Source organism: Topomyia yanbarensis, chromosome 2 (assembly GCF_030247195.1).
Source record: "Topomyia yanbarensis strain Yona2022 chromosome 2, ASM3024719v1, whole genome shotgun sequence".
Classification (NCBI taxonomy): domain Eukaryota; kingdom Metazoa; phylum Arthropoda; class Insecta; order Diptera; family Culicidae; genus Topomyia; species Topomyia yanbarensis.
This window is the reverse complement of record NC_080671.1, coordinates 215,896,921-215,969,009: the sequence shown is the minus strand read 5'-3', so window position 1 is coordinate 215,969,009 and position 72,089 is coordinate 215,896,921.

Genomic DNA, 72,089 nt, shown 5'->3' with positions numbered 1-72,089 from the left:
ACCGATACTCCGATGAAAGCAAAAAAGGTAAAAATTTCGCTAAAATGTCTCTCAAACAACTTAAATTTGCTGTTCTAGGTCACCGACGGCCAACCAAACTTTCGTTGACTACATTGACCACCATAGACGGTTCCGGAAGTGCCCGGGAAAAGCGGCCATCTTTCAAAATTTACGAACTCACATCAGTTTCCCGGAAATGGTTGGGCCGATTTTCACAAACTTAGTCCCAAATGATAGCTATAATATCCCCATAGATGTCTGTAAAATTTCGTACGGATCGCTTATATGGTTCCGGAAATATAGACTAAACCGTCCGGTCACATATAAAATTCCCATATAAGCCGGAACTCAAATTTTTTTTTCAAAGGGGGGACCTCATGAAATTTCAGAAATTGAATTCGTATTTTTGATGCTAAACATCTTTAAAATGCATGAAACGTCGAGATTTTATGTTATCTCGAAAATTTTTTTTTTTATAAAGATCGACTTTTTGGGACTTTGCCGATTTTGCACCTTTTTGCCTTTCTCAATAGAAAGGTATTGCAATTGCTCTGAAAACCGACTTTTTAACGGAGGCTCGGAGGGCCGAGTGACATATACCATTCGATTCAGTTCGTCGAGTTCGGCAAATGTCTGTGTGTATGTATGTATGTATGTATGTATGTGTGTGTATGTGTGTGTGTATGTGACCAAAAATGTCACTCATTTTTCTCAGAGATGGCTTAACCGATTTTGACAAACTTAGTCCCAAATGATAGCTATAATATCCCCATAGATGTCTATGAAATTTCGTACGGATCGCTTATATGGGTCCGGAAATATAGACTAAATCGTCCGGTCACATATGAAATTCCCATATAAGCCGGAACTCAAATTTTTTTTCAATGGGGGGACCCCATGAAATTTCAGAAATCGAATTCGTATTTTTGATGCCAAACATCTTTGAAATGCATGGTCCAAAATATGACCACAACTGCTTCGATTGGTAGTATTGGGTCACTAACATCCATTCAAAGTCTATTTGGCCACATTGGCCACCATCATCGGTTCCGGAAGCCCCGGCGGAAGTATCTAAATTCAGAATAACAGTCACATCGGTTTCTCGGAGATGGCTAGACCGATTCGACTAAACTTGGCCTCAAATGAAAGGTATTGCGTCCCCGTAAATGGCTATTTAATTTCATCCCGATCCGAATTCCGGTTCCGGAGTTACAGGTTGTGGCGTGCGACCACATAGCAAATTGTGATTCAAACCGATACTCCGATGAAAGCAAAAAAGGTAAAAATTTCGCTAAAATGTCTCTCAAACAAGTTCAATTTGCTGTTCTAGGTCACTGACGGCCAACCAAACTTTCGTTGACTACATTGACCACCATAGACGGTTCCGGAAGTGCCCGGGAAAAGCAGCCATCTTTCAAAATTTACGAACTCGCATCAGTTTCCCGGAAATGGTTAGGCCGATTTTCACAAACTTAGTCCCAAATGATAGCTATAATATCCCCACAGATGTCTATAAAATTTCGTACGGATCGCTTATATGGGTCCGGAAATATAGACTAAATCGTCCGGTCACATATGAAATTCCCATATAAGCCGGAACTCAAATTTTTTTTTCAATGGGGGGACCTCATGAAATTTCAGAAATCGAATTCGTATTTTTGATGCCAAACATCTTTAAAATGCATGAAACGTCGAGATTATATGTTATCTCGAAATTTTTTTTTATAAAAATCGACTTTTTGGGACTTTGCCGATTTCGCACCTTTTTCAGTTCAATATTACCGTGGCTGTTTTTTCTTTTTCAAAATAATAACTCGAATAATGATTTATTTTCCTGTGTATAGTTGTCATGTGATGTATAATAATAAAACGTAATATATGCATTTAAAAGCTTTTAATGAATATAAACAACGCACATATTCTCGTGATTCATGATTGAGAAAGGCACAATTGCACCGCTAGGTGGATTAAAATAGGTTTTTAAGTTATGAAAATTCGTTTTCGCAATATGCACAATTAATTAAAAGAAAATTATTTATATAATCGACTAAACCATAACAATTAGCTTAAACATATATTTTTTATTTGAATCCGCATTTCTTTATTTCATCTGTAGTGCTTGATACTTCCTGCATCTTCTTTAAAATAAGTTTTTTTTGTGAAAATTATAATCTTTAGAATAGCTTGTTGATAACTTTACGATTCCAAAACTTTTTGAATAAAGGCTTTAACATTGAAATCATAAGCCCCTTATTCGAAATTGCTTGTCAGATGTGCGTCTCAGAAAACAGGTAATCTCTTCAAATCAAAATGCAACCAAGTAAGTTAAACACCTTACTTTCAAGTTTTCCGACCACTTGCATCTTAAATTTATCTACTCTCAAAATCGTGGAACTTTGAATATCCATGTGAAAAATGCAAATATTAGGAAATCAATAAAAACTTTGAAAATTTGCTTTAAAAAGTTGAATTGGATTAGATTGATAAATTTTTGTCTTTCTCACATAGAATCCCGACCCGGAGGGCCGTGTGTCATATCCCATTCGACTCAGTTCCTCGAGATCGGAAAAAAGTCTGTATGTGTGTGTATGTATGTGCGTATGTGTCAAATAATGTCACTCATTTTTCTGAGAGAGGGCTGGACCGATTTGCCCAAACTTAGTCTCAAATGAAAGGTGCAACCTTCCCATCGGCTGCTATTGAATTTTGGATCGATCGGAATTCTGGTTCCGGAATTACAGGTTTAAGAGTGCAGCCACACAGAAATTTTCCATATAAACTATAGGAAATATTAAAAAAAGAAATTTTTATTTTTGATGCTAAGTGTCTTTAAGGTACATGATTTGATGCAAACTCTAAAAAAAAATTTGACAAACATTCACTTTTTTGGATTTTGGCACATTTTTGCCTTTTTCATATAGAAAGGTTATGCAGTCACACGGTGTCTCTGGTATCGCTGAACTTCTCAGTAATCGAAAGCTTAGATGCTCCTCTTTCATTTGAGCATAACTTTAAATTGTTCTATCGGGGGGTCTAGAACATTTATTTAACATTTTGGCGATTAAGTTTTTAGGTAATTTTTCAATTTGTAGCTCAAAATAGATATCTCCCTTTTAGGATATTTAATCAGTGAACACACACTGTCAGCGAAACGGATTTGTAACCTTGGAAGACATCATTTAGCCAGTTTCTCGTTGGTAATTAGATTTCTTGAAATTCGCAAAACAAACCTTCAATTCATTTTTCTTAGAAATATATTTTTGCTCGGGGTTCCTATGTAACTGATGTTACATTCAAAATTCTATCATTGTTCTATGGATTGTTCGAACAATTTTATCTTAATTAGATTTATTTTCGTTTTTAGTTTCGTTGAATATTACGAGTTTAAACACGATCGGAAGACTCTCCCTTTAGAAACACATCAGATCAGTGGTCCACATATGACCCATTTTTTTTCGTGACGTTTGCAACGATTTGACGAATCTTCATTCGACAAATATGTTATAACTTTATCAAATGAACGCCTACATCAAAACTTATTACAGATTCGGAAAGTAGATAAAATTTCACGAAGGATTCATTCAACATAAACTGAATATACTAGAATTTGATGATTTGACTTTTATTGAAATACGTTGAAAGTTCTAATTTGTGACGCGTTGTAACGTCACGTTACATTATCGGTCATAAAACAATCCTCTTTCGGTATGTTCAGTTTATGTTGATTGAATCTTTCGTGAAATTTTGTCTACTTTCTGAATCTGTAATAAGTTTTCATGTAGGCGTTCAATTGATAAAGCTATAACATATTCGTGGAAAGAAGTTTCGTCAAATCGTTGTAATGTCACGAAAGAATGTGTTTTATGTAGTACAACATAATATTTTCCACAAAATCATTTCATGTTCTGTTTTGTAGTCAGCGAGAAAATGTTTGGAAGCAGCATGGTGTTCACGGTGTATTTATTAGAACAATTTTATGCAAAAAAAAATCAGCATCTCTGAAACTTCGGAATATGAAGGAATGGGCTTTCCCCTTTCATTTGAAACTAAGATCAAAATAATCCGTCGGGGGAACCAGAGCAACTTTTTTTTTGAAGTTTTTTTCGTAACAATATAGGTTTTACTACTGGAGATAATTCATATTTCTGTCCCTAGATGGTGCTTTATACATTCGAACAACACTAAAAGTGAGAATTTGATAGAAAATTTAATTGTCTACAAGTTTGTTGACCACTAAAAATTGATCTGAAATCATCCGGAAAAGTTGTTTAAGATTTTAACAAAGTTATATCTAAGATAGTTTCACACGAGGCCTAGTGGTTTGGAAATATGTTTTCTCGCACTTATTATATTACCAAAAATAAATAGTTGGGTTTAGTGGCATTAAAATATTAGACGAGATTCATTACATTGACAATTCTAATTGAACTTCTGAAAATTAAGATGTTTGACAGAGTCAGAAAACTATTTGTGCTTTTGGTTTGTAATCTTTCCCGATAGGTTCGAAGGAACTACCATTAATCGGAAGGTATTGCTTGGTTACAAGAGTTTGCTTACATTTATGTTTTGTTACACGGGTGTTTTAGAAAGGACCAAACGTCGTATAATTTAGGTTATTATCGCTTAAGTCAGCTATTATAATTCCGTTCAAGACGAAATGTTGGGACACACCGTTTCTAATTTAACGCAAACCACAGTAGTAACTGTCCAAATTAGTGGTTAGTGTGAAATAATTTATTCAAATTTTCTCCGCAAATCATATTGTGGCAGTTGGATTTTACGGCCATTTCCTATCAATTATGCGAGATATCGTTACTAAATTGATCCTAGATTATGCGCTATGTATTACTTTTGAAAACAAAATATGATTTGAGTACAACAATAACCTTATATACATAGAAGTCCTCGAATATATCCCAAAAAAATTATCTTGTTCCAAAAACAAAAAGTTTTTTGTTCACTGTTTGTCACATTGAGTTAATTTTGAAAACGGATAATCAGCGTTTTTAACCAAGCGTTGCAATGAAATCCGCGAAATATTGCAATGGTGCGTTAAAAGTTTCATTGAGTTTATTCAAATATAAAGGTTGAAGTTCAGGACAAGTCAATTTTATACGAAGTAGCTAACAGAGTAGGAAATTCACGTAAGAATAGTTATCAGTCATCCCTGAGAACAATCGAAAAAATGAAAAAGAAGGTATACATAATTGAAAAGGCTGTTTCTGTGGGAGGAATCAATTACCATCATGAAAAAGAATATTAATATCATACTAGTTTGGTCAACACTTATCTAAAACTTCTCATCCCAAAAATATGAATGGTGCCCTGTATCAGGGAATTATAATTTTCAGCTAAAAGATGACTTTCCAAGCTCTCAAATTCCGCTGAATTCACTATTGAACTAAACACAACTATTTGGCAAATAAAAAAAAAGTGCTTGTGAATTAACAAACCACTAGGTCTTCTCTGAAACTAACTTAGATTAGAATTCGTTAAAATATTAAACTACTTTTCGGGATAATTTCAAATCGGTTTTTAGTTGTTAACAAAGTTGTAGACAATTAAATAATCTATCAGATTCTCACTTTTAGTGTTGTTCGAATGTCTAAAGCACCATCTAGGGACAGAAATAGGAACTAGTTCCATTGTAAAATCTATGTTTTCACGAAAAAATACTTCAAAAAAAAAGTTGCTCTAGACCCCCCGACGGATTATTTTGATTTTGGTTTCAAATGAATGGGGAAAGCCCATTCTTTCATATCCTGAAGTTTCAGAGATGCTGAATTTTTTTGCATGAAGTTGTTAAAAAAAGACACCGCGTGTTATCTGTTTTTAAGAATTGTATATTTGTTCAAAGTAGCGTAGGACATTTGTAATTTTAAAGTGCACTTTATCAAGTACTTCGATATGATTAATCGACAAAAAAGGATCTAAATACATCAGAGAATGGTAAAATGTTCTGGGAAATCCCAAAAAGATATGGTCGGCGTTAAGTCAGACCGAACTAAGGAACATTGCATTGATTTTGAGAAAAATTCGAAATTATTTGTGCCATAATTCATGCTAATTGTAGCATATTACTATTCTGGCAAGAGTAGAAAGCAGCTAAACAGATTCTTTATCCAGTGCTATCATTATTTCACTTTTTGTTGTTTTGCGACTTAGTCCGCTCTGAATTAACACCGACCATATAATTTTGAATAAGAAAAGGGTGAGAGAGCAAAAAAATTCTAATAATATAAAATATAAACAAAAGAGTATTGTTTCTCGGATTTCAAGAATTTCGAAAATGTTATGATAACAGGTTTATAAAACTGTATTGGCCCAACAACAATCTGTTTAGGTCTTTTCACAACTTTTCGATCATACGTTTCACGACTTGAGAGTAACATGAAGGACGAGCCGAAGCAATTTTGGGCTTATTTGCGGAACAAAACATCCACCCGTGGATTTCCTGAAAACGTGAACTACCGTGACAGGACCTTAACGACACCTGCGGAGTCAGCAAATCTATTCTCGTCTTTCTTTCAAAGTGTGCTAAGTAATAACCCACCACCTTTGTCTGAATCGTACCTGAGTAGTAGAGTGGCCCAAGGTTGTATGAAAAAAGTGCAAAGTTTGGAATTTCAAACCTTACCCCCCAAAATGATAGTTTGAATCCCCAACAAGCTTTCCTGAAAATTTCAGCTCAATTGGTCCACTGTAAGGGGTTCCGCAAACTGCTCAAAGTTTGTATGGGAAAAAGAGACCAAATGTATGGAGAAATGCATCAGTTTCACATTTTCAGCTCTAGGTGGCGCCGTAATCGATGAAAGTCTTTCGTGTGAAAAAATAAGAATCTTCATGTAACAATGAATCGACTCGTGAAAACCGGAGGTCAATCTGATGACACCAGACAAAGTTATAAGCGCGCAAAGTTGAGGGTGTCTGGTACTGCAGTTGGGGTGGCTCTGTCGAAAGTGCAAAAAACACTTTCTTATGAACGCACGAATTACATGAGGTAGAAACACTCGATTACATGGTTAAACAACTTCTAATAACTCAAAATGCTGGCTATTTGGAAGAGTGGTATCTTCGGCAAACTGGACAAGTATGTCAAGGGCTTTCCGGTAAAGACCTGAATAATTCAGAATTCTCTCACTAGGTGGCGTTAGAGCGAATGAAAATGCCCTATACTTTTTTTTAATAGTGCTATAGCTCGTGATCGGGAACACTTGGCTGACCGTAGTCTTCTGCAAAGTAGATCATAAGGTCAAGGGCTTTTCGACTGAGAACAGTTTAATTCAAAATTCTTCATTTGGGCGGAGTTGGAGTGCCTGGAAAATTCTAACACTATTTCATTTTATATTAGGCAATATCTCGTGATGGGAATCATTTAAGGGGGCGGAGTTTTCGGCGCAGTAGTATAATTTCATAATTCTCGTACTAATCGACATCGACATTCGACGCGCTTCGAAGCGCTGTAACTTTCAATCTATTTCTTGTATCTCTATAAAAATTTGGGAAAATATTCTTAAGCTGTTGTACTTTCAGGTGAAGTAATAAATTTTTTTCGATTTTATGAAAAAAAAAAGTATGTAACCCCTTACGTATTGTACAATGATCATTTGGTCGGTGTTAAGTCAGACCGCACTAAGGGACATTGTATTGATTTCGAGAACAACGAGTTTAATGTTTGAATCGCAGCATAATTTATATTTTAATTTGAAAAGAATTTACGCCATAATTTTTTCTTATGGCAACATTTTCAAATCTGGTAAAAGTCGAATGTAGCTGAAGAAATTCTTTATCCAATTCTACGTTTTGTGACTTAGTTAAGACACCGAACATTTAAAAATCGAAATTTCAGACCCCGTATAAAACCTTTTTGAATCATACATGAATGACGTAGCATTTTAGAGGGTACGAAGGGTATACCAAATTTATGACGAAGTGTGACGTGGGGGAGGGTAGTGTCCGAAGTTGTGCGATGTAGCATTAAGTTTAATTGTTTTTAAGAGCATCAAAACCCATTGATTAGAGAAAAGAATTTAAGGTCCCTCCATTCCCAAGAGAAATAAATTAAAATTCACACAAATTAATTTTCACGCTGTTTCTGATGTGGCAAATTTTACGATTCGCGGAATTGCATTCTCGCAAAAAAAAGAAAAGATGCGGATTTATCTTGCATATTAGTAAGCTTATGTTGCAAACTAGTAGATTAAGAATTCAACCAAACATAATTTAGTAATTTAGATGAACGTGTGCTTCTTACACGGTGTTCCTAAAACCGTTATTAACAAAAAAATGACCATAAATTTGTCATACGGCATTCGAAAGATACAGTATCCAAGCATTCTCTCAGTGAATTTCAAAATGATCCATCGAGGGATTCGAGAGAAATTGCAATTTGAAGTTTTATGACACGTTTCATAAGACTACCAGCAAACACCCACGGGTTTGTTCCTATCTCTACAAACAAATTTTTTTTGTCTACTTATTTAGTACATGGCATTCGAAAGATATAGTAATCAAGTATATCCCCTGCAAGTTTGAAATTTATAACGGTTTGGATGTGGTATGCGGTCATAGATGGGTTTTCTACCAGACTTCAAGCGTGAATCCATGTTTGTCCATTGACTATTTAGATCATTTATACGTGCCGCGGTTTTTAAAGGAAAACCTGACCATTTAATTACATAAATATAATGTACAAAAGGTGTTATTTATATGGTAAACTGAAAAAATATGAAAATAGGGTTGTCTACCAAACGTTAAATATAATGTGTAAATTAAAAAATGGATAAAAGTCGGAATGTTTACTTCAAAAGGCCATATTTCAATGGTTTGTTGATCGATTCTAATTATTTTTTCATTATTGAACAAGTAGACGTTTCATCGTTAATTTTCATTAAGAAGAATAGAATAGAATAGAATCATTTCATATTAGTTCGGAAACAATCGCTAGGGCGGCGCTGTTTTCAACTTTTAAATGGAATGAGATAGAAAGATGGTGTCTTAGGCAAAGTTGTATGTCAGGTAATTATAAATATATCTTCTTAAGATACCAACTTTGTTGGTCATACAGGTTTTGAAACATGGCGCATTTTTGAAAACATAATCTGTAAGTAAATGAACCTTCTCTATCTCGAAACATACAGGACCTACAAAGTTTTGCATCTTCAGAAGATATGTTTAAAATTATAGGACCTACAACTTTTTCGAAGACACTACATTTCTATCTAGCTTTAATAAAAAGTTTGTAACAGCGCCGCCTAGTGACTGAATTTCGAACTAGTGTTATTCAACCAAATAAAACGCTAATTGTCGTACAGAAACTCTTCCGAAGGCATCATAACTCTATAACGAAAGATAATAATTTATTCAATTTTTATTAACTTTCCGACCCCAATGTACCGTTTTTCTTTTAATTCCTTATTGCTCGGTGAACTTTCAATGTAGAGATGATGATACTTTCACTGGAATTTTCGAAAAATATGCTCAAAAATATACATTTGCGCATGAAATAAATATTTGATAGAAAATAGCCATACATAGCAAGTGTATTAGCGGCCCTTACCTTCAGGAACGACTGTTTGGGCCGGAACGTCAACGTACAATGCAATTCAATTAAAACAGTATTATATCGAGTTCGCCGATATGTGAATTTCAACATAAAATTTACTGATTGCGAATCGACAGACTACTTTTTCTTAAAACCTTGGAAAACGAAAGAGAAAACTTGAATTCCCATAAGACTCAATGTGGGGCCCCCTTTGGAAGCCAGATAGTACTGGGGTTACCTCCATGGTCAACTTTGACTGCTAATTGCAAAAAATCTAAAAATTATTTTCAAGATTCTTAAATGTCAGTACACGTGGATTATTACTTAGCACTATCAAAAAATGCAAAAAAGTCGGTGAAAGTGAAGTCATACGAGTTGTCGTTTCTCAAAACTCAATGAATTTTTTCGAAATTACCGGAATTTCCTCCAGGAAGATCCGAACAAATGGGATCAATTAGTAGATTTTTTAGAAGGCAGGGAAAAAATAAAGCATTGCTAGTAGTGAACGACTGCTCGGAACGAGGTGTTAAGTTGATCCAGGAGTATTGTGGGAAATTGACGAAAAATGAAGATCAACTGCAATTTCTTCTGCAAGTAGTGCAGCAGCGTAGACAGACTTTTCCGAAGACCACACGTACTAAAATAAAGGAAGGTTTTGTAGCACAATAAAATTAATAAATGTAAAATAGATGTGTAACTCTGGTGAAATGTTAATAATAAAAACCACTCTACATCTCCACCGGATAATTTCACTTGAGAGATAATAAGCCAAAAAGAAAAAAAATGTCGATTAGTACGAGAATCATGTTCACCATTAGAAATTGTACTACTGCGCCGAAAACTCCGCCCCCTTAAATGATTCCCATCACGAGATATTGCCTAATATAAAATGAAATAGTGTTAGAATTTTCCAGGCACTCCAACTCCGGCCAAAGGAAGAATTTTGAATTAAACTGTTCTCAGTCGAAAAGCCCTTGACCTTATGATCTACTTTGCAGAAGACTACGGTCAGCCAAGTGTTCCCGATCACGAGCTATAGCACTATTAAAAAAAAGTATAGGGCATTTTCATTCGCTCTAGCGCCACCTAGTGAGAGAATTCTGAATTATTCAGGTCTTTACCGGAAAGCCCTTGACATACTTGTCCAGTTTGCCGAAGATACCACTCTTTTAAATAGCCAGCATTTTGAGTTATTAGAAGTTGTTTAACCATGTAATCGAGTGTTTCTACCTCATGTAATTCGTGCGTTCACAAACACTTTCGACAGAGCCACCCCAACTGCAGTACCAGACACCCTCAACTTTGCGCGCTTATAACTTTGTCTGGTGTCATCAGATTGACCTCCGGTTTTCACGAGTCGATTCATTGTTACATGAAGATTCTTATTTTTTCACACGAAAGACTTTCATCGATTACGGCGCCACCTAGAGCTGAAAATGTGAAACTGATGCATTTCTCCATACATTTGGTCTCTTTTTCCCATACAAACTTTGAGCAGTTTGCGGAACCCCTTACAGTGGACCAATTGAGCTGAAATTTTCAGGAAAGCTTGTTGGGGACCCAAACTATCATTTTAGGGGGTAAGGTTTTGATTTCGAGATTTATCCCATTTTGGGCCAGTCTACTGAGTAGTCTGCCGACTTTCTCCTTGAATTTGCCTGTAACATCTTTCACCGAACGCGAAGTGTACACCAATCTACGTGGTGTTGACGGTTCAAAGGGATCAGGATCGGACGGAATACAACCGTGTTTCGTCAAGCAATGCTCTTCATCGTTAGCTGTACCGATATCCATGCTTTTCAATCGCTCTCTCGGTGAAAGTATTTTTCCCGCCAAGTGGAAGGAGGCTTTAATAACACCAATTCATAAAGCCGGTAACGTCCATGACGTCATAAATTACAGGGGAATTTTAATCCTGAGCTGCCTTCCTAAAGTTTTTGAAAGTATGCTGTTAGATATTCTCTACCCTGCAGTAAAACACATCATCACTACAGATCAGCATGGGTTTGTTAGAAAGCGCTCAACAACTACGAACCTAATGAGCTATGTGTCAACGCTGATTGATAAATTAGAGAAACGACAACAAATTGATGCAGTGTATGTAGCTTTCTCCAAAGCCTTTGATCGCCTACCTTATCAGCTAGCTGTTGAAAAGTTGAGACGAATCGGATTTCCGGACTGGCTGGCCAATTGAATCTACTCGTACCTTACAAACCGCAGTTCATCTGTGCGACTTGGAACTGTACTTTCAGACCCATTCGACATTCGACCTTGGACCTCTTCTCTTCGTCCTCTTTGTGAATGACATTTGCAGCGAATTGACATCGTGTAAAGTGATGTACGCAGATGATCTGAAAATGTATCGCATCATAAAAACTGGTAGATTGTTGTGCACTTCAGATGGACATAGATAGGATCATGAGTTGGTGTGATAGAAACGGAATGACTATAAACATTCAGAAATGCTACATTATCACATTCACACGAATACTCTCACCAATTACGTTTGAGTATGCAGTGAGCGCTGCACCAGTAGAACGAGTTTCATCAATCAAGGACCTTGGTGTTATACTTGACCGTAAGCTACGTTTCATCGTACACTTCAATGCAGTAACTGCTAAAGCCTATGCAGTACTAGGACTCATCAAACGAAACACCCAAGATTTCAACGACGTCTACTGCCTGAAGGCATGTACATCAGTCTGTTACGCAGCATTCTAGAGCATGGAGTTATCGTTTGGGCCTCGTATCACACCATACACATTATTCGCATAGGACGGGTGCAAAAGAACTTCGTCCGGTATGCCCTTCGACGGCTTCCCTCGCGAAATCGATTTGAACTACCACCGTATGAGCATCGTTGTGCTCTGATCAACCTGCCTACGCTCCGAAACAGGAGAGTTTTTCTGCAGCGACTTTTTGTGTTCGATCTTCTCGCTGACAACATTGACTGCCCTCTGCTTCTCGCTAAGCTGGACTTCAACGTTCCTGGTAGGTCTCTGCGGAGAATGGACTTCTTTCGGTGCTCTACTCATCGCACGCAGTACGCCAGAATAACCCGGTAGATGTTTGCTGTCAGATCTTCAATAGCGTTTTTCATCATTTTGACTTTAATTTAAGTAGAGAAATGTTCAAATTGAAAATAGGTTTAAGTTAGTATAGTATTTCAGTCTGTACGAAAATTATTAATTCGAAGACAATATATATCATCAACTCGATAGATGCGAAAAATTGTAATGTTTTTACATTTCTTATAAACGAAATGTATAGAATTCGCTCAAACTTTCAAGATTTTTTCAGAAGCCCGGAGGGCCGAGTCTTATATACCAATCGACTCAGCTCAACGATTTGGGACAATGTCTGTGTGTGTATGTAACGGACAAACTCTCATTCGTGTTTCTCAGCAATGGCTGAACCGATCTTATCCAAACCAATTTTAAATGAAAGACCTATCAAACAGTAAGAACGCAATTAATTTGTTTTTGATTCTGATGTTTAGTTTCCAAGATATGAATGTTTGAATGTGTAAAAATGGCGTTTTTTGCAGCTTTTCAAATTATCTGCAGAAATTGACAGCATAGTTTAACACTTTATACAGGGTGTTTGGTTCATGGTTAAGAATCTCTCGAAGGGTGATTGACTGTCATATTTGGAGAAAAAAATTGTTCTGCACATACCATCAAATCTCAACCGTTACAGAGTTATTGAACTTTTTGTGTAAAAAACTTATTTGTATCAAAATACATCTAACTCAAAAAGTATACTTTGTATTTTCAATCTTTCAGTTCCATTCGAAAGGTGAGAACATTTCCTATTGAATTGTGTTCTCATATCTTTCAGTTAATTAGTTTTAATTACCTTTTAGTTGTAAAGTGGTTAAAAGCTAGTGTTTTGAAGAGGTTTTTGTTAATTTACTCAAAATGATGAATTATGATTATAGTAATATCTATTATCCAAAAGTTGGGTTTTAGGACGATTCATTATTTGTTCTTCAACATCATATTCCTATCTCTTCTCATTTCTTTGTAGTTCCATTACTAAACTTTCCTGTGATCGATTTGAAAGTGCTTAAAAGAATCTAATCTAAAAATAGGCTTTATATCGTTATTTTCAAGGTTTCATTGGAAAGTTGAGAAAATTTTCTATCGATGTATGTACAAATATCTCTTAGTTAAAGATTACTAAGAAAACAGCTTACAATTAGCGTTTTTCGAGGAGTTTTGTAATTATTCTAATTATTAATCAACAAAATTTATCGTTACTATTGTTCATTTGGTGCCCCTTAACATTCTCTATAACTTGTTACTTGACACTTTATCCATATCTCTTTTCATTTCGCTGCTCTTTAATGGTTAACACAGCACGACCTCACCACAAATGTAGTCGGTTCGAAATCGTTATTTTTGCATATGAAACGATGTGATAAAAATGATTTTGCGTCGAAACAAAAAGAGATAATTGAGTAGAGTCAAAGAAAGAATTGTAGAACTTTCTGAGATGCATTATTTCTAGGATAATAATGGTGATGTTTATTATTTACTATTTTAAGAAAATTAACGAAAATGCTAAAAATAACACCAACTTCAAACTAATTTACTTCTAAAAGAATGGTAAATTCACTTAACTGAAAGGTATTAAAAGGTATTAATGCATTTTTCAATGTAAAATTTTCCTGGCTTTCGAATGAAAAGAAAAAAAATACAACAAGTGCCATACTTTTTCAATTAAAGCTAGTATTAATTAGAATGAGACAAAAATATCCAAGTTTAATAACCAAAACACATGAAAACAAGAAAAGATAAATCTATCATGTCAAAGAACGAATTATGCAGCTCTTCAAGACTAACAATCTGGATTATTAAAATGATGAGGATTTTCAAGAAATGAACGAAAAATCGATTAAAATTGTTCAATTTTCAATAAATTACTTTGAAAAGGCTACTTAAACTCATTAGCTGAAACATGTGAGGGCATCACTCAATGCTAAATTTTCTCACCTTACCATTGGACCAAAAAAAAATTTGAAATACAAAGTATACTTTTTGAGTTAGAAGTATTTTAAGACAAATAAGTTTTTACATTTCTTATAAAAGAAATGTATAGAATTCGCTCAAACTTTCAAGATTTTTTCCGAGGCCCGGAGGGCCGAGTCTTATATACCAATCGACTCAGCTCGACGATTTGGGACAATGTCTGTGTGTGTGTGTGTGTGTGTGTGTGTGTGTCTGTGTGTGTGTGTGTATGTAACGGACAAATTCTCATTCGTGTTTCTCAGCAATGGCTGAACCGATCTTATCCAAACCAATTTTAAATGAAAGAACTAAAAAATAGTATGAACGCTATTAATTTGTTTTTGATTCTGATGTTTAGTTTCCAAGATATGAATGTTTGAATGCGTAAAAATGGCGTTTTTTGCAGTTTTTTTGAATTATCTGCCGAAATTGACAATATAGATTAACAATTTATATGTTTTTAGACAGCTTTAACGAATACCTTTCGAACAAGCTATAGATTATTGAAATCGGACTATTATCAAAAGAGATATTTAACATTAAATGCGGACGAAAGATTTTTATCATTTCCCATTGCCAGAAATATGACCAAAAACATGTAATCTATTATTAACGCCAAAACGGCTTATTTTAGGTCAATAGTATCTTCGGAGAATTTAATGGAGGAAATATGCCCTTTCTTTTGGTATTGTGCTTTTGCTGATTAATCCCCCTATGAGTGAGATATTTTCACAAATTTTCTTGGAAGTGATTATATCGAAATGATGCCTTCTACAAATTTGTAGCTCTTACTTTTGCGAATAACTTTACTGAAGACTTCAAATAACTATTTTGAATACTTTAAAAGTTATGGCTTGTTGTTTGTTGATTACTCTTTGTCGCCTATTTATTGTTCAATATAGAAATAATCCATTGAAAAAAGCCAAACATTATTTCGACAAATCGAATTTTGTATTTCATTTTTCTATCTACAACCGCTAGGAATAATCACCGAACACTTCCAAGTTGTCTGGAAGGAACTTGATAACTTATCAGTGCAAAAATGTTCATTTGTGCGAACCTTCTGACTGCAATTTTTCTAATGACCATCGGATCGATCTGAAACATATCGGAAAATGAAAACCGAAATAAATAACTCCAAGCAACGGCGTAGCCAAGAGAAGTTTTTGGGGTTTAACACAATACAACGCCACCAACCCCACCCCCCCCCCCCCACCACACCCAAAAAAAAAAATTGGATTGAAGTTGAAAATTTATTGATGCAGACTGATTTAATTCAATATTACAATAACAATTATCTGATCCGTAGATTGATAACCTGTTGTTGTAAACATCATGAGGACTTTTGATAAATTGTCGGAATGGGGTCCTGATATGTAACTGATCTATTGGTCTTGATTTCACAGTTGTCTAATAGCATCAATATCAAATTCCTGCCTGAAAACATTCCAATAGAAAATTACAGAGTTCTGTAATCAATCATAGTCCTCAGATTTATTTTCAAATTGATCTCGTTTTTGTAGAGATGTAATGCAATAACGGTCTTTATTTAATTGGAAGAGAAGTTAAAATTGATTTAATGTCTATGAAACATAGAACTGCTCACCAAAAAAAATGCATAACTTTCAACATTTGCTAAAAATGTTCTTGCCTTTCTCATTCACTCTAAAATTCGTCAATCCAATCCCGACCCGGAGGGCCGAGTGTCATATGCCAATCGACTCAGTTCGTCGAGATCGGAAAATGTCTGTGTGTGTATGTATGTGTGTATGTGGAAAAAATGTGACCTCTGTTTCTCAGAGATGGCTGGACCGATTTGCACAAAGTTAGTCTCAAATGAAAGGTACAACCTTCCCATCGGCTGCTATTGATTTATTGATTGGACTTCCGGTTCCGGAGTTACGAGTTGAAAAGTGCAATCACACAGCAAATTCCCATATAAACTGAAATGAAAAATTTTCAAAATCAAATTTGTATTTTTGATACCAAATGACTTTAAAATGCATGAAACATTGAGATGTTTGACAAAAATTGACTTTTTTGGACTTTGGTACATTTTTGTCTTTCTCATATAGAAAGGTTATGCAATCATTCTAAAAATCGTCAATCATACCGGCCCGGAGGGAGTATGCAGTGAGGGGTTGCTACTTTAAAATTAAAACTAGTTTAAAATTTCTTAACAAGTTGAAAATTTTCGGCAGGACCTGGACCTCCCGGATCTTTCTCCATGATCCGCCGCTGGTTTCAAGCGATGTTTCAGTATCACATATTATCTCAAGATCGTGGCTGTCGATCCATTGTATGTATGTGCAAATCGTACTGAACATGTAATATTCATTTCCACCATTGTACTGAACATAACCAGCCATGGAATCGTAGTCTGGACAAATGAGACAAGCACAATTGCACCACTAGGTGGACTAAGACAGATTTTTTTTGGGAATGCGTCGAGTTGAGACGAAAACGTAATATGATTAATAACGAGGATAACACTTTACGAATGTAGAGAGAAATTTATGAAAAATGACAATTTCCATTCGATACTAGCAGGTTCTGATCGATTTTGATGAGTATTTGATTTTTGTTGTATGACCAATTATATGTATAGGTCGAATGTTTAAAATCAGTAATTTAAGGTCAAGATAGCATCATTTTGAAACCGCCAACTTCGGAGGTTTAGTATCTTCGATGAGTTTTACAAACGTTAAACAGCGCATCATTTGATAAAATAATTTTGACGGTATATCGTCCAAGAAGTATTTATGGTGATTTTTCTCAGGTTAATATTCATGACTACAATAAAGTCTCAACAAATTCGCTAGACACGAACTCTGTTACTATTTCTGAAAAATTAATTCTGCATAATTTTAAAAGTTCAAGAATTACGGTTTCGGAATTATGCCGTTTGGACAGTATGATCGATTTTCACCAAACCCCCACCAAACCGAATTTCTGGCTACGCTGCTGACTTCAAGTAAGTAGAAACAAAGTCGTTCTACACTCGTTCACAAGAAACTTCTTCGAATGCTGAATATCTATTATAATACATTGAAACCCTGATTTTATCAGCCAAATATGAACATATGTTTGATGGGCTCTAGCAGACGAACAAGACTGAATTCGAGTAAATCCTTTCTTGAGCATGTTTTCATCATGAAGATGGAAATATGCAAAAATAAAAAGTTCATCATAATCAGAAATAGTTATCAGACTACATCAAGAATATTTCAACAGTATTTTGACAGCTTCAGTTTATTATAAAGAAAAAAAAATTGCACGATTTAGTCAATGTCCCCATTTTGTCAGCCTAAAATACACCATGAGACTGATAAAAATGGATCTTTATTGTATGTATTATTCACTGTGTTTCACATTAATAGGTACATTTCATTTTTGGGGATTTCTTATTGAATCGAGCTACAACATTTGTTTGTTTTTATTTGTTCTTTGGCATTAGGATTAGCGATAATAATTCAAATCAAGGATACTACTGGAAAGTCATCTTTAGAAAAAGTCGATGTCGAAGTAAAATTTGGAACTATGCACGCATGCACTTCAGAGTTAGCGTGATATCAGGAGCTGCAATTTCATTTCAACCCTTTTTTGTGAAAAGGGCGATACTTACAAATGTAAACATAAGGCTTTTTTCATACATGCGAATGAGGGCTTTGAAACGCAACCAATTAACCTAAAAATTTGGATTCTACGATATTGCTTTCTTAAACTACAGCAAAAAATACAACGGGCGAAACTGTATTTTTGTTTGTTTATTTAAAGTTTCGCCCTTCACGCTTCATGCAAACAAACAGGGCGATACTTTTTTTGCTAGCAGTTTAGAAGCGAAACTGTCATTTTCGTATTTTTTAGAATTATCAAGCTGATACCAGCTGTAAATAGTAACAATGATCGCTATTGAAAAAAACCCGGACGAAATCGGTGGTGTAGAACGGTAGTTATTGTAAAAAACGTAAGAACGATACTTCAATGCTGATAGGTGGGACCGAAAAGGTAAACAATCGCCAAAGGGGCGATACTATCGTTTTGTAAATTTCAATAGCAAAAACAAATTTTAATTTAATAATTTCAAATACTTTATGAAGTTTTGGGTTTCGATCACTGAATCATGCAATCTAGGATATAAAAAACACAATAGTTTTTAAATAGGAAATAAAAGTCTGGAAATATTCACTGTTGATTTTCTTTGAATGGTGTCCTTTAGGAAAAGTCAGTTTTCCCACCACAATTTGGATATTTTATTAACAGAGCATTAACAATAATTCGTTGGTATGTCTATTTTATGGGCCATTTTTTCGCTTTCCCATCAGGATTTGGTTTGAGATTTCTAGCACTGATGTTGTCCTATGCTGATTTGAGCGATTCTCTGAGTCCTGCCACTATCCCATGTAGTATGTGTTATCAAAAACATCGCGAAACATCATGTTCTAAATGTTCTCAAACGATAAAATATCCGAAGAGAGTGATAAGAGTTATAAGAAATGTCTCATCGCACTGTTAGGTGGATTAAAAGCGTTTTTACACATAAAGTTCAATAACTCTGTAACGGTTGAGATTTGATGGTATGTGTAGAACAATTTTTTTCTCCAAATATGACAGTCTATCATCCCCCGAGAGGTTCTTAACCATGAACCAAACACCCTGTATATTTTTAGGCAGCTTATACGAATACCTTTCGAACAAGCTATAGATTGTTGAAATCGGACTATTATCAAAAGAGATATTTAACGGACGAAAGATTTTTATCATTTTCCAATGCCAGAAATATGACCAAAAACATGTAATCTATTCATACTCAGTTGCGTTTCGGCTTCGCCCCATCAGAAACCGACACTAACTTATTATCGGAATAGATTAGCGCCGGCTTGACGCAAATTCCTTAAAACTAAAACACACTTGGGGTTTAATCAAACGACTGATCAAACGTGATGTCCCGTTCGAGCAGAAGTTCTGTTTATGCCGATGAGACACAGTGAAGCCGAAACTTGTCTTGGCTTAGCAGGCCTATGCGAAAGCACTATGCTATATTTCACCCTAAGAAGGAAAATTTGGTAAAACCCAAAATTTCTCACTAGGGTAAAAATTTGTTGGTAAAACCAGTCTTTGTACTTGAGGGCACAAATCCTTATTTCATACTCAGTTGCGTTTCGACTTCGCCTCATCAGAAACCGACACTAACTTATTGTCGGAATAGATTAGCGCCTGTAATCTATTATTAACGCCAAAACGGCTTATTTTAGGTCAATAGTATCTTCGGAGGATTTAATGGAGGTAATATGCCCTTTTTTGGTATTGTGATTTTGCTGATTAATCCCCCTATGAGTCAGATATTTTCACAAATTTTCTTGAAAGCGATTATATCGAAACGATGCCTTCAGCAAATTTGTAGCTCTTACTTTTGCGAATAACTTTACTGAAGACTTTAAATATCTATTTTGAATACTTTAAAAGTTATGGCTTGTTGTTTGTGGATTACTCTTTCTCGCCTATTTATTGTTCAATATAGTAATAATCCATTGAAATAATCCAAACATTATTTCGATTAAACGAATTTTGTATTTCATTTTTCTATCTACAACCGCTAGAAATAATCACCGAAAATTTCCAAGTTGTTTGGAAGCAACTTGCTAACTTATCAGTGCAAAAATGTTCATTTGTGCGAACCTTCTGACTGCAATTTTTCTAACTTATAACCATCGGATCGATCTGAAACATATCGGAAAATGAAAAGTGAAATAAATAACTCCAAGCAACGGCGTAGCCAAGAGAAGGTTTTGGGGTTTAACACCATAAAACTCCCTCGCCCCCCCCCCCCCCACGAAACTCAAAAAAAAAAATTGGATTGAAGTTGAAAATTTATTGATGCTGACTGATTTAATTCAATTTAATTTAATAATTTAATATAATATTACATATTAATCGGCATCACTGCTGTACTAAGTCGCGCTCATCAACAGAGTTGAATGTTTTTTAATTATTTTTCGGTTGTTTTGTGCGCCGCGATAGCTTTGATCGTTATTTGTTTGCTGTTTTCCGTGTGTCGTCGTGTTTCCACGTTGAAGTTTTCGGGATTCGCGAGTGGATTTTCGAAAAAATCGTGATCCGAAATTCTGGTATTCTGTGTCTATATTTTTCACTTGTCATCATCACTGCCGGTACGCCCGATTTCTCTGTCCGAAGCGACATCTGCTGGTTAATAGCAACACATCTCTGCTCGAGTAGTGCTCAACCGGTATTGCGTACAAGTTGGCAAGTGCTCGAATCTGCTCAACATACATCGCGTGCAAGTACAAGACACGAGTTTTGCATACCCGCTAGGCGTTATTCCATTTCTCGGAAGCATGGTTTGCACTAGCTGCTCGAAAGTCGTTAATGACTCTGACCGCATCATCTGTCGTGAGTACTGCGGAAACTCGTTCCATATGATATGTGTTAAAGTAGATTATGATATTAGAGAAGTCTTAGGAGCTCATCCACGAAACTTATTTTGGATGTGTAACGGCTGCGCTGACCTGTTTTCAAGCGGCTACTTCCGTAAAATGTCTTCACGTTGTTACGAGAAAAACGTCGTAAAAGCTCTCTCGGTTAAAGTTGAGTCGAAACCGTTATCTCCAACCGTAAATACGCCTTGGAATAGGATTGCTGGATATAATCCAGTTCCAAATACACCAAAGCGCAAGCGTGAAGATGACCAGCTAAAAACCAAAATCGCTAATATTCGTGGAGCTAAGGCTGCGTTTGAAACGATAAAAACAGTCTCACCACCTGAGGAGCTGTTATGGGTCTACTTGTCAGCATTTGACCCCAGTACGACGGATGATGAAGTTTCGACCCTAGTGAAAGAATGCCTGGGCGAGGATATACAACCAAGGATAGTTCGTCTAGTTCCTAAGGACAAGGATGTCACATCTCTGAGCTATATAACATTTAAGATCGGCGTTCGTAAAACATATAGGGATAAGGCCCTCTCCAAACAAACCTGGCCAGAAAACATTTACTTTAGGGAATTTGTGAATAACTCAACAAGCCAACGACCAATTATCAGGATTGCTGCAGAGAGGAATTCATCTGGTGGTGCTCTGTAGCTCAACGCTATACCGGAAAATCTCTTTCCAACTTCATTTTCCTCGGCAATCAACATACCTGACGAATCGGAGACTCCTTCTGTGTCAGGTAAAGCCAAGGAGGGTATATGTCCTTCCGAAGCAATTATAGATTCTGCACACCCTCAAAACAAATCTCAATTGCAGTCTGTCGACAAACACAATTCGTTTGATTCTACCATCATTGCAAACCTGCCTGGCAAACAACTTCAATGTCTAAGCGGAAAGTTAGACCGCATCGCTTCTGCTTGCTCAGAACGCCTCCCACTACAGACTGCTGCTGAACACAACAGTTTAGACGCCGTCACCGAAGATTATCTGCACAGCAGTCGACTGGAATTTCTCCCTTCTGACCCGGTCGTGCTCTCTAACGATTTGAACCAACTAAATGAAGGTGCACTTTGTTTGTCGCTGCCATCGCCGGGACGCCCGTTATACAGCACTACGGAAGCCCCCAAGCGCTCCGACGCAGTCGCGCTACCAGCCAGCGACCCGCTTAGTCGTCCCGGCCCTGCGTTTGGAGGTCGTGAAGGGGTCTTCCGAACTCCCTTCTCAGGCGAGTATTTTGCTTTATATGACAGTTCGCTTTCTGAAAACCACTCTGTTTCTAGCGTACCATCGGGTACAACACGTTCGTGCAATTTGCCGTTACTTGAACGAAGCATAATTTCCTTGCCTTCACCAAGACCACATCTACAAACTCACGCTGCGCTGCCATCACCGGGACGCCCGTTATACAGTACTACGGAAGCCCCCGAGCGCTCCGACGCAGTCGCGCTACCATCCAGCGACCCGCTTAGTCGTCCCGGCCCTGCGTTTGGAAGTCGTGAGGGGGTCTTCCGAACTCCCTTCTCAGGCGAGTATTTTGCTTTACATGACAGTTCGCTTTCTGAAAACCTCTTGGTTCATAGCATGCCGTTGCGTACAACTCCAGATTTTCTGTCCGTCTACTACCGGAACGTTCGTGGAATGAGAACAAAAACGCAGGCTTTCTTGCTTGCGCTCACTTCCTGCGACTATGACATTATCGTTCTCACCGAAACCTGGTTACGTGATGATATATTAAACACCGAGCTAACGACGAACTACACAATCTACCGATGCGATCGCAACTCTTCTACCAGTCATCTACGTCGCGGAGGTGGTGTTCTCATAGCGATAAAGAAACATCTAACTGGGACTATACTAAAAATGGCTGGATGTGAATGTTTGGAGCAAGTTGTCGTACGCGTTTCACTGCCAGGTCGATCGTTATGTATTTGTTGCATTTATCTAAGGCCGAACAGTGATCCTGATTTGTACAATGTTCACTCTTCTGCAGTCCAAAGCATGCTGGACAAATGTAATAGGCGCGACAATGTACTTGTTGTAGGTGATTATAATCTTCCTAATCTTCGGTGGATTTTTGATGACGATTATAAGTGCTACCTTCCTGAAAATGCAACCACGGAACAAGAAACGGCCACTACAGAAACTTTGGTCGCTGGTGGCTTGTATCAAATTTGCTCTGTTAGCAACGTGAATGGACGCACCCTCGATTTAGCTTTCGTCAATGACACGGACGTTTTCGAACTGATTGAGCATCCCACATCTATACTGATGGTTGACCCTCACCATAAACCCTTCGTTTTAAGACTTGATATGCGTTCTGATGACGGTGAAGCTTTTGATACAATTAACGACGACTTCAACTTTGACTTTACTCGATGCAACTTCGATGAAGTCTCAATGGCCATTGGTGCACTCAATTGGCGTGAGATGCTGGTTGGAAATGACTTAGATCAGGCAGTTGTGGCGTTCTATGATGCCATATATGAGATTCTTCGCCGTAATGTTCCTAAAAAACGTCTCAGCAGAAAAGCAGAATATAAATTTCCGTGGTGGAACGCTGAGCTTGGTCGCCTACGCAACGTACTCCGGAAACACCGAAAGCGATATTTACATCATAGGACCGACGACAATAAAACTATTCTTCGTCAAACTGAACTGCAATATGAAACAGCCCGGAACATTGCATTCGGTGAATATCTGAACCAAGTTCAGCGCAGCCTTCGAAATAATCCTTCGACATTCTGGACATTTATAAACAGCAGAAAACGTTCCGTGGGTGTACCAGAAAATGTCTATCTTCGAGACAAAAATTCACAGTCCGCTGCCGAGTCGGCGAACCTTTTTGCAGATCACTTCCAAGATGTATTTTCCAGCCCTCCTGTCTATCCATCGCAACAGTACCTTGAAACATTGCCAACGCATAATATCAACCTTCCTCTTCCTAACGTAAATGATTCTGATGTAGCGAGCGCTCTGTCCAGCGTTGATCCTTTGAAAGGGCCTGGTCCGGATTGCTTGCTCCTGTGTTTATAAAGCATTGTGTCCGAGCACTTTCTGCACCAATAAGTATTATTTTTCAGCGTTCAATCTCGGAAAATATTTTCCCAATGGCATGGAAAGAAGCTGCTATAGTTCCTATTCATAAGGCTGGAGATAGGCACAATGTTGAAAACTACAGAGGAATCTCGCTGCTGAACTGTCTAGCTAAAGTTCTGGAAAAGTTTGTGTACAATGCGATGTACGCTGCTTCTTCCAACATAATCGACGAACGACAACACAGAATTATGAAAAAACGCTCCGCCACTTCGAACTTGATGACGTACACAAGCCTTCTAGTTCCAGCTGTAGAGAAGAGTCAACAAGTGGACGCTATATATTTTGATTTCGCAAAACATTCGACAAGGTGCCCCACAACATTGCTGTTTTGAAGCCGGAGCGACTAGGCTTTCCTGAGTGGGTTACCAGGTGGCTGCATTCTTACCTCTCACAACGATCTGCCTTCGTTTGAATTGGCACTACATGCTCAAGCGTATTCGTAACGCCAACGGGTGTGCCTCAAGGAAGTCACCTAGGGCCACTGATCTTTCTCTTATTCATGAACGACCTCTGCACCCGCATCAACTCTGAAAAACTGCTCTATGCTGATGATCTGAAAATCTTTCGTTCAATTGCTTCAGCACTCGATTCTGCTGTGCTCCAAGACGATATAGCCAATATAGAGGAATGGTGTTTGCTGAACGGTATGCAGATCAACATTGATAAATGTAAGATGATAAGTTTCGGACGCTCGGCAAATATAAGGCGTTGTGAATATACTCTTCAAGCCTGTGTCATCGAGCGGGTGGATTCTATCCGTGACCTGGGAGTGTTATTCGACAGAGCACTTCGTTTCGCCGACCACATCACTGCAACAACGGCGAAGGCTTTTGCAACATTGGGTTTTCTAAAACGTAAAGCTGTCGATTTTGTGGATTTCTACGCACTGAAATCTTTATATTGTGCACTGGTCCGGAGCACTTTGGAGTATGCTGTACAAGTATGGGTGCCATACAACGCCGTTCAAAGTAGCCGACTGGAGCGCGTTCAGAGAAGTTTTGTACGATTTTCTCTAAGAAAGTTGCCTTGGAACGACCCTATCCGTCTTCCGCCGTATAATAATAGGTGCATGTTGCTAGATTTGCCAACGCTGGAGTCTCGCCGCACGTTCTTGCAAAGAATGTGCATTTTCGATATGTTGTCGAACAATATTGACTGTCCCGACATTCTCTCAAGGATTCATTTATTTGTTCCCCCTCGTGATATAAGGAATCGTCCGCTTCTGTGGATTCCCAGGCACCGCACAGCATATGGCCAGAACAATCAGCTAGACAGATGTTGTAGCAGATTCAACGAAACTGTTTTAGTTTATGACTTCCATACCACTAAATCTAATTATAAGTTAGCAATTAGAAATTTTTAACATTGACACTAGCAATAGAATTAAGTGTAATCTATACGGGGAACTTTTTGGAACTAGTATGAGAGATTATTTTGGTAATTAGAAATAAGTTTTCCATTTCACTCATTACTCCGATCATCCACGTGCTGCTATAGCTATAGATGTATCCACGTGCTATAGGTAGCAGCAAGGAAGCCGAGGTTGTCACATACACATGCACGTTGAGCCAGGCGCGCTAACAGTGGTGTAACTGCGTAGTAGCGCGCGCTTCCGCAAATAAAGAAATTCTCGATCAATAGATGTATTTGCAAGCGTTGAATGTATTTTATTCAACGCATAACAATGTAAAAATCGTATTCTGAATTTTTTGGCAAACTACATGTTTACAAACAGTTATAATCCATAGATGAACTTGTAATATACTACGAAGGAATAGGACGGAATCCTTATTGATACAACACTGGTTTTGGTGGGGTGGAAACTTGAGAATGCAGAGAAATGGGAGAGGCAATTTTGTTTTCGGGAGAGGAATCATAAAGGATTCGAAATTTTCGCGACTTTCTCTACTAAAACTACCGATAACTTTGAAGTAATTGGAAATTTGAAATAGATTTTTCACCAATGCCTTCGGTAATTATCCTAGTTTATTGGATACCATTTATTTTTTTTTATTTTCGGTCTATTTCCAAAGATATTGCGAGATTAAGGCAAAAAGGTACCGATTTGCTGCCCTATGGGCGCGGAAATGCAGACTCGCACCTTAATGCAAGCGTGTTACCGGCAGAGCTGCAAATTTTCACCAGGTTGTTTTGAACTTGAAGGAAGAACAAATCTCAAATCATGCCCTACTATGTTCAATTCGCAGTTATTCGTTTACATCATTCATTCAAACAGCCGAGCTGTTCAATCATTTTCCATTCATTTTCGATTTCATTTACCTTGTGAATATCTCTGTACTGGGATATTGACTAGGTTTTTCAAGCAATACTACTCTGAACATACTTCTTGCTGTTCATGTAAGCTTGAAAACGCAAAATATGTCAACATTCAACCTAAACTGGCCTCTACAGAGCAGATGGCAACTTTGGTTGGTGAATGAAAAAGCATCAATTTGAAATAAAGACGTACGTTTCGGTTATGAAAATCCCGCCAACTTGAAAGTGAATGATTAAGGAAGGCTTTGAATTTGAATCATGGTTGGGTTTGATTGAGCTGAAAGTTGGCATTTGAAAATGAAAATTTGCACCACTGGTTACCGGTACATGACTTCAATCGTGTGATGGAAATTGAGCCTGTCACAGTATAAAACTAGTGAAAGTTTTTTTCCGGGTGCTTTACATTGATTTGAAGATAAAGTCCGACGGCAGTTTGGTTCCAGTACTCGAGTAAAATGGGACACATTTCGGAACGATGTATCTCACCTTCTATTTTAAAAATACGATTTTTGTGGCGTTCTTCTCTTTCATTCTATCACGATTTCCTAAAAAAAATGCTTGCACTGGATATTAAAAACATTATTAAATTGAAGCTGAAAAATAGAATTTCATTCTATAAAAATTTAACTAACAGAATCCTTGAATAAGGAAACTCGCTGGTAGAGACACGTTTATCTGATTCCTGAAACGTCCACCATTGAATAAAAGAAATATACCGGTTTATTTTTCAAATTTAAAAGAAATCTGCAAAAAAGCTCTAGCTTATTTCATGTTCTTACATTCAAGTGTAGTTTACGGTTGACGGCTACAGCTTATATCTCATAAAAATATGTGACCAGTAGATACAAAACACTAGATTAGGATTGTCGCTGGCATCAGTGGTAGGAACATCATTGTTTTGATCCCGGTATATACCTGTCAAAAGGGCCAAATAGAAAAAGGCAAAAAAATCCTCTATCGTCGTTCCATAACGACTAAATATTTTTGTGTGTTATAGCCAGCAAAACAACGGCCATTTGGTGTATTTTCATTAATTAGAATGCATAAATTGTCGAAACCTGTATGGAATTTTGATAAGTTTTCATTACTTTGTGCGACATATGCAAACTCTTTCATTTCATAACAATAACAATCGAAAATTTACACCGAGAAAAATCGCTATATTGAATCTATTGATTTCACACATGATTTTTTGCAATAAGTAGCAGCACACAAAAAAGCTCTGTCCCACATAAATATCATGTGAAAACTATAGAAATTGCCGTGCCGTAAATCAAAATTATAATGGTATGCCTCATAGAAATTTGATTCAATGCAAATTTCACATCATTTTTCTGTCTGCCTCTCGTTTTTTCTGCTATAAATTTTATGCATGTCTTGAATGCATGAACATCATAGCAGTATAGGAGACGGAAATGAAAAATATGCAAACTGCATTATACCCAATTTGAACATCAACTAAACAGTTTGTTGTTACAAACTAGTCAATTTTTTCTGCGTGTACCAAAAATGTGGACCAAAGATATTAACCATAGAGACGTGCGGCACCTTGACAGATGTATACCGAAAACAAAACAAACATGTTTCGAAGCGAAAACAATGGGAACATCAGCGATAATCCTAATCTAGTGTTCTGTATCTACTATGTGACCTTATTTTTTTCCTGAGATGTTCATTTATTGAAATTCTTCTGACGACGGGTTGAAAAATTTATATTTGTCCTTTCTTTTCACTTCAAAGCGTGATATTTTTTATATTGAATTCTTGCAAAAATCGCTAAATCGTTAATGCTAAAAAAATCGGAAAAATTTTGCCTATTCTGAAATTACCTCTACGAAATTCCATCCAGATCGAAGCACTAGATTTCAAACTACTTTTTGTTTAAATTTTGAACATCCAAAACATCGATTTTATAGTCAACACAGTTTTTTTATCGCAAATTTTTTTGAAAACCAATCAATTCTAGAACACCAGAACATATTTTTCTTCTATATTTTTCTCACTTTTTCGATTTCAGTTAGTCTGGAAAAGTGTTCACCGCAAGTAGGGTTGCCACCTCTGGCGAGGCTTTGACCCAGAGATTTTCACTGATCTGGGGGTGGTGAATTTTCAGTGGAACTAGAGAGAAATTGTAATCAAAGCGATTGCTAGGCATTTTAGAGCAATCGCTTTTTATCGAGGGTTTGTCCCAAAGGGAAAAAGAGCGTGTCAGGATAAGACTCAGAAGAGTGGCAGATTTGACAAACGCAAAACAGATTCAAGATAATTTGCATAAGGTGTATGCATGTGTGTACAATAATATTATTGGTGGCAAACGCCTTGAGAACCTCATAAAGGCTGAAAGCACTAGTTTCTATATTCAACACATTGTTTTAATTAATTTCTATTTTAATAACCTCTTTTTTATGGGAAGTAAAGCAGTATTTATGCAATGTAAATGTTGCCAATTGTAAAAACAAAACTCTCGCTTTACGTATGCCTATACCTTATCTGGTATCATCTTGGGTTTTCACGTCATTTGCAGTTTGACAAGACCATAATTTGATGTTGGAACGGTCTATCCCTGAGAATCATCATAGGAAGGGCAATCCCTCGCTTTTTATTACCACGTTAAAGTAAAACTGTAAATTTTTCACGCTTGAGAACGGTTTTATCGGTTTAATGTGGTGTAGTATTTCACTTCCCCGACTAAGTGCCAAGAATACAAAAGCACCAGCTACTCTCACTGTGGAGGTCGAACGAGCATTTCTCTCCTCCACAACTAACAGGAGAAGGAGAGCAAAGGAGGCAGAGCTGCGACATCACACTATGTGGTGTCGGTTATTCGTCACCAACAAATTTTAATTTCGCAACAGAGGGGCAAAACTCACCTCCCTAGCCCGTTCAAGAATCGCTGTTGGAGTAGCAACAACACCGCAAGAACTCGTTTGATGTTGACCTAGTCAGTTGGATTAGAACAAATCTGCCAGACCTTAGTGCAGCTGGTGATAAGCACCACTAAGAGTGAAATGATTTGGTAAAATTGCAGTACAATAACTTTTTTACGCCATTTTGAGCGACTTAGTGGAATGCAACATTTCAATTGTAGCACATAGCGAAATATTACTTTCCTTAACCCTCCGGAAGTTGCGCATATGGCTTACCGAACGAGCAGCCGCTGGTCCCCTAAGACGATTTCGCTAGATTTTCAGAGCAACGTGCACTCAGTGCACTAGCGCGACTTCCGGAAGGTTAATTTGTAGTAATTTTTATTTGTTTTTCAATTTCATTGCTTTGTGAAAGAAATTAGCAATATTTGGTGAACTCTTCGCCACCTTGAAACAAAGGGTTAGTCGAGAAAAATAAATCTGAACCAAAGTAATAGTTAATTTAGACTTTTTAAATATTTTGTAAAGAATCAATTAATTCCAAAAGAATTGAACCTATGCTTCTTCCCACCAAACCCGGAGAAATTGATGTAAAACACGGAGATCGCTCCCGAAAACCGGAGTCTCCGGGTCAAAACCGGAGGGGTGGCAACCCTAACCGCAAGCTTCTGTGAACAATGAGCTTCGGGGACGCGTTAGTACGACTAACAAATTGCCTTTCGCTTTTCCAAATAAAACTTGCTTTTAAAAAATGACTAACTTAAATATATGAACTTGGTTTGTAAGTAGAATCAGTTTCTATGTTTAGAAAAAAACCTCAGATATATATTTTTAGACTGTGGACCATTTGGCAAACTTTTTTCACTTTGGTTGAAATTTGATAGTTTATTTTTCTCTCGAATGGTTAAATCTAACCACAAGGATGACCCATTCCAAATGTTGACAAATGGATAGGTATTTGGAATTGACAGCTGTAAAACCAACTTCAGTGCCATAGCACTCGCAGCCTTGGAACGTAAATATCCACATAATGAAATAACCTAAAATATGTTTGACGCAACATGTTTTCGTTTTCATATTTGCCCTTTTCAAGGGGGACATAGCGTAGTTGGTAAAACAATTGCCTTATACGCAGCTCACCTGGGTTCGATTCCCAGCCCCGCACATAGGGTTAGAGATTTTTCTAAAAGAGATTTCTCTAAACCGACAAAGAGGCGAATGACCCTAAGGTTAAAACCTCTATAATCAAAAAAAAATATTTGCCCTTTGTTTTCTACTGAAAAATATTGCCAACCTAAATAAAGTACAGAATACTGTCTCCAGTTTCTTTCTACACTATCAACAAATTTAACTGTCGAACTGTAAAATTTAACCATGCTATAGAACAAGGTTATTTTGCAAATAACTCTTGAAGTATTACTAATAGATAGAAATGGACTTTATAATGAATCGGATCATCTGGTTAAGCTGCAGAGCCCCCGAACGCTAAAAATATGATGTCTATGTCAAACATCATATCGAAGTAAATTGACATTTTTTTCGAAACTTTGTTTATATTTATTTACATGCATCTAGGCATGCAAATAAATAATGATTTTAATTTTCTCAGTACACCTTCAAAAGAAACTTTAAACTGGGGCGCCATCAAATCTGTAGGACTCATTCTAAAATTGTTAAATGAACCACACAATTCTAAAACTTTCTTTGTACGATTTACGTCATTATTTGTCTTTACTATAGATATTAAAACAGCTTTTCATTCACATGTTTTAAATATAGGGAGGATATACATTATTTTAAGTCAAAAAACATTTTTGGACTTCCAAAAAACTTTGGCGTCACAAAATATTTTTTGATTCTACATTCCCATTTCTTGGAATAGAGAACATTTACAGCATCGTCTCATTTCCATAACTGGGTTCCATATCGAGGATAAAATAAATGTTGGACGTAGTTCATTGCACTTTTAAGCAACGATACAGGCATAAAGACTTATTAAGATTTATAAAAATTCAAGTGAAAAAGACGCTTTTGTTGAATCCTTCCACCAGTTGTTTTTTATAGTGACCATTTCTTCTTCATATTCAAAAACAGTCGTTCTGTCTGGTAATTTGATTATTTCATTAAAATGTAGATTATTTGAAATTTTCATATAAAATTAGCGTTTTTAATATTTTATATTATAGCAAGATCGCAATATTGTCTTAAAACGATGCTCGAAACTCTTGAACGCATCCAAATTCTTATTCATCGTTGAAGACATAGAAATACAATTTATTTGACGATGGCAATACGGATTACCGAAAAGTTCATCTGGCATATGTGAAACTAACATTAAAATCATAGAAAAACTTTAATAATATTTACTACTTCGCCCAATCTAGCCAAAAAATCAAGGAAACTTATTATTCGGAAACACTTTCTAGCAAGAATAGGATAACAATACTCTCATTTCCTCGATGTTCACTCTTTTGTGGCTCGGAGTGACAGTTTCGTTCTGGCTGGCTATGATATTCACATTTATTGAGTCTGTTTCTCCCTCCCAGATAAAAATGATTTCTCGATCAAAGGGATGCTCGTTTTTGAAAAAAGTTATCGAAATTTAAATATCGAAGGGGCTGTACACTAATTACGTAAGGCTTTTTTAGAACTTTTCAACCTCCCCCTCCCCACAGATAAGAGTTCGTAAGATTTTGGTGAACCCCCCTTCTCCCCCTACATAAGATCTTATCATGTTTTGAGTAATTAAAAAAATATATTGTTAGTTCATTAAATTATACGGTAGCGAAAAAGATACTTATAGAACCATTAAAAGAAAATTCAGGACAAAATTTAACGATAATCATCTCCAGTAATTTTATTTGCATACTAATATCGCCCAGTAGAAATTTCAGAATAACTTTTGGGAGATTTTCAGCAACTTTGATTTGGTCAACATAATTTGCTTCGCTATATTCCACTTTCTTTGAATCTATTTCCTTGTGATGTAAAACTAAAAAGAATTTATAACCTCTAAATTCTGGTGTGAATTTATTCTGAGTTCCAACTATAAGGGTATCAACACTTCTTAACTTGTAAGACAGATTGTGACTCCAGTTCTCAATCAGAACAATGTACCACCAAGAGTCAAGAAATTGCTGTAACTGCTCCAAAACCATCAACAATTAAGTCGCTAACGCATAACTAATATAACAATCATATTCCGTCGCTGCAAAACACTTCAATTCGAGGTCCGCCTTTCCTTGACCATGATGTATACAATATGTGCTTAAATTGTTTGATACACAAAATGTTCATGGAACAAATAAATAGTTTCGTTTTTTATGAAAAGAATATTTTTTCTTATTGATTTCATTTTTCATGCATGTTTTATGATATAACGTAAGAAGAGACAAACCCTAACCCCCCCCCCCCCTCAGATAAGAATTTGTAAGATATTTTGAAACTCCCCCTCCCCCCATGTGCCCTTACGTAATTAATGTATGGCCCCAAACAAAAGGTGCATACACATAACTATGCAATTGAATTCAACGAACACTATACAAGTACATCATGACCTGAAAATTTATTTTCTGATACCAATTAGTCATAAAGTTTAAAAAAATAAATGTGTAAAAGTATCCATATTTTATAAACTTAGATTGATATTTTTCTAGATTCAAAAAGTTCTGGGCCCTTAGGAAGAACAATTCAAAACTCGTTTAAAAGAGAAGCAAGTTTCCGGATAGCGAGTACATCAGTGATATTGATTTGTTTGTGTTAATATTGTTCTACCAGAGACAAAAAATATACCGAGTAAAAATATTATTCAAATTTAAAATGTGAATTATCGCGAAATTGGCTAAATATCGGTCAGTGATGTCTTCGGAGGAATTTATTGACGTAACAAGTCCCTCCTTCTGGTACTGAATGTCCAAAGATTCATCCCTCTAAAAGTGAAACTTCTTCTGAGAACTATTCATTGAAACGCAGTCTTCGAAAATAATCATCAAAACGTTAAAAAAATTGTTCTAGATCCCTCGATAGAACATTTCAAATTTAGTCTCAGATGAAAGAGGAGTATCTAAGTTTTCGATTACATACGTCTCCCAACCTTTGAACGGAACGGATCGTTATATTTCACAGTGGTGTTCGGTGTGTAAATTCAGTGATTCAAGGTTCGTTCGTTAGCTACCATTCTGCTGGTGCCGGCAGTAAATCCAGTACATTGTTTTCGCTGGTGCGGAACAATCGACGTTGTTTACAGATAAGTTTTGCTTTATTTTTTTCCTCGTTGCCTTTCTTTCTTTTTCCCTACTTTTACTCTACCTTGTAATCAAATAATAAGACACATTCTCGTTTATATAACGCTCTGCCCTCGTGCTTAAATGGCCGAGGGCGAAATACCATCTGATGTAATCATGGAAGTCCCTGATCCCCCTATTACTCGCATTGCTCCCCGTATAAAGCAGTACCCAGAAGGTTCCTCTGGGCCATGGGTGGTATATTTTCGGACCGGAGAGAAACCGGTTAATATATTAAAACTTTCTCGAGATCTGACTGCTAATTACCCGGCCGTAACTCAGATAACACGTGTTCGGGCAAACAAGATACGTGTTCTAGTGAGTGATCTCAGCCAGGCAAACGCGATTGCTTGCTGTGAGCGCTTTACGCGGGAATTTAAAGCATACGTGCCTTGTGTGGCCTGTGAAATCGATGGGGTAGTGTCCGAACCGGGCCTGAAATGCGAAGAACTGTTGGAGCACGGGGTTGGCTGCTTTAAGGACCCCTCTCTTGAACAGATTAAGATCTTAGAATGCAAACAATTGTATACCGCAAACACCGAAGGAGGTAAGACTACCTACTCTCTATCAGGCTCGCTTCGGGTGACATTCGCCGGGTCCTCTCTTCCCAACTACATCCTCCTTGACAGGGTTCGCCTACCAGTTCGCCTGTTTGTACCGCGGGTCATGAGCTGCAGCAATTGCAAGCAGTTGGGCCACACAGCCACTTATTGTGGCAATAAAAAACGGTGCGGCAAATGCGAAGGAGAGCATGAGGATGACTCTTGCGACAAAGAAACTGAAAAGTGTATTTGCTGCGGGGGCCCTTCACATGCTCTTAAATCATGCCCTGCGTACAAGCAGCGCGGGGATAAAATTAAGCGCTCCCTTAAGGAACGCTCAAGGCGTTCTTATGCAGAAATGCTAAAGAATGCTTCGCCATCTGTCCTGTCCGAAAATCCCTATGCTGGTTTGGCTAACGTTGAGCAAGAATCTGACGACCCACGAGAGGGAACATCTTTGGTTAACCCAGGGGAATCCAGGAAGAGGAGAAATCCAGCCTCCCCTACATTGCCTCGTAAGGGTGCCAAGGTGTCGTCCACTCAGAGTGCGCCATCTACAACCAATAAATCCAACGGAAGTGATGCACAAAAGCCGAAGCAATTTGCTCCAGGACTTGGAAATATTAATTCTAACAAGGAGTACCCACCACTTCCAGGGACATCCAAAACCCCAAGTGTCCCCTTTTTTCAAACAGATACTCAGTCCAGTAGCGGACTAATGAAATTTTCTGACATAGTGGACTTAATTTTCACAGCTTTCAATGTTACTGATCCTCTTAAAAGCATTCTGATACATTTTCTCCCTATGGTGCAAACATTTTTGAAACAGTTGACTACTAAATGGCCCCTCCTTGCAGCGATCGTATCCTTCGATGGCTAAGTCATCGAACGAGGTCACCGATTCGATCACTGTTCTACAGTGGAACAGCAGAAGTATCCTCCCGAAAATCGATTCCTTTAATTTTTTACTAAATAGTTTAAAATGTGATGCTTTCGCATTATGTGAAACTTGGTTAACTTCCGATATAAATCTCAACTTCCACGACTTTAATATAATTCGTCTGGATCGAGAAAACCCCTATGGAGGAGTACTTTTGGGGATCAAAAAGTGCTATTCTTTCAACCGAATAAACCTCCCTTCGACACCAGGCCTTGAAATTGTCGCTTGTCAAGTTTTAATCAAAGGTAAAGACCTTTGCATTGCTTCCATCTACATTCCTCCTAGAGCCTCGGTAGGGCACCGAACGCTTTGTAATATCACGGAATCCTTACCGGCACCGCGGCTAGTTCTGGGAGACTTTAACTCGCACGGTACGGTATGGGGCTGTCTTCATGATGATAATAGATCAACATTAATCCAAGATCTTTGCGATAATTTCAACATGACCATCTTAAACACGGGAGAAATGACGCGGATTCCTACACCACCAGCACGCGCAAGCGCGTTGGATTTGTCGCTTTGCTCGACATCGCTACAGTTAGATTGCATGTGGAAGGTGATCCCTGATCCCCACGGTAGCGATCATTTGCCTATCGTGATTTCAATTGCTAACGGTTCAAGACCATCGGAAACAATCAATGTCTCATATGACCTCACACGGAACATTGATTGGAAGAGTTACGCGACCGCGATATCCGTTAAAATCGAATCCACTCAAGAACTTCCTCCGGAGGAAGAGTACAGGTTTTTGGCTGGCTTGATTCTCGACAGTGCGAATCAAGCTCAGACTAAACCAGTACCCAGCGCGAATACCCATGGACGGTCTCCCACCCTGTGGTGGGATAAAGAGTGCTCAGAGCTGTACGCGGAAAAGTCCACTGCATATAAGGCCTTCCGGGAAGACGGGTTACCTGCTAGCTATCAACAGTACGCGTCGTTAGAAAGGCGAATGAAGAGTCTAATGAAAGCCAAAAAACGCAGTTATTGGCGCCGGTTCGTCGACGGGTTAACGAGAGAAACAGCGATGAGCACTCTTTGGGGTACGGCTCGACGTATGCGTAACCGTAATAGTACCAACGAGAACGTAGAATATTCAAACCGTTGGATATTCGCTTTCGCCAAGAAGATCTGTCCGGACTCTGTCCCGGTACAGAAAACGTGCCGCGCCGCGTCTCCTCACGATACCGCGAAAGAAACATCGTTTTCGATGGTGGAGTTCTCACTTGCTCTCTTATCGTGCAACAATAACGCCCCAGGGTTAGACAGAATTAAATTCAACTTGCTGAAGAATCTGCCTGACACTGCAAAAAGGCGCTTGTTGAATTTATTTAACAAGTTTCTTGAGGGTAACATTGTCCCTTATGAATGGAGGCAAGTGAAGGTCATCGCCATCCAAAAACCAGGAAAACCAGCCTCCGACCACAACTCGTATCGGCCGATTGCAATGCTGTCCTGTATTCGGAAGTTATTCGAGAAAATGATCTTGTTTCGCCTCGACAATTGGGTTGAAGCAAATGGCTTACTGTCAGATACACAATTTGGCTTCCGCAAAGGCAAAGGGACGAACGATTGCCTTGCGTTGCTTTCTACAGAAATCCAAATGGCCTATGCTAACAAAGAGCAGATGGCATCAGTCTTCTTGGATATTAAGGGGGCTTTTGACTCAGTTTCTATCAACATTCTGTCAGAGAAGCTGCACCAGCATGGTCTTTCGCCAATTTTAAATAACTTTTTGCTAAACCTGTTGTCTGAAAAGCACATGCACTTTTCGCATGGCGATTTAACAACATCGCGATTTAGCTACATGGGTCTTCCCCAGGGCTCATGTCTAAGTCCCCTGCTCTACAATTTTTACGTGAATGACATTGACGATTGTCTTGCCAATTCATGCACGCTAAGGCAACTTGCAGACGACGGGGTGGTCTCTGTTACAGGGCCCAAAGCTGCCGACTTGCAAGGACCATTACAAAATACCTTGGACAATTTGTCTGCTTGGGCTCTTCAGCTGGGTATTGAGTTCTCCACGGAGAAAACTGAGTTGGTTGTTTTTTCTAGGAAGCGTGAGCCGGCGCAACTCCAGCTTTTATTAATGGGTGCAACGATCAACCAGGTTTTCACATTTAAATATCTCGGGGTGTGGTTCGACTCTAAAGGTACCTGGGGATGTCACATTAGGTATCTGAAACAGAAATGCCAACAAAGGATCAATTTTCTCCGAACAATAACTGGAACATGGTGGGGTGCTCACCCAGGAGACCTGATCAGGTTGTACCAAACAACGATATTGTCGGTGATGGAGTACGGGTGTTTCTGTTTCCGCTCCGCTGCGAACATACACTTCATCAAACTGGAGAGAATCCAGTATCGTTGCTTGCGCATTGCCTTGGGTTGCATGCACTCGACCCATACGATGAGTCTCGAAGTGCTGGCGGGCGTTCTTCCGCTAAAAAATCGATTTTGGGAACTCTCATATCGATTGCTCATCCGATGCGACATTCTGAACCCGTTGGTAATTCAAAACTTCGAGAGGCTCGTCGAGCTTAATTCTCAAACCCGTTTTATGTCCTTGTACTTCGACTACATGGCACAGAGCATCAATCCTTCTTCGTACAATCCCAACCGTGTCCGTTTCCTAGATACTTCTGATTCTACTGTATTCTTCGACACATCCATGAAGGAAGAGATTCGTGGAATCCCGGACCATATACGCCCGCAGGTGATCCCCAATATATTTTATAATAAATTCCGAGAAGTCGACTGCGACAAAATGTTTTACACTGACGGATCAAATCTCGATGGGTCCACTGGCTTCGGTATCTTCAATAATACTATCACCGCTTCATTCAAGCTCAATGATCCCGCTTCAGTTTACGTCGCAGAGTTAGCTGCAATTCAGTACACCCTTGGGATCATCGACACTCTGCCCACAGATCACTACTTCATCGTTTCGGACAGCCTCAGCTCTATCGAGGCTCTTCGTGCGGTGAAGCCTAAAAAGCAATTACCGTATTTTCTGGGGAAGATACAGGAGTCCTTGTGTACGTTATCTGAAAAATCTTATCAGATTACCTTTGTTTGGGTCCCCTCTCATTGTTCTATCCCGGGCAATGAAAAGGCCGACTCATTAGCAAAGGCGGGCGCATTAAATGGTGACATATACGAAAGACCAATCTGCTTCAACGAATTTTTTAGTATTTGTCGTCAGAGGACGCTCAACAGTTGGCAAACCTCGTGGAGCAACGGGGAACTTGGACGATGGCTACATTCGATTATCCCAAAGGTATCAACGAAGCCTTGGTTCGGGGGGATGGATGTGGGTCGGGATTTTATTCGCGTAATGTCCCGACTTATGTCCAATCACTACACCATGGATGCGCATTTGCGGCGTATTGGGCTTGCGGAGAGTAGTCTGTGCGCTTGTGACGAGGGCTATCACGACATCGAGCACGTTGTCTGGGTATGCGCCGGGTATTGTGACGCCAGGTCTCAGTTAAAGGAATCCCTTCGGGCCCGAGGTAGACCACCCAATGTACCAGTCCGAGATATGCTGGCAACTCGTGATTTCCCCTATATGTCCCTTATTTATACCTTCATAAAAACGATAAATATCCCAATTTAGCCCCTCTCTTTTATTTCTCGTTTTTAGAGTTTCCTCCTGCCTTGTGGAACCGATCAGCTCCAGAGTGCCACTATGTAACCGCCGTCGCCCTTACCACTACTCCTGCATAGAAGGAAACTGAAGCGAGAGCGACTCGAGTTCCGATGAGTTTTGAAGGATTCCCCGCGTGTCCGAAGAATACCATCCGCCAATCCGGTACTCGACGACTTACTAGACTGAGGCGCAAATTTGTTTCGCTGATCCCCCTTCCCCCCCCCCCCGTTCGAGCGAAAGTTGCAAGTTTTGCTCTTCTTTCCCTGTCTCTCCCCTGTCCTTGATACAACTGCTGCTACACTGATGCGGAAATAAGCCACCCTCTGAATATCTTGACCAAGCATAAGTTTTAGTTAAAAAATTCAAATTAGTATTCTGTATTCCTAGTTTTAAGATAGCTATAATTTTTACTCTTTATTGAAACTCTTGTCCTCCATCTTGTAAATAGAATTGAATCCCTAGTTAAGATTTCTGTGAAGTTTCTCATAAATATTTGTTCCCCCTTTTGTGTACTAAACTATATTGTTAGTTTTAAGATAACCGTAAAATATTTCGTAAAATACTATTACTCCCCCTCTTGTATATCAAAGTGAATCCCTTGTTTTAAATTTTTTCATAAAAAAATCGTTTGGCCCTCTCTTGTATATTGAATCTTATTTCTAGTCTTAAGATAGCTGTAAACTTTTTTTTTCCTTTGTAAAAAAAATATTTCAACATTGTAACCTCCTAGTTTTAAGATATCCAAAATGTAAAAACATAAGTATTTGGCACCGCCAAGCTAACGCATTTGTGCCTATCAAATAAACGAAATGAATAAAAAAAAAAAAAGTTTTCGATTACTGAGTACTTCAGCGATACTGATTTTTTTTTGTATAAATATTGTTCTACCAGAGACACCGTGATCACTCTGAAAAACGCTTTTAATCCACCTAACAGTGTGATGAGACATTTCTTATAACTTTCATCACTCTCTTCGGATATTATATCGTTTGAGAACATTTAGAACTTGATGCTTTGCGATGTTTTTGAATACACATACTACATGGGATAGTGGCAGGACTCAGAGAATCGCTCAAATCAGCATAGGACAACATCAGTGCTAGAAATCTCAAACCAAATCAATGGGAAAGCGAAAAAATGACCCATAAAATAGACATACAAACGAATTATTGTTACTGCTCTGTTAATAAAATATCTAAATTGTGGTGGGAAAACTGAATTTTCCTAAAGGGGTTATATATTGTACTGAGCCAAAAAAAAATCGAAATTTTTTTTGAATCGATTTGAAGCTTATACTTTACTCAATTTTCCAACGCGACTGAGAACTAAGAAATCAACGCTTTTTCTTGAAAAGGGCGATACTAGCAGTAATACCATTCAAAGAAAATCAACAGTGAATATTTCCAGACTTGGTTTTATTTCCTATTTAAGAACTATTGTGTTTTTTGCATCCTAGATTGCATGATTCAGTGATCGAAACCCAAAACTTCATAAAGTATTTGAAATTGTTAAATTAAAATTTATTTTTGCTATATAAATCGACAAAATGATAGTATCGCCCCTTTGGCCCACCTATCAACATTGAAGTATCGCCCTTACGTTTTTTACAATTACTACCGTCTTACACCACCGATTTCGTCCGGGTTTTACATTTCTTATAAAAGAAATGTATAGAATTCGCTCAAACTTTCAAGATTTTTTCCGAGGCCCGGAGGGCCGAGTCTTATATACCAATCGACTCAGCTCGACGATTTGGGACAATGTCTGTGTGTGTGTGTGTGTGTGTCTGTGTGTGTGTATGTAACGGACAAATTCTCATTCGTGTTTCTCAGCAATGGCTGAACCGATCTTATCCAAACCAATTTTAAATGAAAGAACTAAAAAACAGTATGAACGCTATTAATTTGTTTTTGATTCTGATGTTTAGTTTCCAAGATATGAATGTTTGAATGCGTAAAAATGGCGTTTTTTGCAGTTTTTTTGAATTATCTGCCGAAACTGACATGACAGAATAACAATTTATATGTTTTTAGACAGCTTCAACGAATACCTTTCCAACAAGCTATAGATTGTTGAAATCGGACTATTATCAAAAGAGATATTAAACATTAAATACGGACGAAAGATTTTTATCATTTCCCATTGCCAGAAATATGACCAAAAACATGTAATCTATTATTAACGCCAAAACGGTTTATTTTAAGTCAATAGTATCTTCGGAGAATTTAATGGAGGTAATATGCCCTTTCTTTTGATATTGTGCTGTTGCTGATTAATCTCCCTATGAGTAAGATATTTTCACAAATTTTCTTGGAAGTGATTATATCTAAATGATGCCTTCAGCAAATTTGTAGCTCTTACTTTTGCGAATAACTTTACTGAAGACTTCAAATATCTATTTTGAATACTTTAAAAGTTATGGCTTGTTGTTTGTTGCTTACTCTTTGTTGGCTATTTATTGTTCAATATAGTAATAATCCATTGAAATAAGTTAAACATTATTTCGATAAAACGAATTTTGTATTTCATTTTTCTATCTACAACCGCTAGAAATAATCACCGAACACTTCCAAGTTGTCTGGAAGGAACTTGACAACTTATCAGTGTAAAAATGTTCATTTGTGCGAACCTTCTGACTGCAATTTTTCTAACTTATAACCATTGGATCGATCTGAAACATATCGAAAAAAGAAAACCGAAATAAATAACCCCAAGCAACGGCATAGCCAAGAGAAGGTTTTGGAGTTTAACACCATACAACCCCCCCCCCCCCCCCCCACACAAAAAAAAAAATGGATTGAAGTTGAAAATTTATTGATGCAGACTGATTTAATTCAATAATACAATAACAATTATCTGATCCGTAGATTGATAACCTGTTGTTGTAAACATCTTGAGGACTTTTGATAAATTGTCGGAATGGGGTCCTGATATGTAACTGATCTATTGGTCTTGATTTCACAGTTGTCTAATAGCATCAATATCAAATTCCTGCCTGAAAACATTCCAATAGAAAATTCCAGAGTTCTGTAATCAATAATAATCCTCAGATTTCTTTTCAAATTGAGCTCGCTTTTGTAGAGATGTACTGTAATAAGGGTCTTTATTTAATAGAAAGCGAAGTTAAAATTTATTTAGTGTCTATGAAACATAGTACTGCTCACCAAAACATTGCATAACTTTCAACATTTGCTAAAAATGTTCTTGCCTTTCTCATTCACTCTAAAATTCGTCAATCTAATCCCGACCCGGAGGGCCGAGTGTCATATGCCAATCGACTCAGTTCGTCGAGATCGGAAAATTTCTGTGTGTATGTATATGTCTGTATGCGTGTATGTGTATATGTGGAAAAAAAACTTGACCTCTGTTTCTCAGAGATGGCTAGACCGATTTACACATTTAGTCTCAAATGAAAGGTACAACCTTCCCATCGGCTGCTATTGAATTTTCTATTGATTGGACTTCCGGTTCCGGAGTTACGAGTTGAAGAGTGCAATCACAAAGCAAATTCCCATATAAACTGAAATGAAAATTTTTCAAAATCAAATTTGTATTTTGGATGCCAAATGACTTTAAAATGCATGAAACACTAAAATGCATGACAAAAATTGACTTTTTTGGACTTTGGTACATTTTTGCCTTTCTCATATAGAAAGGTTATGCAATCACTCTAAAAATCGTCAATGATACCGGCCCGGAGAGAATATGCAGTGAGGGGTTGCTACTTTAAAATTAAAACTAGTTTAAAATTTGTTAACAAGTTGAAAATTTTCGGCAGGACCCGGATCTCCCGGATCTTTCTGCATAATCCGCCGCTGGTTTCAAGCGATGTTTCATTATCACATAGTATCTCAAGATCGTGGCTGTCGATCCGTTGTATGTATGTGCAAATCGTACTGAACATGTAATATTTATTTGCACCATTGTATTGAACATAACCAGCCATGGAATCGTAGTCTGGACAAATTAGACAAGCACAATTGCACCACTAGGTGGATTAAAACAGGTTTTTATTTTGGGAATGCGTCGAGTTGAGACGAAAACGTAATATGATTAATAACGAGGATAACACTTTCCGAATGTAGAGAGAAATTTATGAAAAATGACGATTTCCATTCGACTCTAGCAGGTCCTGATCGATTTTGATGGGCATTTGATTTTTGGTGTATGACCAATTATATGTATAGGTCAAATGTTCAAAAACAGTAATTTAAGGTCAAGATAGCATCATTTTGAAACCGCCAATTTCGGAAGTTTAGTATCTTCAATGGGTTTTACAAACGTTAAACAGCGCATCATTTGATAAAATAATTTTGACGATATATCGTCCAAGAAGTATTTATGGTGAATTTTCTCGGGTTAATATTCATGACAAGTCTCAACAAATTCGCTAAAGACACGAACTCTGTTACTATTTTCTGAAATATTAATTCTGCATAATTTTATAACTTCAAAAATTACGGTTTCGGAATTATGCCGTTTGGACAGTAAGATCGATTTTCACCAAACCCCCACCAAACCGAATTTCTGGCTACACCGCTGACTTCCAGTAAGTAAAAACAAAGTCGTTCTACACTCGTTCACAAGAAACATCTTCGAATGCTGAATATCTATTATAATACATTAAAACCCCGATTTTATCAGCCAAATATGAACATATGTTTGATGGGCTCTAGCAGACGAACAAGACAAAATTCGAGTAAATCCTTTCTTGAGCACATTTTCCTTATCATGGAGATGGAAATATGTAAAGTAAAAAGTTCATCATAATCAGAAATAGTTATCAGACTACATCAAGGGACGGGAAGAATATTTTAACAGCTTCAGTTTATTATAAAGAAAAAAATTGCCCGATTTAGTCAATGTACCCATTTTGTCAGCCTAAAATACACCATGAGACTGATAAAAATGGGTCTTTATTGCATGTATTATTCACTGTGTTTCACATTAATAGGTATATTTCACTTTTGGGGTTTTTTTTTATTGCATCGAACTACAACAATTTTTAGGTGGTTTTCAAGGGGTTCTTCCAAAATTTGGCGAACCTATTCCAATTCGTATACCAATTAATCGGTATACTTAAGGGTTTATATGTTGCAGATAGAGAAAATACTGAAATTTTCAGCTTTTTTCCTACACAATATTACGAAAGCAATTTTTCTTAATAAGTTTGTGAAAATTATAAACTATTTGAATTTTTTTAATAGTTTTATTTTTTATTTAACCGTGATTTTTTAATAAATAGTGACCATCGCTTCACAACGTAGTCTATTTCTCATGGCTTACGGTGAGCACGATCTCTCGAATTGCTGAACTGAAAATTATGGAATAGAAATTAATTTTTAGTATTCTTTACAGATTTAACTCGCCGCGCAGATAGCTCTGAATTAGACCCGCTGGTGCCCTAAGACGATTTCGCTAGATTTTCAGAGCACTGTGCACCCAGTGCATTAACGCAAGTGACGGAAGGTTATCGAAAAGTTTCGCGAAAATGAAAATTTCAGTAATGATGATGATTTTCCCAAACGGTTCGTTTTCGAGAGGTTTTTATTTGTTCTTTGGCATTAGGATTAGCGATAATAATTCAAATCAAGGATACTACTGGGAAGTCACCTTTAGAAAAAGTCGATGTCGAAGTAAAATTTGGAACTATGCACGCATGCACTTCAGAGATAGCGTGATATCAGGAGCTACGATTTCATTAAATTTTCTTAGTTCTCAGTCGCGTTGGAAATTTGAGTAAAGTATAAACTTCAAATCGATTCAAAAAAAAAATCGATTTTTTTGGCCCAGTACAATATATAAATTCAGTTTTCCCACCACAATTTAGATATTTAGATATTTTATGGGCCATTTTTTCGCTTTCCCATTGATTTGGTTTGAGATTTCTAGCACTGATGTTGTCCTATGCTGATTTGAGCGATTCTCTGAGTCCTGCCACTATCCCATGTAATATGTGTTATCAAAAACATCGCGAAGCATCACGTTCTAAATGTTCTCAAACGATATAATATCCGAAGAGAGTGATAAGAGTTATAAGAAATGTCTCATCACACTGTTAGGTGGATTAAAAGCGTTTTTTCAATAGCGATCATTGTTACTATTTACAGCTGGTATCAGCTTGATAATCCTAAAACAATACGAAGAAAAAAAAACAGTTTCGCCCTGTTTGTTTGCATGGAGCGTGGAGGGTAAAACTTTAAATAAACAAACAAAAATACAGTTTCGCCCGTTGTATTTTTTGCTGTAGTTTAAGAAAGCAATATCGTAGAATCCAAATTTTTAAGTTAATTTGTTGCGTTTCAAAACCCTCATTCGCATGTATGAAAAAGCCTTACGTTTACATTTGTACGTATCGCCCTTTTCACATAAAAGCGTTGAAATGAAATTGCAGCTCCTGATATCACGCTAACTCTGAAGTGCATGCGTGCATAGTTCCAAATTTTACTTCGACATCGACTTTTTCTAAAGGTGACTTCCCAGTAGTATCCTTGATTTGAATTATTATCGCTAATCCTAATGCCAAAGAACAAATGAAAACCTCTCGAAAACGAATTGTTTGGGAAAATCATTACTGAATTTTTCATTTTCACGAATCTTTTCGATAACCTTCCGTCACTTGCGTTAATGCACTGGGTGCACAGTGCTCTGAAAATCTAGCGAAATCGTCTTAGGGCACCAGCGGGTCTAATTCAAAGCTATCTGCGCGGCGAATTAAATCTGTAAAGAATACTAAAAATTAATTTCTATTCCATAATTTTCAGTTCAGCAATTCGAGAGATCGTGCTCACCGCAAGCCATGAAAAATAGACTACGTTGTGAAGCGATGGTCACTATTTATTAAAAAATCACGGTTAAATAAAAAATTAAACTATTAAAAAAAATTCAAATAGTTTATAATTTTCACAAACTTATTAGGAAAAAATGTTTAATAAGCTTTCGTAATATTGTGTAGGAAAAAGCTGAAAATTTCAGTATTTTCTCTATCTGCAACATATAAACCCTTAAGTATACCAATTAATTGGAATAGGTTCGAGAAATTTTGGAAGAAGTCTATAAAATAACCCCTTGAAAACTACCTAAAAATTGTTGTAGTTCGATGCAATAAAAAAATCTCCAAAAATGAAATGTACCTATTAATGTGAAACACAGTGAATTATACATACAATAAAGACCCATTTTTATCAGTCTCATGGCGTATTTTAGGCTGACAAAATGGGGACATTGACTAAATCGGGCAATTTTTTTTTCTTTTTAATAAACTGAAGCTGTTAAAATATTCTTCCTGTCCCTTGATGTAGTCTGATAACTATTTCTGATTATGATGAACTTTTTATTTTTGCATATTTCCATCTTCATGATAAGGAAAACAAGAAAGGATTTACTCGAATTCAGTCTTGTTTGTCTGCCCATCAAACATATGTTCATATTTGGCTGATAAAATCGGGGTTTCAATGTATTATAATAGATATTCAGCATTGGAAAAAGTTTCTTGTGAACGAGTGTAGAACGACTTTGTTTCTATTTACTTGAAATCAGCGGCGTAGCCAGAAAATCGGTTTGGTGGGGGTTTGGTGAAAATCGATCTTACTGTCCAAACGGCATAATTCCGAAATCGTAATTTTTGAAGTTTTAAAATTATGCAGAATTATTTTTTCAGAAAATAGTAACAGAGTTCGTGTCTTTAGCGAATTTGTTGAAACTTTATTGTAGTCATGAATATTAACCTGAGAAAATTCACCATAAATACTTCTTGGACGATATACCGTCAAAATTATTTTATCAAATGATGCGTTCAATGGTGGAAATGAATATTACATGTTACAATGGTGGAAATGAATATTACATGTTCAGTACGATTTGCACATACATACAATGGATCGACAGCCACGATCTTGAAATACTATGTGATACTGAAACATCACTTGAAACCAGCGGCGGATCATGGAAAAAGATCCGGGAGGTCCAGGTCCTGCCGAAAATTTTGAACTTGTTAAGAAATTTTAAGCTAGTTTTAATTTTAAAGTAGCAACCCCTCACTGCATACTTCCTCCGGGCCGGTATGATTGTCGATTTTTAGAGTGATTGCATAACCTTTCTATATGAGAAAGGCAGAAATGTACCAAAGTCCAAAGAAGTCAATTTTTGTCCATCATCTTAATGTTTCATGCATTTTAAAGTCATTTGGCATCAAAAATACAAATTTGATTTTGAAAATTTTTCATTTCAGTTTATATGGGAATTTGCTGTGTGATTGCACTCTTCAACTCGTAACTCCGGAACCGGAAGTCCAATCAATAAAAAATTCAATAGCAGCCGATGGGAAGGTTGTACCTTTCATTTGAGACTAGCTTTGTGCAAATCGGTCTAGCTATCTCTGAGAAACAGAGGTCACATTTTTTTCCACATAAAACATACATACACACACAGATATTTCCCGATCTCGACGAACTCAGTCGATCATATGACACTCGGCTCTCCGGGTCAGGATTAGATTGACGAATTTTAGAGTGGATGAGGAAGGCAAAAACATTTTTAGCAAATGTTGAAAGTTATGCATTTTTTTGGTGAGCAGTTCTATGTTTCATAGACATTAAATCAATTTTAACTTCGCTTCCTATTAAATAAAGACTCCTGATTAAATAAAGACTCCTGATATCACGCTATCTCTGAAGTGCATGCGTGCATAGTTCCAAATTTTACTTCGACATCGACTTTTTCTAAAGGTGACTTCCCAGTAGTATCCTTGATTTGAATTATTATCGCTAATCCTAATGCCAAAGAACAAATAAAAACCTCTCGAAAACGAACCGTTTGGGAAAATCATCATCATTACTGAATTTTTCATTTTCACGAATCTTTTCGATAACCTTCCGTCACTTGCGTTAATGCACTGGGTGCACAGTGCTCTGAAAATCTAGCGAAATCGTCTTAGGGCACCAGCGGGTCTAATTCAAAGCTATCTGCGCGGCGAATTAAATCTGTAAAGAATACTAAAAATTAATTTCTATTCCATAATTTTCAGTTCAGCAATTCGAGAGATCGTGCTCACCGCAAGCCATGAAAAATAGACTACGTTGTGAAGCGATGGTCACTATTTATTAAAAAATCACGGTTAAATAAAAAATTAAACTATTAAAAAAATTCAAATAGTTTATAATTTTCACAAACTTATTAGGAACAAATGTTTAATAAGCTTTCGTAATATTGTGTAGGAAAAAGCTGAAAATTTCAGTATTTTCTCTATCTGCAACATATAAACCCTTAAGTATACCAATTAATTGGAATAGGTTCGAGAAATTTTGGAAGAAGTCTATAAAATAACCCCTTGAAAACTACCTAAAAATTGTTGTAGTTCGATGCAATAAAAAAATCTCCAAAAATGAAATGTACCTATTAATGTGAAACACAGTGAATTATACATACAATAAAGACCCATTTTTATCAGTCTCATGGCGTATTTTAGGCTGACAAAATGGGGACATTGACTAAATCGGGCAATTTTTTTTTCTTTTTAATAAACTGAAGCTGTTAAAATATTCTTCCTGTCCCTTGATGTAGTCTGATAACTATTTCTGATTATGATGAACTTTTTATTTTTGCATATTTCCATCTTCATGATAAGGAAAACAAGAAAGGATTTACTCGAATTCAGTCTTGTTTGTCTGCCCATCAAACATATGTTCATATTTGGCTGATAAAATCGGGGTTTCAATGTATTATAATAGATATTCAGCATTGGAAAAAGTTTCTTGTGAACGAGTGTAGAACGACTTTGTTTCTATTTACTTGAAATCAGCGGCGTAGCCAGAAATTCGGTTTGGTGGGGGTTTGGTGAAAATCGATCTTACTGTCCAAACGGCATAATTCCGAAATCGTAATTTTTGAAGTTTTAAAATTATGCAGAATTATTTTTTCAGAAAATAGTAACAGAGTTCGTGTCTTTAGCGAATTTGTTGAAACTTTATTGTAGTCATGAATATTAACCTGAGAAAATTCACCATAAATACTTCTTGGACGATATACCGTCAAAATTATTTTATCAAATGATGCGTTCAATGTTCAATACAATGGTGGAAATGAATATTACATGTTCAGTACGATTTGCACATACATACAATGGATCGACAGCCACGATCTTGAAATACTATGTGATACTGAAACATCACTTGAAACCAGCGGCGGATCATGGAAAAAGATCCGGGAGGTCCAGGTCCTGCCGAAAATTTTGAACTTGTTAAGAAATTTTAAGCTAGTTTTAATTTTAAAGTAGCAACCCCTCACTGCATACTTCCTCCGGGCCGGTATGATTGTCGATTTTTAGAGTGATTGCATAACCTTTCTATATGAGAAAGGCAGAAATGTACCAAAGTCCAAAGAAGTCAATTTTTGTCCATCATCTTAATGTTTCATGCATTTTAAAGTCATTTGGCATCAAAAATACAAATTTGATTTTGAAAATTTTTCATTTCAGTTTATATGGGAATTTGCTGTGTGATTGCACTCTTCAACTCGTAACTCCGGAACCGGAAGTCCAATCAATAAAAAATTCAATAGCAGCCGATGGGAAGGTTGTACCTTTCATTTGAGACTAGCTTTGTGCAAATCGGTCTAGCTATCTCTGAGAAACAGAGGTCACATTTTTTTCCACATAAAACATACATACACACACAGATATTTCCCGATCTCGACGAACTCAGTCGATCATATGACACTCGGCTCTCCGGGTCAGGATTAGATTGACGAATTTTAGAGTGGATGAGGAAGGCAAAAACATTTTTAGCAAATGTTGAAAGTTATGCATTTTTTTGGTGAGCAGTTCTATGTTTCATAGACATTAAATCAATTTTAACTTCGCTTCCTATTAAATAAAGACCCTTATTACAGTACATTTTTACAAAAACGAGTTCAATTTGAAAATTAATCTGAGGATTATGATTGATTACAGAACTCTGGAATTTTCTATTGGAATGTTTTCAGGCAGGAATTTGATATTGATGCTATTAGACAACTGTGAAATCACGACCAATAGATCAGTTACATTTCATGACCCCATTCCGACAATTTATCAAAAGTCCTCATGACGTTTACAACAACAGGTTATCAATCTACGGATCAGATAGTTGTTATTGTAGTATTGAATTAAATCAGTCTGCATCAATAAATTTTCAACTTCAATCCAATAATTTTTTTTTGTGTGGTGGGGGGGGGGGTTGTATTGTGTTAAACCCCAAAACCTTCTCTTGGCTACGCCGTTGCTTGGAGTTATTTATTTCGCTTTTAATTTTCCGATATGTTTCAGATCGATCCGATGGTTATAAGTTAGAAAAATTGCAGTCAGAAGGTTCGCACAAATGAACATTTTTGTACTGATAAGTTATCAAGTTCCTTCCAGACAACTTGGAAGTGTTCGGTGATTATTTCTAGCGGTTGTAGATAGTAAAATGAAATACAAAATTCGTTTTATCGAAATAATGTTTAGCTTATTTCAATGGATTATTACTATATTGAACAACATATAGGCGACAAAGAGTAATCAACAAACAACAAGCCATAACTTTTAAAGTATTCAAAATAGATATTTGAAATCTTCAGTAAAGTTATTCGCAAAAGTAAGAGCTACAAATTTGCTGAAGGCATCATTTCGATATAATCACTTCCAAGAAAATTTGTGAAAATATCTCACTCATAGGGGGATTAATCAGCAAAAGCATAATACCAAAAGAAAGGGCATATTACCTCCAGTAAATTCTCCGAAGATACTATTGACCTAAAATAAGCCGTTTTGGCGTTAATAATAGATTACATGTTTTTGGTCATATTTCTGGCAATGGGAAATGATAAAAATCTTTCGTCCGCATTTAATGTTAAATATCTCTTTTGATAATAGTCCGATTTCAACAATCTATAGCTTGTTCGAAAGGTATTCGTTAAAGCTGTCTAAAAACATATAAATTGTTAATCTGTATAGTCAATTTCGGCAGATAATTTAAAAAAACTGCAAAAAACGCCATTTTTACGCATTCAAATATTCATATCTTGAAAACTAAACATCAGAATCAAAAACAAATTAATAGCGTTCATACTGTTTTTTAGTTCTTTCATTTAAAATTGGTTTGGATAAGATCGGTTCAGCCATTACTGAGAAACACGAATGAGAATTTGTCCGTTACATACACACACAGACACACACACACAGACATTGTCCCAAATCGTCGAGCTGAGTCGATTGGTATATAAGACTCGGCCCTCCGGGCCTCGGAAAAAATCTTGAAAGTTTGAGCGAATTCTATACATTTCTTTTATAAGAAATGTAAAACGTCAACCTAATCCCGGATTTTTTTTGACTGGCATAAGGCTTCTGGATTTTAACAGGGGCGTAGTTGATGGTTCACGGAGAGGGGTTACCCCCCGCCCCCTCTACTGTTCACTCTCCTCCCTTTAAAATCCCCTTAAATCGCCCCTCAGACCACCACCCCATCCAGCCCTCATACCCCTCCCTCTCAACCCCATAATCTTTAAACCACCACTATATCACAAAGCATCCCAAATTAAGCTGGGGAGTTGTTCGTTCAGAGGACTTTCGCCCGCCTCACACACCCACCCCCGCATGACAAAATGAGTTAGCAAGCAGATAACATTGATCTAATACTGATTAGGCTAATGAAGTATGATATTTTTTTTTGTTTCATGTGTTTCACCGTCGACACGTAGCGCATCAAGTTCGTGGCTGGCAAGTCATTGCGTATAAGTGCAAAGAGTACTAAGAATGTAATGGACATTTCCACAATTATGTTGGACATAAACAGCTTCCGAGCCATAGTTTAGCGAAATGAGAAAGGCACAATTGCACCGCTAGGTGGATTAAAACAGGTTTTTATTGGGGATTTAACCAACTGGTCATTTGCCGGCTTTACAGTTTATAGTTAGCGTTCAAAGATAATTGCGAAGGAATATGTAATATATTATAATATCATCGTTATATGCGTACATTAAAATCATATTAGCAATTCAATGATATCACCAGAAGATATAATCTTGATATAAGTTTGCTTGCCTTGCTGATAGGGATATCACAAAGATAACATAGTGAGTAATAAATTTCAACATGAGATATAAATTTGATAGCTTTCTGTTATGTCGTTCTGATACACGGAAAAATCTGATTTTCAATCATCTGACTAAAGCTCATTCCTTATTGGTTCCCGCTAATTACATGCACCGAGCGGCAAATCTTAAATTTTTGTTCGAAGCTCCTCCTCTTTGTCGATCGAAGAAAAACGGATTTCACTCGATGGTCTGGCTTCGAACGCAAACTGAACCGATCACAAACATATTATTGGTAAGGGGTAGTGTGTGAGGGACGCGAGTGATTCCCTTTCCTTTCAATAGCTAGGCCCCTTTGGCTTCGAACGTAAACTGGACGGAGTATAAAATAGGGGGTCGTGTGCGAGTAGTGCAAGCATCATTCGTGTGTTACATTCTTACTGGCAACATACGCTTGTCCGGTCGCGATATGGGAAGAAAGGTGAAAATCATCAATTCCGCCTGGTGTGTGTCGGTCTCCAGTTTCCTCTCTATCGTTTGCTAAGAAAGAATCACTACGCCGAGCGTGTCAGTGTCGGAGCACTCGTCTACATGGCAGCAGTGAATACCTTGCCATCATATCGGAGCTGACAGGAAATGCAGTCTGTTGTAATAAGATCAAAAGACGGCATGCACAACTAAAAGCAAACTTACTTTCCGAAACAAAGAAAAAACCGCCCTTTTCAGGGCGACTATTTTCTTCGCATAAATAATTAAATTATTTTCACTACGGGTCACGGTGCACTATTTCTGATGCAGGCTGGTAGGAGGTTCGTTACAGTACAAGGAAGTTGCTCCGGAGCAACAATTACTTACTCCTTCCCAGGAAAATTATGAACCGAAGAATTTGGGGTGAAGAGAATTTGCCGTCCTTGAAATCGCTTGGGTTAATCCTGTTAAGACATATGTCTTCCGTTTAATTCCACTATAATAATAATAAGACTGATATGAACACTAGAGAAGATTATACGTAATATTTGAAATACTAGTATCTGATTGATGGTGAAAAGCAACAGTTGTAGTCACGACAAAACTAACGTTTCTATACAGAGACACCTTTTTAACCCATTCATGCCCATGTTGTTTGTGGACAACAACGTTTTTAAACAGCTATAACTTTTCATTAAGGGCTAGATTTTCTCACAAAAACAAGTAAGACTAATAAATGTGACTGTTGACTTCAATTTGAACATTGACAGTTACCAGGATCAGCTCTAGAACTGAAGTTATTGCAATTAGTCTGAATGGATTCCGATGGAGCAGTGCTGCCAGGGACAGTTTACGTTGATTATGGAAAATGAATTTTTACTATATCTTCGGTATGGTGCAATATTATTGAAAACTGATAAAGCTTATCAATTTAGACTCTCTTTGGTTATTTTTTTTTCAATTTGTTTATTTGATAAGGCACGTATGCGTTAGCTTAAAGGTGCCATTTTTTCATTGTTTTACATTTTGAATTTCTTAAAACTAGGGGGTTACACAATTCAATATTATTTTGTTTTATATAATGAAACCTAAAAAAAACTACAGATAACTTATACATATAAAAGAGGGTATAATATAATATTCGTAAGATTTGGGGGACGGGTCATTTTGTGTGTTCTTTGTATAGTAATTCACTTTATGTCACTTATTTTTAGAAGGGAGATTGTATTAACTAAGCGGAACATTTTACAAGCTTATTAACTAGAAATAACTGAAGAGAGTGGTTCAAGATTAAGGGGAATTAATTAGGACTATTTTAAAGTAGTGGTACTGTGGTGCATTTCTTAACGAGATTAAATATTGATCAACTAAAACTAGAAGATAGGGGGGCACATAAGTTTTGGGAAGATATTCAAGGGGAGAAGGGGGTGAAGTCATCCATCTGTATATCAGAGACATGGGAGGGAGGGTGGACAAGGCTGAACGGGGGGGGGGAGGGGGAGATATAAACTTTCAGTTTCCGGCATCAGGAATTAACGGCCAGGATTACAGATTCGAACGGATTGATCAACTAAAACTAGAAGATAGGGGGCACATAAGTTTTGGGAAGATATTCAAGGGGAGAAGGGGGTGAAGTCATACATCTGTGTATCAGAGACATGGGAGAGAGGGTGGACAAGGCTGAACGGGGGGGGGATATAAACTTTCAGTTTCCGGCATCCGGAATCAACGGCCAGGATTACAGATTCGAACGGATGTATCAAGTATTGGGACGCCGGGCGGTTTTCCTGGAGTCGGCAGGGGTTCCTCCAGACGATTTCGTAGTACGGCTCGGATCGGAAACACACCGCGTTGCGCGTGTGATGTTGTACTGTAGATCTCGTGTTGTTGGTTCATTCGACAGATGTTTTGTCTCGTCTTGGAGTCGTATCAAACCATCGTTGGGGTACGGTAGGCGGAAGAGGGCACCTCTGGGAATGATAAGAGAAAAGATAGGGGCATTTAAATTTGGATATTGATGGTTTTGAGGAACGTGTATATAAGGGACATGTAGAGAATATCGTGGCTTGCTAGTACATCTCGAACCGGGACATTGGGTGATCTTCCTCGGGCCCGAAGGGAATCGAATAGTTGAGATCTGGCAGAACAGTACTCGGCGCATGCCCAGACAACATGTTCGATTTCGTGATAACCGTTGCCACAAGCGCAGATACCGCTATCCACGAGCCCAAAACGCCGGAGATGTGCGTCCAGCGTGTAGTGATTGGACATGAGCCGAGACATGACGCGAATGAAATCCCGACCCACATTCATCCCTCTGAACCAAGGTTTCGTCGATACCTTAGGGATTATCGAATGTAGCCACCTTCCCAGTTCACCATTGCTCCATGAAGTTTGCCAACTTTCGAGGGTTCTCTGATGAGTGATACTGAATATACCGAAGCCAGTGGAGCCGTCGAGGCTTGACCCGTCGGTGTAAAACATCTTGTTGCAGTCGACTTCTCGAAATTTACTATGAAAGATGCTTGGGATCACTTGCGGACGTATGTGATCTGGGATTCCACGAATCTCGTCTTTCATGGATGTGTCGAAGAATACAGTTGAATCAGAAGCATGAAAGAGATTGACACGGTTGGGATAGTATGAAGAAGGATTGATATTTTGTGCCATGTAATCGAAGTACAAGGACATAAATCGGGTTTGAGAAATGAGCTCGACAAGCCTTTCGAAATTTGCAATTACTAACGGGTTCAAGATATCGCATCGGATGAGCAATCGATATGAGAGTTCCCAAAATCGATTTTTCAGCGGAAGGACGCCCGCCAGCACTTCTAAACTCATCGTATGTGTCGAGTGCATGCAACCCAAAGCAATACGCAAACAACAATATTGGATTCGCTCTAGTTTGATGAAATGTATGTTCGCAGCGGAGCGGAAACAGAAACTCCCGTACTCCATCACCGACAATATTGTTGTTTGGTACAGCCTGATCAGGTCTCCTGGGATGGCACCCCACCATGTTCCGGTTATTGTACGGAGAAAGTTGATCCTTTGCTGGCACTTCTGTTTCAGATACCTAATGTGACATCCCCAGGTTCCTTTAGAGTCGAACCAGACCCCGAGATATTTGAAAGTTGAAACCTGAGCAATAGTTTGATCCATTAATTGAAGCTGTAGTTTCGCTGGTTCACGCTTCCTTGAAAATACGACTAGCTCAGTTCGATACCTAGCTGGAGGGACCAAGCAGACAAATTGTCCAAGGTATCTTGCAATGGTCCTTGCAGATCGACGGCTTTGGGACCTGTAATAGAGACCACACCGTCATCTGCAAGCTGCCTTAGCGTGCAGGAATTGACAAGCCATTCGTCAATGTCATTCACGTAAAAGTTATAGAGGAGGGGGCTTAGACATGAGCCCTGGGGAAGACCCATGTAGCTAATTCGTGATGTCGATAAATCACCATGCGAAAAATGCATATGTTTTTCAGACAGCAAGTTTAGCAAAAAGTTGTTTAGAGTCGGTGAAAGACCATGCTGGTGCAGCTTCTCAGAAAGAATTTTGATAGAAACTGAATCAAAAGCCTTCTTTATATCTAGGAAAACTGATGCCATCTGCTCTTTGCTAGCATAAGCCACTTGAATTTCTGTTGAGAGCAACGCAAGACAATCGTTCGTCCCTTTGCCTTTGCGGAAACCAAATTGTGTATCTGACAGTAAGCCATTTGCTTCAACCCAATTATCGAGGCGAAACAAGATCATTTTCTCGAACAACTTTCGGATACAGGACAGCATCGCAATCGGTCGATACGAGTTGTGGTCGGAAGCTGGTTTTCCTGGTTTTTGAATGGCGATGACCTTTACTTGCCTCCAGTCATGAGGGACAATATTACCCTCAAGAAACTTATTAAATAAATTCAACAAGCGTCTCTTGGCAGAGTCTGGCAGATTCTTTAACAAGTTAAATTTGATTCTGTCTGGCCCTGGGGCTTTATTGTTACATGACAAGAGAGCAAGTGAGAACTCCACCATCGAAAACGGTGTTTCGTTCGCGTTATTGTGAGCGGACGCGGCGCGGTAGATCTTCTGTGCCGGGGCGGAATCCGGACAAACCTTCTTGGCAAAATCGAATATCCAACGGTTTGAATATTCCACGCTCTCATTGGTACTGTTTCGGTTTCGTAAGCGCCGGGCCGTACTCCAAAGAGTGCTCATCGATGTTTCTCTCGTTAGTCCGTTGACGAACCGCCGCCAGTAGCTACATTTTTTGGCTTTTATGAAACTCTTCATGCGCGTTTCCGCCATCGCGTACTGTCGATAGCTAGCTGGCAGCCCGTTGTCCCGGATGGTCTTATACGCAGCGGCCTTCTCCGCGTACACGTCTAAGCACTCTTTGTCCCACCATGGATTGGGAGGACGCCCGCGTGAGTTCGCGTCTGGTACGCGTTTAGTCTGAGCTTGAATCGCGGTATCGAGAATCAAGCCAGCCAGGAACCCGTACTCTTCCTCCGGAGGAAGCTCTTGAGTGCACTCAATTTTGTCGGATATCGCGGACACGTAGCTCTTCCAATCAATATTTCGTGTGAGGTCATACGAAATATTGATTGTATTCGGTGGCCCTGAACCGTTAGCAATATTAATTACGATTGGCAGATGGTCGCTGCCGTGGGGATCAGAGACTACCTTCCACATGCAATCTAACCGCAGCGATGTCGAGCAGAGGGACAGATCTAAGGCGCTCGGTCGCGCTGGAGGGGCAGGAATCCGTGTCATTTCACCCGTATTCAAAATGGTCATATTGAAGTTGTCGCAAAGCTCATGGAGTAGGGTAGATCGATTATCGTCATGAAGGCAACCCCATGCCGTGCCGTGGGAGTTGAAGTCACCTAAAACTAGCCTCGGTGCGGGGAGGAGTTCCGCAATATCGCAAAGCCGTCGGTGGCTAACTAAGGCTCTAGGGGGGATGTAGGTGGAAACAATGCAAAGCCTTTTATTCTGGTTTGGCAAGCGACAACTTCAATGCCTACTCCTCCGTAAGAGTCTTCTCGATCTAAGCGAATAATATTAAAATCGTGGAAGTGTAGGGTTATTTCTGAAGTGAGCCATGTCTCGCATAGGGCAAATGAATCGCATTTCAAATTATTTAGAAAAATTTTAAACGAATCGATTTTCGGGATAATGCTTCTGCAATTCCACTGTAGAACAGTGATTAAATCCTTGACCTCGTTCGATGAATTAGCCATCGAAGGATACAATCGCTGAAAGGAGGGGCCATTTCGCAGTGAACTGCATCAAAAATGTTTTTACTGCGGGGAGAAAGCTTATCAAGATACTTTAAAGGGGGTCAGAAATGTTTAACGCTGTAAGAATATGGTCCACAATGTCAGATAAATTTATTAAGCCAGCGCTGTTTTCTTTCTCTGGTTGAGATATGGAAACACTTGGGGTTATTGATGTTCCTGGAAGTGCTGGGAACTCCTTTTCTGAGCTCAGGTTACTGAGACCGGGAGCGACTTGCTTCGGTTTTGCACCAGTACTTCCTTGAGTAGTTATTTTAGGGGGACCATGAAGAGACACCTTCTGGCCTTTACGACGAAGCTTGGAAGAGGAAATGTTCTTCCTTTTTCTACTACTTCTAGGCACAGCAGAAGATGTTCCCTCCTGGGGTTCATCACAGTCGCCTTCGTCAGTAGACAAGTTGGTAAAGATGTTCGTAGAGACAGGTGGCGTAGCTATCTTAAGCATTTCTGCAAAAGATCGCTTAGAGCGTCCCTGAAGGGAACGCTTAAGATTTTCCTCGCGCTGTTTGTACGCGGGACATGAAGGGAGATCATGTGGGTTTCCCCCACAGTAGAGACACTTTTCGACATCTCTACCACAGGAATCATCCGCATGATTTCCACCGCATTTCCCACAGCGGGCTTTATTGCTACAATGGGAGGCTGTGTGTCCCAATTGTTTGCAATTAGTACAGTTCATGACCCGCGGCACAAAGAGGCGAACAGGTAGACGAACCTTGTCAAAGAGAAGGTAGTTGGGTAGGGCAGAGCCGGTGAAGGTCACCCGATAAGAGTCTGAGTTGACGTATATTTTCTTCCCGTCAGCTGCGACTGATGCTGAATGCAAACGTTTACATTCCAGAATCTTCACTGGCTTAAGCATGTGGTCTTTGAAACAGCCAGTCCCATATTTTAGCAGGTCCTCGCAATTCAGACTCGAATCTGAAACGACCCCACTGACTTCAACCCTGCTAGCTGGAATATAAACCCTGTACTCCCTTGTAAAGGGCTCGTAGCCAGCAATATCGTTTGCCTGAGTTGAACTGTTTACCACCACCCGAAGCTTATCAGGGCGAATTTTCGATATTTCTGTCACGGCCGAATACCGATCCGTCAGAACTCGAGAAATCTGCAACAGATTCAAACACTTTTTTTCTTTGGTCCGAAAGAAGATCACAAATGGCCCGGTGGCCGAGTTCGGATATATCTTGAGCCGGGGAGCCGATTTTATTTCGACGTCCATCTCACCTCGAGATGAACCGCCGTCAGGGGAAGTCATTTTTGCACGGGCCTATTGCCCAGTGCACGTTATTAAGACAACCAAGAAGGGGAAACGAAAACTAATACTTAGCTTGTGTAGGTAACGGTATCCAGACGGCTTACTAGAAGAACACTGCTTCACTTCACTGACCGGCTAACGGTACTCAGAAACAGAAACACAAAAGAAGGGAAAAAATACTGAAACCTCAACTAGGCGTAGAGTGTGCGAATAACCTTGAATGCGGATTAACTCTATTTGTCGCTATAGAGTGTACGGACCGATGACAAAAGACTTCTATCTCGACTGAGTGCTCGATAACGAATCGCTCTTTGGTTATGTTTTTCACGTAATTAGACTATTGTAAACATTCTAGGAGAATTGTATTGAGCATTAGAAGATAAAAATTGAGCAGCTTCTACCACTGCAAGGGAAGCACCTATCTTTATGAAAAAAGGCTTTTCGTGTTTCTTGATCCCACCGTTTTCAGGGAAAAATAATTTTAAAACCCTACATGCACTAGAAAAAAGTTGGGCATGAAAGGGTTTAAATTGCGCAAGAAACAGTGTTTTGAACGTTAATAACTTGAATTGTACTGAAGATAATATCGAACAAAGGCATTTAAAATCATTCCGCAGCGCACTCCGATTGGACAAAACTAATTTTTAAAACGGCGAATTTCGGTAGTTGCTGTGGATATAATCGATTATAGTTGTGTCGCCGAATCCAAGCGCCCTCATTCCAGAGCTGGTGGTGTTGCAATTTATCAAAGAATCACTGCATCTACCGTGGCTATTGTTCATGAAATCGAACAAGTTAATGAAGAGCATGACGAGAATTTGTCTCTGGCGGATAATAACGGCGACATTTGTGAAACGGAAGTTATCTTAAAAGGTATTAAAACGTTGGTGATTGCTGTATACATTTCGCCAGATATAACGATGAAAGAAAAACAATTTTTCGTTGCGCGTAATTTATTTCCGTACACTAAGAAAAATATTCCGATTGTTCTTTCGGGAGATTTTAACACAGTCATTTCAAAGCAAGAAAATATCCATCTTATCTCTTATCCTTCACAAGCTACTACGCTTGGAGGTACATGCCTTGATCTCGTGTTTGCCAGAAACGTCAATATAGAAGCCTAAATATATATTTCGTACTTTTCATATCACAGACCAATACTTTGTTTGATCCAGTCGCTTAATTTGAAACCTACAATATACAACACATCATAAAATTATAGCTGGTTCTCGACCTACACCTACACCAATCATATCAGAATCGCTATCATGAATAACCGAGGGATCGCCCTTTCTATGCTCATTCTTAGGGATAGACCGTTCCAAAATCAAATTATGGTCTTGTCAATTTTGGTCTTGTCAAACTGCAAATGACGTGAAAATCCATGATGATAACCAAATAAGGTATAGGCATACGTAAAGAGAGAATTTTGGTTTTACGATTGGCAAGATCGACATTGCGTAAATACTACTTTACTTCCCAAAAAAAGAGATTGCGTAAAGTTTTGAATGCAGTAACTAGTGATTTCAGCCTTTTTGAGGTTCTCAAGGCGTTTACCACCAATATTATTGTACACACATGCATACACCTTATGCAGATTATATTGATTCTGTTTTGCGTCTGTCAAATCTGCGACTCTTCGTATTCTTATGCGGATACGCTCTTCTTCCCTTTGAGGCAGATCCTCGTGAACAACAGAGCAGCCTGAACATAGAGGACAGAGGTCAGCAGCATTCAACGAGCTTCGAATCCATCCTTCGATTTCTTTTCCGAACCACCATAATTATTATAAAGAATAATTTGAAACATTCCCACATATTTCATTGAGTATCATTCGATTTGAATTACAAGTCAAACGTGACACTCCGGTTATGTCCTAGACATTAACCACCCATCTTTTTCTTATGCATACTTACTCAAAAAAGTTACTTGAGCCTGAAACTAGTGTGCAATCCGCCAAAATCATCATCGCAACACTACGTTTCACCACAGACTAACAGACATAACACTCGAAAACAATGCTTCGCCCGCTTTAACGGTTATTTCAAATATATTTGTAGTTGGGACTGGGGCCACATTTGCAATTATGACGCCACTGATATATGAGCAAGCATATGGGGAATAGACCATTAGTGAAAAATTGTTCCCAAGCCTAAGGGGTAACTCACCAGCAAATGACTGTTTGGGACCGTGAATAAAAGGTAGAGCTAGGGTTCTGGGAAAATTACCGGATCGATGTTTTTTGAGGGAATTTCCTCATAGTGTAGTGTTATGTCTGTTAGACTGTGGTTTCATTATTAAAACAGACAAAAATATGCTTTTAATTTCACTGGGCCTTAGGGGCACTGCTTTCTGAAGTTACAAGTTTGGCTTGCCTTTTGGAGGGTTGGCCGTTTTCAAATTTTTAATATCTATTGCTTTTACTTTTTTTCAGAGAAATGATGATTGTATTTGTTTATGATACAACAAGAAAAGATGAGTTTGAGGATCCAGTTAAGTCTGTGGTTTACTTTCATCCGTCATGGGTATCAGAGACACAAAAATTGTTGTTATGTGGGCAGCTGATGGTAAGTGTTGGATTGTTTGAATTTTAATAAATAAATTGAAATAACGGCATCTTCTCAATTCTTGACCGAAATTGTACAGAAATGTGTGCTAGACACTATGCTAGATGTATGTTCGAAATAGCTGTAAAGAACAATAAGCATTAGTACTACATAATGATTGCTTTTTGATGTTTTGCCTTTCTCAATAGAAGGGTATTGCAATTGCTCTGAAAACCGACTTTTTAACGGAGGCCCGGAGAAAAGTGAGTGAGATTGTGTACGCGAACACAATCTCACTCACTTTTCTCAGTGATGGCTGAACCGATTTTCACAAACTTAGTCCCAAATAAAAGGTGCAACGTTCCCATAGGCTGCTATTGAATTTCTAATGCATACGACTTCCGGTTCTGGAATTACAGGGTGATGAGTACGATCACGTAGAAAATGTCGATTTTAATAAATTCTGCCATGAATGTATAATGGTGAAAAATTTTCCAAAATGTTACCACAACTGCTTCGATTTGTAGTACTAGGTCACTAACAGCCATTCAAAGTTTTTTTGGTCACATTGGCCACCATCATCGGTTCCGGAAGTCCCGGTGGAAGTATCTAAATTCAGAATAACAGTCACATCGGTTTCTCGGAGATGGCTAGACCGAATCAACCAAACTTAGTCTCAAATCAAAGATGTTGCGTCCCCGTAAATGGCTATTAAATTTTATTCCGAACCGACTTCCGGTTCCGGAGTTACGGGTTGTGGCGTGCGATCACATAGCAAATTGTGATTCAAAGCGATACTCCGATGAAAGCAAAAAAGGTAAAAATTTCGCTAAAATGTCTTTCAAACAACATAAATTTGCAGTTCTAGGTCACTGACGGGCAAACAAACTTTCGTTGACTACATTGACCACCATAGACGGTTCCGGAAGTGCCCGGAAAAAGCGGCCATCTTTGAAATCTGGCAAACTCATATCAGTTTCTCGGAAATGGTTGGGCCGATTTTCACAAACTTAGTCCCAAATGATAGCGATATTATCCCCACAGATGTCTATAAAATTTCGCACGGATCGCTTATATGGTTCCGGAAATATAGACTGAACCGTCCGGTCACATATGAAATTCCCATATAAGCCGGAACTCCAAATTTTTTTCAAAGGGGGACCCCATGAAATTTCAGAAATCGAATTCGTATTTTTGATGCCAAACATCTTTAAAATGCATGAAACGTCGAGATTTTATGTTACATGGAAAATTTTTTTTCATAAAAATCTACTTTTTTGGACTTTGCCGATTTCGCACCTTTTGCCTTTCTCATATAAAGAAAGGCTATGCAATCACTGTAAAAATCGACTTTTTAACCGAGGCCCGGAGGGCCGAGTGTCATACACCATTCAATTAAGTTCGTCGAGATCGGCAAATGTCTGTGTGTGTATGTGTGTGTGTCATTTAAACTCACACAATTTTCTCAGAGATGGCTGAACCGATTTTCGCAAACTTAGTTTCATCTGAAAGGTATAACGCTCCCATAAGCTGCTATTGAATTTTAAGTTGGTCCGACTTTCGGTTCCGGAGTTACGGGTTGAAGAGTGCGGTCACACAGCAAATTCCCATATAAACTGGTATCACCATGATGTTAAAATTATGTAAAACATATTAAAATTGATGTAACATTACTCTAGTTTGCGGGTCTGGATCACTAATGATCAATTAAAGCAGCTTAGACCACATTGGCTACCTATGACGGCTCATGACGCCCCCGGGGAACCCGCCAAGTTCCTAAGCTAATATCACACCCATTCCCCAACGAATTCTTTACCGATTTTTGCAAACTTGATTTCAAATGAAAGATACAGTAATACCATTGACTGCTGCTGAATTTCATTCGGTTCTGACTCTTGCCTTCGGAGTTACAGGGGTGTTAGTAAGGTTACCCTGGAATTTCCCATATAAATCGGTACAATCGTAATACCTCAGAGGCTAAAAACTATTGAAATGGTCACCAAATTACTTCTATTCGCTGATCTAGATCACTGATTGCCAATCAAACATTTTTTGAATATTTTGTACGCTATCGACGATTCCGGAAGTCCGGAATTCCGGGCATATTCCACAATTAAAGTGACATCGGTTCTTCGGTGATGACTGAACCGATTTTCTCAAACCAAGTCTCAAATGGAAGGCAAAATATGCAGTTGAGTATTCCGTCGCCGTCCCTCAGCACCCCCCCCCCCCGCCTTGCCCTTACACATCCCTCTTTCATCACTCCTCTCCCCTTGGACCACCCTCACGCCCGCATTTCCTTCATCCACCCCGTATACCGAAATAAGATGAAGGATTTCTGACACATCCTCCACTCCCACTCTACTAACCCCCCATTCCCTCCACTTTCAAACCCATTCCACCAACATTTCAAAATATAATCACATGAAGATAACATTGAACTGATGCTGATTAAGCTAATTAAATATTATTCTTTTACCTTTCTCATATAGAAAGGTTATGCAATTGCTCCCAAAACCGACGTACCACCCGAGGCCCGGAGGGCCGAGTCTCATATAACATTCGACTCAGTTCGCCGAGATCGCAAAATATCTGTGTGTATGTGTGTATGTGTGTATGTATGTATGTATGTATGTATGTATGTATGTATGTATGTATGTATGTGTGTGTATGTACGGATTTGTTAACAAAATGTCTACATCGGTTTCTCGTATATGGCTGAACCGATTTTTACAAACTAAGATTCAAATGAAAGGTATAATATTCCTATAGGTTGCTATTGAATTTCATTTTCAACCGACGTCTTGTTCCGGATTACGAGTTGAAGAGTATGGTTACAAAACAAAATTTGTTGATTTGTCACATCGGTTTCTCGGAATTTTCTGAACCGATGTTGACAAACTTGATTTTGAATGAAAGGTCCATGAGCTGCTGTTGAATTTTGTGTGGATCCGAGTTTTGGTTCCTGAATTACAGGGTGATACGTACGATCACGCAGCAAATCCCAATTCTAACGAATTCTGCGATGAATGTAAAAAGGTGAATTTTTTTCCAAAATGTAAACACAACTGTTGAATTTGTAGATCTAGGTCACCCACAGTCATTCGAAGTCTCTTTGGCCACACTGGCCACCATCGACGGATCCGGAAGCATCCAAATTCAGAATAACTGTTATATTGGTTTCTCGAAAATGGCTAGACCGATTTGATCAACTTAGTCGCAAATGAAAGGTGTTGCGTCACCGGAAACTGATATTAAATTCCATCTCCATCCGACTTCCGGCTCCGGAATTACGGGTTGTGGAGTGCGATCACATAGAAAACTCCGATTCAAACCGATACCGCGATGAATGCAAAAAGGTGCTCTTATATATACTTACCAAGTGTAATAAGAATGAAAGACATTTCCATAATGTTATATTGTACGAACCAGCTATTAAATCATAGTTTGTAGAAATGAGAAAGGCACAATTGCACCTCTAGGTGGATTAAAACAGGTTTTTAGATAAATTATTGTTGTTATTTAACAGAAATGTAATCTCTAGACACATTAAAAATATTTTAAAGAGCATGGCTCCAACCACTAAACTATTTTCATTTGAAAGTTATGAGAACTTTTTCAAATGTTATTTTCATTAAAGAATCTGAAAGTGAAAACTGTTTTTGACATGAGGAATATAAGACTGTATAGTTTTTACATTTCTTATAAAAGAAATGTATAGAATTCGCTCAAACTTTCAAGATTTTTTGCGAGGCCCTGAGGCCGAGTCTTATATACCAATCGACTCAGCTCGACGATTTAGGACAATGTCTGTGTCTGTGTCTATGTGTGTGTGTATGTAACGGACAAACTCTCATTCGTGCTTCTCAGCAATGGCTGAACCGATCTTATCCAAACTAATTTTAAATAAAAGACCTATCAAACAGTAAGATTGCTATTAATTTGTTTTTCTGATGTTTAGTTTCCAAGTTATGAATGTTTGAATGTGTAAAAATGGCGTTTTCTGCAGTTTTTCAATTATCTGCCGAAATTGACAACATAGATTAACACTTCATATATTTTTAGGCAGCTTATACGAATACCTTTCGAACAAGCTATAGATTGTTGAAATCGGACTGTTATTAAAAGAGATATTCAACATTAAATGCGGACGAAAGATTTTTATCATTTCCCATAGCCAGAAATATTACCAAAAACATGTAATCTATTATTAACGCCAAAACGGCTTATTTTAGGTCAATAGTATCTTCGGAGAATTTAATGGAGGCAATATGCCCTTTCTTTTGGTTTTGGTGCTTTTGCTGATGAATCCCCCTATGAGTGAGATATTTTCACAAATTTTCTTGGAAGTGATTATATCTAAATGATGCCTTCAGCAAATTTGTAGCTCTTACTTTTGCGAATAACTTTACTGAAGACTTCAAATATATATTTTGAATACTTTAAAAGTTATGGCTTGTTGTTTGTATATTACTCTTTGTCGCCTATATGTTGTTCAATATAGTAATAATCCATTGAAATAAGCCAAACATTATTTCGATTAAACGAATTTTGTATTTCATTTTTCTATCTACAACCGCTAGAAATAATCATCGAAAATGTCCAAGTTGTCTGGAAAGAACTTGATAACTTATCAGTGCAAAAATGTTCATTTGTGCGAACCTTCTGACTGCAATTTTTCTAACTTATAACCAGCGCTGCTGTTGTAGAATATTTGCTGGTTAGTCGCCAATTTAAAGCTGGGGCGCAACGACTTGGATAGGGCGCAACAACCTGGATGGGGCGCAACGACATTGATGGGGTACGAAAACTATAACGCCACTATACGTAAAGTGGACCGCAAAATGAGCGGCGTGAATGCAAACATAACGAAAAGTACTAAATTGGTGCTTTTTGCTATGAATAAAAATTAATATCCGATTTCTTCGAAAAAAATTTCTCACACCCTTTAACAAAAAAGTGTGTCAATTGTTATTTGTTAAGCTTATTATTCAATAAATTGTACATATACCTTAATAACCATAATGATAACTCGTAAACTATACAATATATGGAAAGAAATTAAAATTAAAGTTGGATTTTTATTGAACTTAAGAGTTCGGAAAATAGTATAAACAAATTGAATATTTTTATATCTCGATCCATTTTTTACTTTCTAAATATTTAGAATCATGTTGGAAAGATGGTGTAAAAGATTCATATGGGAGTCTGAATACTTCATGAGATATTTCAATAATACCAATAACGCAAGGCTACTTTATAGTAGACACCCTGTGATAGAAACTTACAAAATGGTTTGTAAATCTGATGTGAATTTTGTTTTGTGATGGCAATGCCCTGTTTTTAAACATACGCCCTAAACGAACCCCCTGGAACTGTTACTGTTGAGGTATTGGGGCGGTAGTCTAGTACATAATATGCTAACTCTTAACATAGGCTTTGTTCAACAAGCAGAGCCACCCTAGGGACTGAAATATACCTCTATGCAGGGGTTATATACAAAGTTGTGGCGAAAAAGTGAGCTAAGTTCGTGATTTTTGCAAATTTTATTCGAAAAAGCGAAAGTAGTAGTGGTAGTACTCTCGAAGTTCGAAAAAACAAGCTGAATTAAAAAAAAAATTCAAGATTGGCGGAGTTCTGACCCATCCCCGAAGCGTATTTTTTGGCAGAGGCTTGCAATGAACGGTCTCCAATAGAGATGGGCCATTCGTTCGCGAACGGTTCAATTGAACTGGTTCTTCGAAGAGAATGAGCGAACGGAAGTTCTTTTTAAAAGAACGGTAGTTCTCAATTCTCTTCAAAGCGAATGAACTGAACCTGACCTAAAGCCGTTTGGCGAATTTCTCGGACCGATTTTTAGGCGAGCGAATGAAAATGAACCGACTTGCCGTCCCACAAACCGCTCTCTGTGCTCTCCCAGAATGGAACCGGCGAAGAACGACTCATCACATTAGGCGTGTTTCGAAATTCAACATTGCTCAACAATTGGTCATCGATGACCAAATTGTTGAGTTAAACAAGGCCGCCGCGATTTTTTTCGGTGAGAAAAAGAGAAAGTTTTGCTCTGTTGTGATACAAAACTTCGGATGCAACATTGCACGTTGGAGAGCTGCGACACCCATTCCCCTCTCGCTGCTGAGCGGCAAAGAGAAACTAAAATAAGCTGGTACCAGTGATGCCACATTTTATATCATTTATCGGGAATAAAAAAAATCGCACTACTTTTTCAAAAAATTTGTACCGAAATTTACAGCAATAAGTTAATGCAAACGTTTTGCTAGTTAAATAATATTTGGTTAATTTGGGTGTTTTATACATCAACCTTTCCAATCTCGCTTTATTTTTCCGTCAATAATAAAAAAAAAACACTGAGTTCTTAGTACAAAAATCATTTATTCTATTGTTAAGGTTTCAATAATAAGTTCATTCGCCAGCAAATCATTTGTTTGGAGTAGTCAAATTACAAAATATATTTGTATTACACACCAAAGAAAAACAGTTTCCGTAAATTTATATACCCTATATACACTTTCTCAATATTACTAGGTATTAGAAATGTCAAATAAAACTATTGTTTTACCATTTTATCTCCAAAAATATGTACCATGCTGTAGTTTCCTTAGACATCATTTTAATCTGTACCTATACAATTCAAATAATCTGCAGCTTTACAGAAACATCTGTACTTTTGGTAGCACTGCGCGGTTCGCATACAGATCTGTCAATCGCGCTGCTCATTCGTGCTTGACATGATGGTGGGGGCATGCAGTCGGTTGAAATAAATTCCCATTCTCACAACATGTGGTCGGCACCCAGGCATGCTATCTCTTTCGCTTCTTTTACCTGTTGTATCCCGATCAGAATGAAATAACAAGATTGTAACAGAATGCAATTTTCGTAACCAATTGTGTTATAAATTTGGTCTCGTTAGTAGTTAAAATAACAGGAAATTATAACAAGTAACAACGAGAGATATAGTTTTGAAATATTCTTGTTATGTGTTTCTGATCGGGATAAGCTTCTTTCGAGAATGCGTGTACCACCGTCAACGAAGTTTTGGCGTCAGTGTGCTCTTGGGCTCGCATCTGGTAGGATGATTGCTAATTGATGCGCTCAGTTGTATGATAAATAGGGCATTCATGTTTTCATTGCGCTCAAATACAGTTTTTCACTATTCTCGGGTTATTTTTGCTATTATCAGTTTCTCGGTGATGGTTTGGCCGATTATCACAAATGCCTCAAATTAAAGGTATGTTCTCCTGCTACAAAATTTCGTGCGGATCCGTTGTATGGTTCCGGAAATATAAACTGTTAATCGTCCGGTCACATGAAATTCCCATAGAAGAAGGAATTAAAAAATTCGAAGAAATCGAATTTGAATTTGGGATGACAAATATCTTTAAAATGCATGAAACATCGAGATTTTAACCAAACCATTTTTGGTGGGCATCCTTCCTATACATTATGCGAACATTATCCTGTTTCTCCTACCAGCTGCTCAAGACGACCAAACTCAAACCGCTGATTACTAGTTCAAGTTATCGATTTGGTCTTTTCTTTTACAAAATTTTAGAACTCGAATATTGATTTCTTGTATATAGTTGTCATGTCATGTATAATGAAAATGTATTACACTCAGGTTTTTTTTACACGGGGGATACGTACCGCGTTAATTGGAAAAGCCGCGTTAATTAGAAAATCCTTGTAAAAAAACCGCGTTAATTCGAAAGTTCGCCTAAAAAAACTCTCAACACAAGACTTAGAATATTTTTAAAGGTTTTTTTTTAAACGGATTTCGCAAATAATACGGTTTGTGCAAAAATAAGTCCTGTTGAATGCAAAAGACAGACTTTTTCCTACAAAAATGCTGAGTTGTTTTAAATCCAAAGAACTTTTTTTCCAGTTTTTTTGCGCGGATTTCGCAATTATCTCGTTTTTTTTTGCAAAAAAATATGCCTAGTCCTTTTGAATGCAACAGACTTAGAAGATTTTCGGTAAGATGGAAGAGACGGGTCTGGACTCCTTATGTCCCGCACCTCAACAATATGGGTATTGTCGGAATAGTCTTGACGAGTAGGTGCCAGAAATTGATTTTTGGTGTCATTTTGAAATCCAAGATGGCGACTTCCGGTTTAGCGAAATTCTCTACAACCCATGCAATATGGGTATTGTCGGAATAGTCTTGACGAGTATATGCCAGAAATATATGTTTGACGGCATTTTGAAATCCAAAATGGCGACTTCCGGTTTGGCGAAATTCGTTATAACCCAATAAATATGTGTATTTTCGGAATGGTCTTGAAGAGTAGGTGCCAGAAATTGATATTTGACGCTATTTTGAAATCCAAGATGGCAACTTCCGGTTTAGCGAAATTCGCTGTAACCCAATCAATATAGGTATTTTCGGAATGGTGTTAACGAGCAGGTGCCAGGAATAAATAAATAAATAAATCAGCATCTTCGGCCCAAGGTTGTCCATGAAAAAATGATTTTGGAAGCCATTTTGAAATCCAAGATGGTGATTTTCGGCTTAGCGAGATTCTCTACAACTTAACCAATATGAATATTTTCGGAATGGTTTTTGACGAGCAGGAGACAAATGTCGATGTTTGACGTCATTTTGAAATTCTAGATGGTGACTTCCGGTTAACCGAAATTCCTGAATGGAAAATCTGGGCGATCATCCAAAACATCCTCGAATATAAGATCTAATCATAAACCAGCGAAATGTACAATATTTTTATGTGTACATCCTGAAGAGTGCGGTGAGAATGGAAATGAGAGAAGAAAGAGATTATGTAATGTGAGTTGGGGGTTTTAATTGATTCAAATTAAACACATTGCTAAAATTCAAGTAAATTCAACTGCTTAATTAAGGCTATTTGTACATCCCATACTGATTGGGTTATAGCGAATTTCGCTAAACCGGAAGTCGCTATCTTAGATTTAAAAATGGCGTCAAAATCAATTTCTGGTACCTACTTCAAGACCATTCCGAAAATATCCATATTGTTGAGGTGCGGGCTATAAGGAATCTTCCAGACCAGCGTCTTCCAGCTTTCTGAAAATCTTCTAAGTCTTTTGCATTCAAAAGGACTTAGAATATTTTTTTGAAAAAAACCGTGTTAATTTCGAAATCCACGCAAAAAATAAACTGCCAAAATTCTTCTAAGTTCTTTGCATTTCAAAGGACTTAGATTTTTTTTTTCAGAAAAACATCTAAGTCTTTTGCATTAAAAAAGGAAATTTATTCATTTCAACTACCATCAAAGGCATTTTGAACATCATTCTTCATTAGATGCACAATATATGTACCTATGTGAAAAACTGGTGCGAGTATTACGTACTACTATTGCACTGGCGGATCGCATTCATTGCAATTGAGTGAGTTTCAGGCAACCTATATTTTAACTAAAGATTAGGACAAATCAGACTGAAGTCCACGCTGGCACGTAGCCAAAGGGAAGGAGGGGGAGTCTAAAGGGTAACTCCGCTCCCCCACCACATTTTCGGGAATAATGATAAATGATCACAAATAAAAAAAAATAATAATTCCAAACAAGCGTGTTTTCAAATTGATGTGAAAATGATATATAGAATAAATTTAATAGTAGATTAAGCATTGGCAAAATCAAATTCTTACATTGGCGATCCTGCCGGTTATTGTAAAAAGAATCCAGTTAGAATCCCCCACGCGATTAAATCAAGTAAGGAAAGAGTGAAAGCGTGTTTGGCTTCCCAAAAACAACTATTTGGAAAAAACTCAGCAGCCGCATGCATATATTATATTTCGCAAAAATCGCCTTAAGGGCCATCCATATATCACGTGGACAATTTAGGAAAGGGTAGAGGTCACGAGAAAGTCCATGCTTGTCCTTTGGGATGGGGGTGGGGGTATGGGTAAGAACTCGCAATCAGAATTTTTTATCTAGGGTAAATGCTCCCTAATTCATCTTAGAACCTCTATTCATCTCACCCATTTGAACACATTAGTTAGAGCAGTATCTGCTATCTCTATTTAACGCATTAGCTCAAATGGTAGGATGAATAAGGATACGTTGTGCTCGACTTTTCGCTTCGCTCAAACGCGAGTATTTTACATTTCCCAAGAAATTTTTTTAAACTGTACTGCTTCTTAGGAACGAAGCAAAGATGATGATACCTATTTAAGCGCAATCCACTAACTCTAAGTCGAGTTATCAACGAAATAGTGTGATATCCTGACTAATGAGATGAATAAGGGCTCGTCTACCCTAAATCACTTGATGCAATCATCTGTAACATGGTCTAATCACATTAATTTTGGATTTCATAGCTAGAGGTTGAAATTACGAACCAATTCAAGAATTCAAAGGATATTTGTGATGAATCTCTGAAATGTAAATATAAAATATCATAAGTCGTTGAGATTTGAACGATTTTCATAAGGTTTGCTTCATATTAGTTTCCACATGGGAAAATTTTCTAAATCCCATTTTTATGAAACTACCCATTTTTTTGAAAGTCCACATGGACACCGTAGGGAGGGGTAAGGGTTTATGAATCATCCACACTTGTCCACGAGGGGGTCAGAAAAGAGAGGTTTTTTGTCCACGTGGTAAATAAACGGCCCCTTACAGTACGCCACATCGCAATTGAATAAAAAAGCTCGCGCTAACATAATAACGTCGCATAATTGCATATAATCAATCGTAAGACTAAAACAAAATGGCCGCCAGCATAAAATATTACCGCTACAAAGCTTGGCATGGCAGAACGGGACGATCGCATTGTATTCAGCTAAATACTTTGAGCAACACGATTTTTTGAGCC